The sequence below is a fragment of the Solanum dulcamara genome, chromosome 2 (genome assembly GCF_947179165.1).
Source record: "Solanum dulcamara chromosome 2, daSolDulc1.2, whole genome shotgun sequence".
Classification (NCBI taxonomy): Eukaryota; Viridiplantae; Streptophyta; class Magnoliopsida; order Solanales; family Solanaceae; genus Solanum; species Solanum dulcamara.
Genome location: NC_077238.1, coordinates 35,387,587 through 35,459,675, shown reverse-complemented (window position 1 = coordinate 35,459,675; position 72,089 = coordinate 35,387,587). Strand labels below are relative to the sequence as shown.

The 72,089-nt window shown below is 36.8% G+C and overlaps 1 protein-coding gene across 1 annotated transcript; it reads right to left on the bottom strand.

Moving 5' to 3' along the window:
* Positions 1-18,504: 18,504 nt before the first annotated feature.
* LOC129880498 (ferrochelatase-2, chloroplastic) lies at positions 18,505-70,600 on the bottom strand. Its single transcript, XM_055954561.1, has 9 exons — positions 70,121-70,600; positions 69,685-69,828; positions 69,193-69,294; positions 51,079-51,182; positions 50,864-50,990; positions 50,100-50,252; positions 33,146-33,246; positions 32,843-33,044; positions 18,505-19,359 (listed from the first exon to the last, which is right to left on the bottom strand). Exons 1-9 carry the CDS (start codon positions 70,457-70,459, stop codon positions 19,135-19,137), a joined length of 1,497 nt encoding a protein of 498 aa, XP_055810536.1. The 5' UTR covers positions 70,460-70,600; the 3' UTR covers positions 18,505-19,134.
* Between the last annotated feature and the right edge of the window lie 1,489 nt (positions 70,601-72,089).

Here is a 72,089-nt window from a genome sequence, read left to right as displayed (position 1 = left end):
ATAAGCTCTAAACAACTAGCTCCAAACTACGATATGAAAATAGAGTTTTTTAATCTTTATTTCGCAAAATCTTTAACCATACCAAATGGTGAGTCTTGTGGATGAAAATAGAAGCACCCACATCCTTTTTAAAACACTTTAAATCCCTTCAAGATGCAACCCAACCAGCTTCACCCGCAGCACCACAATGATGATCCACTACTCGACTTCGATTTAGCTATAACCACTTCAATTTACTTTATTTCTAACATCAAGCATCCTTATGCAAATTTTTCACTTCCAACCTTATTTAATACATGTAATATACCTCATAAAAATTTGAAATGGAAGCCCTTACCTTGCCCAAAACTCATCAAACTCGTCGAAACTTACCTCCGAAGTTCCTTTAGCGTGCCTAAAATTTTGTGGCTGTTTGCTAACGTTTTGGGCTGATCCAAACAATAAATTTTCATTACTGACACCTTCATATTATTGTGGTACACCCTAGATAATTAATTCACAGAATAAAATCGAAGAACTTACCTTTTTTCCCCAAAACCGTAGCTCTCTCTCTAGCTTCAAGTTTTCTCTTCTCTTCTTTTCTTGAATCTTTTTTTGATAAAGATGAAGCTTAAAGGATAAGGATGAATTAAATTCATAAAACATATATATATGCCATCTTAGGGGGGTGACACATGTCAACCCCTAAGTTGTGACACGTGTCAAGCCATAAGTGGCGACACGTGTCAAGCCCTCATTGGGCCAACACATCCCTTCCTCCAATCATGGGCTGCCACATAGCATGTGGGGCCCACCCCCTTTGCTCCAGCTTCTTTCACATGGCACTCCTATCAGCTGCCACGTGGCACTCTTCCATGCTGCCACATGGCACTTTCTTTTCCCCTCGTGGGTTTGTAATCTCATCTTCTTTTATGAACCTATGTAATCCTTGCTACGTAAGCTTGGTATGTACTCTAGTAAAGTATGTAAGATTTCCAAGTTGGAAGCTTACGTAAATAAGTTGAGTCCTATGACTCATTGCTTTCTCTCCAACTTCTTCTGTATTCTTCTATCTCTATTTCCAATCTTCTATACTATGGGGTATCGAATTCTCCTTTTCTTAAAGTTGTTTGATAGAGTTATAGATTATTCGGCTCACATGGTAACTCTTAAGAAGCTTAATATTTCTTAAGAAGTCTTAAGAAGCTTTAAGAAGCTTTAAGAAACTTTAGGAAACCTTAAGAAACTTAAGAAGCTTACGATCCTTTCAAGAAACTTAAGAGCCTTTCAAGAGACTTAAAAATGCGTTCCAAGGTACAAAAGTACGGGGTGTCACAGTAGGAGACCTCTCTAGAAGCTGGATGCACAAATTGGTGCTCACTGTCTATTGGTCCCTTCTATGGGTCATAGACCCTCCTACAGATCATGGAACCTGGATGTGCAAAGGGTCTAAGGATGGGGTCTCTAGACCCTGGTCTATAGGACCTTCTACAGTCAGTAGAACCCTTTATGGATCGTAGGGTCCCTTTGTCCTGTAAGTTGGAGGTTTCTAAAATTTTGTCTCTGAATCTCTTCTACGGGCACCACCTATAGGCCATAAGAATTCTTACGGGCTGTAGAACTCATAGGGAGAGTTGAAGGAAGCTTACTTTTTCTCTAAGTATTGGAGTGATCTACGATCCTTACCTATGACCTGTAGCTCCATCTACAGTCCATAGGTGCTTGGTCGTTGATCATAGTCTTAAAGAATTCTGCTCAGTTTCTTCTAGGATCTTTTATGGGGTTTGAGCTAAGATTCTTTTGGGTGTTACAATATCTCCTACTTGGGATCATTCATCTTTGAATGATGATCAAGGTAAGAATTTAAAGAGGGCAAGAATGCAAAGCATGAATTGAAATACTCAAACACTCGAATAAATACTAAATTTGAGATAGGAAAAGAAGTGTTACCTTTAACATCAACACTAAGAGGAATGAATAGATTCAGGTACTTGGCATTCACGTCCTCCTTTGCTTCCCATGTAGCCTCTTCGACAAACTTATTTCTCCATAAAACTTTGACTAAAGTGACAACCCTGGTCCTCAACTTGCAAATCGGATGATCAAGAATCTAAACTGATATCTCCTCAAAAGCTAAGCTATCACACCAATGCTTTCTTTAGGAAAGATGAGCGAAGGATCTCCCAAACACTTCTTAAACATCAAAATGTGGAACACTAGATGAACAACTGCTAACCTGCTGGTAGCTCTAATTCATAAGTCACATTAGTAACTTTTTTTATAATCAGATAAGGACCAATGTAAAAAGGACTGAGCTTTCCCTTCTTCCCAGTTATCATAACACCATTCATGGATGAAAACTTCAAATATACCCTATCATTTACCTCAAACTCTAAGTCTCTTATCCTAATGTTAGTGTAAGACTTCTGATAAGTTTTTGCAGTTTTCAACCTCTCTTGGATGATCTTCACCCTCTCCATAGACTGATAAACCAAGTTTGGCCCTATCAAATTATCTTCACCAAATTTAAACCAACAAAGTGATAATCTACACCTCTGCTCATAAAGAGCCTCAAAAGTATCCATCTGAATACTTGAGTGATAGTTGTTGTTGTATGCAAACTCTATAAGAGGCAAGTGATCATCTTAACTACCTTTAAAATCAATGACACAAGCGCTAAACATGTCACGCTTTGCTCACCATTGTTTTGAGGATGGAGTGCAGTGCTAATATTCACCTTCAAACCTAGGCCCTTTTGAAACAACTTCCAAAATAAAGCGGTGAACTAAGCTCATTTATCAAAAATAATGGACAAGGGAACTCCATGAAGTCATGAATCTACAATCTGGCACTATCCTCTAGTCTCTATAGTCTTAACTAGTAAGAAGTGGGCTGATTTAGTCATTCAGTCCAAAATCACCCAAATCGAATCATGTTATCAGTGAGATCACGGTAAGCCTGTAATAAAGTCCATGTTGATCATCTCCTACTTCCATTTTATTAGTTCTATATTCTGAACTACACCACAAGGCCTTTGATGTTCAACCTTGACTTGTTGACAATTTGGGATCTTAGAAATGAAGTCAGCTAATTTTTTTTCTTCATTCCACTCCACCAATAGACATATCTCAAGTCATGGTACATCTTTATAGAACTCAAATGAATCAAATATCTAGAGTTATGGGCCTCTGCCATGATTCTATCTCGGAGATCATCAATATTTAAAACACATATCTTCTTTGATATCTCAACACATCATCTCCTCTTTGTGAAAATCCATCACTTTTTTCTTATGAATATCTTCCTTTTACTGAAGTAGGATGGGGTCTTCATCTTACTTCTCCTTTACTTCTACAACTAGTGAAGACCCAGCCCCATTCTGAACAATAACACCACATTTATTTAAGTCCATGAGGTGAACTCCCAAACATGCAAGTCTATGCACTTTCTTAGACAACTCATTTTCTTCCTCCATATGAGAAGTACTCCCCATAGATAACCTGATATGAGTATCAGTAACAACATTAGTTTAACCTAAGTGATAGAGAATGCTCATGTCATAATCCTTAAGCTACTCAAGCCACCTCCTGTACCTTAGGCTTAACTGGTTTTGACTAAAAATATACTGAAGACTCTTATGGTCAGTAAACACATCCACATGCACACCATATAGATAATGATGCCATATCTTGAGATCAACTACCACTTCTGCCAACTCGAGGTCATGAGTTGGGTAATTCCTCTCATGGATTTTAAGATATTCGGAGGCATAAGCTTTAACTTTACCTTTCCACATCAACACGCAACCCACTCCAACTTGGGACACATCACCATAAATAAAAAAACATCTGATCCCTTGGGTAGGGAGATCACTGGAGCAGTATTCAATCTGATTTTCAACTCTTGAAAGCTTTTCTCATAAGATTTAGACCATTGTAACTTAGTCTTCTTCTGCGTCAACTTAGTCAATTGATATGATATGGATGAGAACCTTCTACAAACCTTCTGTAATAATCAGCAAAACCCAAGAAACTTCTTATATCATTCAGGAATGTTGATCTAGGGCAATTCTTTACTGCCTTGATCTTTTGCAAATCAACTTAGATACCTTCACCAAAGATAATATAGCCTAGGAATTTCACAGACGCAATCCAAAACTCACACTTAGAAAATTTAGCATACAACTCCCTATCTTTGAGAATTTGGAGAAATATTCTGAGGTAGTTGGCATGATCTTCCTCGTTTCTACAGTAGATCAAGATTTCATCATTGAATATTATAACAAACAAGTCTAGATACTTCTTAAATACTTTCTTCATGAGTTCTATAAATGTTGTGAGAGCGTTAGTCAAATTAAAAGACATAACAAAGAACTCATAATGACCATAACAGGTTCTAAAAGCTATATTTGGGATGTCACTTTCACTCACCTTCAACTAGTGATAGCCAGATCTGAAGTCTATCTTAGAGATAAAAATGACACCCTAAAGTTGGTCTAACAAGTCATCAGTCTTGGGAAGAGGGTAATTATTCTTTATGGTGACCTTGTTCAACTAGTGGTAGTCAATACACATTCTAAGGGAACCATCTTTCTTTCACATGAACAGGACAATAGCGCCCCCAAAGTGAGACACTTGGCCTAATAAAACCTTTATCAAAAAGATCTTTTCAACTGCTCTTTTAAATCTTTCAACTCAAATGGGCCATTCTATATGGCCGAATAGAGATAGGTTGAGTATTAGTAAGAACATCTATTCTAAATTCTATCTCCCTGTCGGGAGGGACTCTAGGTAGATTCTCACAAAATATTTCTGGAAACTCATTCACGTCTAGAACTGACTAAAGGAATGGTGTCTCTACACCATCATCTCAAACTCAAATAATATGGTAGATGCATCCCTTGAAAATTAACTTACTGACCTTAAGGTATGAAATGAAATGACCCTTAGACACTGTTGGACTATCCTTCCACTTTATTATTGGCTCATTTAGAAATTAGAATTTGAAAACTCGGGTTCTACAATCAACTAGGGTATAAAAAACATAAAACCAGTCCATACCTAGAATTACATGGAAATCTACCATATACAATTCAACTAAGTCTATTGTGATTTCTTTATGATAGATGGAATCTATATAATATCTATTAACTCTCTTTACTAGAATAGACTCACCAAAAAGAGTAGAAACATTGAAAGGCTCTAGAAGGTATTCGGAATGGATCCCAAACTCCATGGCTATATAAGATGTCATAAAGGACGGCTATATAAGAAGACACAAAGGACAGATTTGCACCTGTATCGAGTAAGGCATAAACATTAAGAGATAAGACTTTAAGCATACCAGTTATAACACCTGATGAGTTCTCTTGATATTAGAAGCTATACATGGCATACAAACCATTTGAACCTACTCATATCCCTCAAGTAGTGCCCATTTGGGCAACTCTATTGGATGGTATTGCTGCTGAACATTGGGCCTTGTTTCCCCTATTACCGTGTCTTTCTGATAAAAGGTCTCTCATAAAGTATCCCAACTGACCACACTTGGAGAAACCCTAGTGCCATTAGACACTCTCCCAAATAGGGTCTACCAAACTTACCACAAGGTGGCCTATGCGAAGAACTTTGGGCCACACTTTCTTGAGACTAAGAACCTTGATCTCTAAAATTCTGCTTACAATGTGACCTATCAGCATTTTTGTTGTTTGATGCTAGTGACTTGCTGATAATGGTGCATAGCCAGAAGTCCTCTTCTGAAAGAATGATTGTTGTCATTACCATTTTCTAGTAGTTAGACTCATTCCCTACTGACCTTGTTTTCTTATGTTGGTGCTCCTCCCTATCTTTCTTCTTTTCCTTCTCAACCTATTATGCATACACCATAAGTTTGGAGGTGTCTATATTGGAAATCAGCAAGTCGGCCTTGCACTCCTTTTTCATGTGTTTGCCTATACAAAAGACAAACTTCATCATCTTGGACCTCCCATCACCATCTCTAAAGCATATCTGGACAATTGAATAAATTTAAGACTATACTTCTTTACTATCAACCCCTCCTACTTCAGATTCACAAACTCTTCCTCCTTCAACTCTGTCATGACCCGAGCTTAGGGCCTATACGTGACATGACAATCCATATTATGAGGGATCCCAACCAAGCCATCTTAGCATACATCGCATATATAAGGTAAAGAAACTTAACAAGATAAGAGGTGACACAGTTCATATGAACATCATTATGCTTATTTTTGGGATTCAAAAGAGATGAACAAGAGTATACTGAAAAACAAGAGAAGGTGAACAAGAGATATTGTGTTGCCCCAATCAAATTCATTTTAATGTATTAATTATTGTCAAATCTATAAAGGTAGGTTATGAAATATGTAAAAATAAATTATATTTTCATCTATGATATGTTCCTCTTTTTTTGTTATAGAGTATTGTAACATTCCTCAAAATGCTCATAAGTGCCTCAAGAATGTCTTGAAAATAGGTCGTTTGTGTAACACATTATCCTTATTTTTTTGGCAAATTCGAGTCCAGAATGTCGATCATGGGGTCAAAACCTACAGGAAAATAATCTCGATGGATTTTTAGGACTCGTGTATCGAAAGATGAATTTTGTCAAAAATTTCACAACATAGTGAGGTGCGCGACAGCTCCGCGTCGCCCTCTTGTTCCCATTCAGTGTAAGTTTTCTCGAGTCAAAGTATGGTCAAAATCTCATTTGCTAAAAATTGGCCTATTAGGGAGCAGCTCTGCGTCGCAGACCTAGGCAAGAAATTTTGTCCGAATTCAATTTCTAAGTAAGAGAACTTTAGACAGTTCCCTAATTATTAATTAATGAACTTGGATATTTTTAGGGCCTAATTATACTCTATAAACTACCCTAAACCCTTAATTTCATTCATTCTTCTATAATTCACCTACTCAAATATTTTTCTCTCTATAAGAGCTCTCAAGAACTACATTGAATATCTCCAAGAAATTCACTCAATCTTTCCATCAAAACTCTCAAATTCTTCCAAATTCTTTGATCTTCTCACTCAAAGTATGTGGATATTAATTCATCGATTCTTTCATCCATGAAGCTCAATTAATTTTTCAAGTTTTCTATTAAATTCAAGTGTGTAATTTTATGCGTTTTATAATATCTATTCTAATTGCATGAATTATTATTCAAATTATGAATATAAGACTATTTTGATATAACTTGATGGTTATTCCATTGAATTGAAGAGGTTTTTCATGAATTCTTCTATATTGATCTCTAGAGTTCATAATGTGAATTATGGTGTTTTTAATTATACTTCCAAATGATATTATCTTTTATGAAGTATGTATGGTCTGATAGAAAGTATATGATCATGCAAGTTTTCAAGTCAATTTCATGATTTTCAAGTCAATTGATCATGCATTCATGTTTTAACCTAATTTTCAAGTATGAATTATGACTATATATGTATGATTTATAATGTGGAAGGACAATACTCACATTGCGCTTATGTTATGAAAATGAACTACTCTATGATTTCAAACCTATGATCCTGACTATGATATATGTCCATTACGATTTTCATGCTAATTATTCTATGATATTTGACTTAGCACCGAATGTGGACTTGAGGCGGGGACTCAAAATATGGGGTCCTTATATAAAGTCTCTTATCATATAACCACGTGCCGCCGTAGGTTGACTTCATGGCCGAGCTAGTGGATCCACATATAGCGTACGTTATGACCCGCCTAGTTGAGTAGAGTCTACCTTGGAAAGTAGATTTTCCTTTTTTTGGTGTAGGGGTAAGATTGGGATTCCATGTTATAGCTCACATGGTCTTATTATCGGTTATGGTCCCTGTCCCACATATGTATTTCATGATCTAAATTATGCTCTTCAAATGCTTTGGGCATTATTATTTTGTCATGTTTTACTTATCTCATCTTAGCATGTACTTTATTTGACCATTATATTCTATTATTTATGTTGCATTCCATGCCCTCATACTTAGTACATTCAAAAGTACTAATGTATACTTTTTGTCTATATTGTCTCATAATGTAGGAGTTGATTTTGAGGATCATATCTATCCATGTGGCTAGTTAAGCTTTCCTATCCGGTGAAGTTGTGGTGAGTCCTCATTTATCTGAGACTAGTTATCGAGTTGGCTATTATTTCCAAAGACTTTTTTTATGTTTTATTTTGAGGGTCATCCAGGGACATGTCTTAGCCCTCGCCCAAGTTCATGAGTAGAGGCATCTAGTTGGATAAATGTTTCGAGTCTATGTTGTCATGTGACACTCTTTATGTACTATCCATGATTTAGACTTTCTTATGATGTTTCCTCTTTTACTTTACCTTATGTATGCTTAGGATATAAACAAGAGGCTTGGTTGGAGCCCTTAGGGGTTTCGATCACTGTGTTACAACTAGGCCCTAGGTCAGGTTGTGACAAATATGGTATCAGAGCACAAGGTTCAAGTATCCTAGGGTGTCCAACATGCCGCATCAATTAGAATTTTATTCATGAGTAGAAGCGCGCCAAATTTTTGAGTAGGAGGCTATGAGGCATTTTTAGGAAATCTTCACTTCCTTCATCATCCATGTTGTGCGGTAGAGTGTATTCTAAGACTTCCTTTCTCTAACGATTGTTCTTTGAAATTTTTAGAAAAATGGCTCCAAGAAGACCATCGTTTCCAAGGGGAAACAATGCTAATGAAGCCCAAGCTCTCTCGGCTCCTCAAGATAATGTTCCTCTACCAGACCAAGTGACTAATACAAAGTTGCGGACCTCCATTACTATGCTAGCCCAAGTGGTGACCAACCAATGGGTTGTGACTCTTACTAATGTTCGTACTCTGGCCTCAAGAGTGAGGGACTTTGTACGAATGAACCCTCTGGAGTTTGATTCCTCAAAGTTTGATGAGGATCCTCAAGAATTCGTAGATGAGATCTATAAGATAGTGTGTATCATGAGGGTGACCTCAAAAGAGAAAGCTGAGTTGGTGTCTTACCAATTTAACGGTGTTTCTCAAGTTTGATACACTCAATGGAAGTTAGAGAGGGTGGATGAATGTCCTATTGAATGGGAAGTTTTCAAATTTTCTTTCCTTGATCGCTTTTTCCCTCTTGATCTAAGGGAGTCTAAAGTGTTGGAGTTCATAAATCTTCGACAAGGCACTATGGGAATGAGGGACTATGCCCTCAAGTTTAATAAGCTATCCAAGTATACTGCTTTATTGGTTGCGGATCCACGTTACCGAATGAGCAATTCATATCCGGGGTGTCCAACTTGGTTGCTAAGGAATGTCGTACCACTATTCTTGTTAAGAAGATGGACATATCCTGGCTCATGACTTTTTCCGAATAAATTAGAGGAGAAAAACTCAAAGAGATGAGGATGAGGGATTCTAAGAGGGCTCGGCAAGAGGATGGGTTCTCCAATGCTAGGACCGATGGTAGTAGTAGCCGCTCTCAATAAGGCCAATATTCGGGGAAGAAGTTTGCTAAAGATAGGATGCAATACCCTAAAGCTCAAGTAGGAGTAGGTGTGACTGCTAGTAGCCCTTATTTTCCTGTGTGCAAAGTGTGGAAAGAATCATGAAGGGACATGCTTGATGGGGATGGGTGCTTTTTATGGATATAGAAAGATGGTCCATAAGCAATCTGAGTGCCCTTATGTTGCCAACAAGGGTGAAGAAGGTCATCCTCTAGAACGCCAAGTACAACAAGGCGCCTAAGATCAACCTAAGGGTGGTCAACGCAACAACCGATTCTATGCTCTTCATGCTAGGTAAGATATGGATGAGACTCCTGATGTGGTCAGGGGTATGTTACGAGTCTTTAACTTTGATGTTTATGCATTTCTTGATCCGGGTACCAACTTTTCTTTTGTTCTCCTTACCTTGCTATGAGATTTGATGTGTGCCCCGAAGTTTTATTAGAGCCTTTTTTAGTTTATACTCCCATTGGTGATTCGGTATTAGCGAAGAGAGCTTATAGATATTGTCCCACGTCATTCTTGCATAAATTTATTCCATGTGATCTTGTTGAACTTGACATGACTAATTTTGAAATATTCTTGGTATGGATTGGTTACATGCCACCTATGCATTTATATGTTGTAGGACCCGTGTGATTAAGTTTCACTTTCCTAATGAACCTTTTCTTAAATGGAAGGGTAATGATTCTGTGGTTAAGGGTTGATTCATCTCATGTCTTAAGGCCCAAAAAATGATTTCTAAAAGGTGCATTTATCATATTGTATAAGTCAGGGACGTTGATTCTGAAACTCCTACTCTTGAGTTGGACCCTATAGTTAATGAGTTTTCCAATGTGTCTCTCGATGATTTGCCCGGTATTCCTCTCAAAAGGAAAATTGACTTTGGCATAGATATCTTTTTTATACCCAACCTATTTCTATTCCTCTTTATCGTATGGCTCCGGTGGAACTTAAGGAGTTGAAAAACCAATTGAAGGATTTTTTGGATAAGGTCTTTATAAGGCCAATTATCTCACCATGGGGTACTCCCCATGTTGTTTGTTAGGAAGAAATATGGGTCCTCCGAATATGTATAGATTACTGGCAATTGAATAACTTACTATAAAGAACAAATATCCAATTCCGAGGATTGATGACTTGTTTAATCAATTACAAGGATCAAGTTACTTTTCTAAGGTTGATCTCTATTTTGGTTATCATCAATTGACGGTAAGGGAGTGTGATATTCCCAAAATGGCATTCCAGACAAGGTATGGTCATTTTGAATTTATAGTAATGTCGTTTGTTCTGACAAATGCTCTCTCTATTTTTATGGATTTGATGAATTGTATTTTTAAGCCATACTTGGACATTTTTGTTGTGGTGTTCGCTGATGACATCTTGATTTATTTTCGAAATGAGGAAGATCATATGGGTCACTTAAGGATTGTGTTGCAAAAATTTAGAGAGAAGCAATTATTTGCAAAATTTAGAATGTGTGGGTTTTGGCTAAGGGAAGTTGCATTTCTTGGCCATGTGGTGTCCTGTGATGGTATTAAAGTAGATCCAAAGTAAATGAAGGCGGTTAAGAATTAGCCTAGATCATTATCTCCTTCGGACATTAGAAGCTTTTTGGGTTTAGCCAAATTCTATAGAAGGTTTGTTGAAGGGTTTTTGTCTATTGTCTCGCCTTTAACTAAGTTGACCCAAAAGAAAGTGAAATTTCAATGGTCAGATGAATGTGAGAGGAGTTTCCAAACATTAAAGGATCGTTTTATGTCGGCTCCTATTTTGTCATTGCCTAAAGGTTTGGATGGGTTTATTATTTATTATGATGACTCACATTTTGTTTGGGTTGCGTCTTGATGAAACATGGTAAGGTTATAGCCTATGCCTCTAGGCAACTTAAAGTGCATGAAAGGAACTATCGAACCCATTATCTTGAACTTGCAGTGGTTATGTTGCTTTGAAAATTTGGCGGCATTATCTTTATGAGGTGCATGTTGATGTGTTTACCAATAATAAAAGCTTTCAATATGTGTTTAGCCAAAGGGATTTGAACCTTAGGCAAAGAGGGTGGCTTGAACTCCTCAAGGACTATGACATGAGTATCTTGTACCATCCGGGTAAGGCAAATATCATTGTCGATGCTCTTAGTCGGTTTTCTATGAATAATGTTGCATGTGTTGAGGAAGGTAAGAGGGAGTTAGTTAAAGAGGTACATAGATTGGCACATTTAGGTGTGCGTTTGGTTGACTCTGATAATGGAGATGTTCTCATACATAATGGCTCAGAATCGTCTTTTGTGGCGGATGTTAAATCCAAACAAAAAATGATCTGGTGTTGATAGAATTGAAAAAGTCGATTGTCAAAAAAGCCATTGAGGCTTTCTCCCAAGGGGGGGGATGGGGTATTACATTACCAAAGTCGTTTGTGTATTCCTAATGTTGATGGATTAACAGAGTTGATATTGAATGACGCCCATGCTTCTCGGTATTCAATTCATCCAAGATCCACTAACATGTATCGTGATTTGAGGGAAGTGTATTGGTGGAATGGAATGAAGAAGGACATAGCAGAGTTTGTGACTAAGTGTCGTAATTGTCAACACATTAAAGTTGAGCCTCAAAAATAGGGAGGTTTAGTTCAAGACATTGAGATTCCTACTTGGAAGTGGGAATATGTGAATATGGACTTTATAATGGGTTTTCCTTGGACTAAGAGAAAACATGATTCTATTTGGGTCGTGGTGGACCAAATGACTAAATCAGTACATTTTCTACCGATCAAGACATCTTATGGTGCCGAATACTATGCTAAGTTGTATGTTTGTGAACTTGTAAAACTTCATGGTGTTCCTTTGTCAATTATATCGGATAGAGTACTCAATTCACTTCAAATTTTTGGAAGTCATTTCAAAAAGGTCTTGGTACTAGAGTCAAGCTAAGTACCGCTTTCCATCCATAAATCGATGGATAAGCTAAAAGAATGATTCAAACTTTGGAGTATATGTTAAGGGAATGTGTGATTGATCTTAAAGGAAGTTGGGATGATCATTTTCCATTGATTGAGTTTGTCTACAATAATAGTTATCATTCTAGCATCCAATGGCTCCTTTTGAAGCCTTGTATGGGAGAAGATGTAGATCTCTAGTGGAATGGTTTGAAGTGGGTGAGATGGCATTGATTGGTCCATATTTGATAGTTATTGCAATGAAGAAAGTAAGTCTTATAAGAGAAAGATTGCAGACGCTTCAAAATCATCAAAAGTCCTGTTCGGACACTAGGAGGAGAGAGCTTGAATTTGATGTAGATGATTGGGTATATTTGCAGGTGTCACCTATGAAAGGTGTGATGTGATTTGGTAAGAAAGGAAAGTTGAGTCCTAGATATGTAGGACCCTATAGGATATTGAAGCGTAATGACAAAGTGGCATATGAGTTAGACTTGCCATTTGAGTTGGCTATGGTTCATCCGGCATTTCATGTGTCAATGTTGAGAAAATTTGTGGGTGATCCAAACTCTATTGTTCCATTGAAAATTATGAACATTGAAGAGAATTTGACTTATGAGGATGTTTTGGCGGAAAGTTTAGACCGACAAGTGAATAGGTTAAGAAATAAAGACGTTGCGTCCATCAAAGTGTTATGGAGGAATCAACAAGTAGAGAGTGCTACGTGGGAAGAGGAAGAGGACATGATGAAGCATTATCCGTATCTTTTTCCTTCCACTCAAGCTTAAAGGTACTAAGTTGTTCATGATCAAATCGATTAAACTCCTACATTTCAGTTTCATATGTCATTCATATGTATGCATGATTCATGAAAATGATTTTTCAAAAGGCCATGTTTTATATTAAGTATGAAGTTTACATGCTTTATGCATTTTTAAAGTGTCCTCATGTACATGTTGGGTTGTTATTCCTCTTCCCATGTCCTTCCTATATTAGTTGAATCTCATTTGAGGACGAATGTTCCCAAGGAGGAGATATTGTAACATTCCTCAAAATGCTCATAAGTACCTAAAGAATACCTTGGGAATAGGTCGCTCGCATAACGCATTATCCTTATTCTTTTGGCAAATTCAAGTCCAGAATGTCGATCAGGGGGTCAAAACCTGTGGGAAAATAGACTCGGTGGATTTTTAGAACTCATGTATCGAAAGATGAATTTTGTCAAAAATTGCATAAAACAGTGAGGTGCGCGGCATCTCCGCGTCGCCCACTTGTTCCCATTCAGCGTAATTTTTTCCTGAGTCAAAATCTAGCCAAAATCTCATTCGCTAAAAATTGGCCAATCCGAGAGCAGCTCTGCATCTCAAACTTGGGCAAGAAATTTTGTCCGAATTCAGTTTTTAAGTAAGGGTATATTAGACTTTTCCCTAATTGTTAGTTAATGAACCTGGAGGTTTTTAGGACCTAATTCTACTATATAAACTACCCTAAATCCTTAATCTCATTCATTCTTCTACAATTCACCTATTCAAATATTTATCTCTCTACAAGAGCTCTCAAGGACTCCATTGAAGACCTCCAAGAAATTCACTCAAGTTCTCCATCAAAACTCTCAAATTCTTTCAAATTCTTTGGTCTTCTCACTCAAGGTATGTGGGTATTGATTCATCGATTCTTTCATCCATGCCCAATCAATTTCTCAAATTTTCTAATGAATTCAAGTATGTGATTTTATGGGTTTTATGATCTCTATTCTAATTTCATGAATTATTATTCAAATTATGATTATAAGTCTATTTTGATATAAATTGATGGTTATTGCATTGAATTGAAGAGTTTTTCTAGTAATTCTCCTATATTGATCTCTAGGGTTCATAATGTGAGTTGTGGGTATTTTCAATTATACTTCCCAATGATATTATCTTTTATGAAGTATGTATGGTCTGATAGAAAGTATATGATCATGCACGTTTTCAAGTCAATTTCATGATTTTCAAGTCGATTGACCATGCATTTATATTTTACCCTAATTTTCAAGTATGAAGTATGACTATGTATTTTTGATTTGTAATATGGAAGGACAATACTCACATTGCACTTATGAAAATGATCTACTCTATGATTTCAAACATATGACTATGACTATGATATATGTCCATTACGATTTTTATGATATGTATGTATTTCGTGGGATTTGACTTAGCACTGAATGTGGACTTTAGGTAGGGGCTCGAAATATAGTTCCTTATATAAAGTCTCTTGTCTCATAACTACGTGCCAATGTAGGTTGCCTTCATGGCCTAGCTAGTGGATCCACATATAACATACGTTATGACTCGCCTAGTGAGGTAGAGTCTACCTTGGCAAGTAGATTCCCTTTTTTCTGGTGTAGAAATAACATCGGGATTCCATGTTATAGCTCGTATTGTCGGTTATGATTCCCATCCCACGTGTGATCTCTTATGTATTTCATGATCTAAATTATGTTTTTCAAATGCTTTGGTCATTATGATTTTCTCATATTTTACTTATCTCATCTTATCATGTACTTCACTTGACCATTTCATTCCATTATTTACGTTGCATGTCATGACTTCATACTTAGTACATTCAAACGTACTAATGCATACTTTTTGCCTACATTGTCTCATAATGTAGGGATTGAGGTTGAGGATCATATCCATTCACGTGGCTAGTTAAGCTTTCCTATCCGGCGAAGTTGTAGTGAGTCCTTATATATCGGGAACTAGTAAAAGAATTTCTTCTCATTTACGTTTGTTCAGCCACTTGACTGATTGGAGAGGAGAGGATGTGAAATGGAGATTCCCTTTATTTTTTAGTTAAGTCTGCGCATGAATGATCGATAATAGAAAATGACAATCTGTTGATTAAATACACTGCAGTAGGTTGATATCTTCCTAAACTTTCTGCTTATTCGGGAATGTGACTTTTTCTTTTCCAGCAATAGAAGCCCAAGATTATAGAATTGTTGATCTTGTAGCAAGTTCCGACAGCCTATGATGAAATAGCACAAAACAAAAAAAGGCTACGCGAATAATAGTGTTTAGTGGGACTAGTCTAAAAAACATTCACTTGAACTGCCAAGACTCAGTTTTTTTGTGAGTTCACTTTAGATTTGACTGTTTGCAGCATGAGAGTAGATTCTCCAAAAAAATTGAATGGTCCTTCGACCTTCGTTTGATTTCGACAGTCGGCATCTTTTCTCCTCATTTCTTTCATAGACAGAAAGGTGCTTTGATCTGTCGAATGACGATTGCTCCATCTCTTAAGAAAGATTATTCAATTTTGGAAAAATTTGCATAGTCACCTCTATGAAAAAGTGTATTCGAGTTGGCTATTGCTTCCAAAGAATTTTGTTATGTTTTATTTTGAGGGTGAACTATAGACATGTCTTAGCCCCCGCCTAAGTTCATGAGTAGAGGCATCTAGTTGAACAAATATTTGGAGTCTATGTTGTCATGTGACACTCTTCGTTTGCTATTCATGGTTTAGACTCTCTTATGATGTTTCCGCTTTTACTTTACCTTATGTATGCTTATGATATGAACAAGAGGTTTGGTCGGAGCCCTTCGAGGATTTGATCGCCGAGTTATGACTAGGCCCTAGGTTAGATCGTGATAAGTATGTAGATTAATATTATTTATAATCATACATTAGTTATTGTTTAATTCTCTTATATATATCTTAGTGTAAGGCAAAACCTCTTTTTCTTAGAGAAACATAGGCAAAATTAAAAATGAACATATCCAAATTGTACTAAATAGTACAACACACAAAATAATTTATTCTTTTTATATAAATTTATTATTATTAACATGGCACAACGTGCAAAACAAGTACATTCAATTAGTATCTGCAGAATAATATGAGATGAGTCATGACATTGTACTAAAATATTAAACAATAAAGACAATGATATCAAATAAAATAAATATTGCTAATTAATAAGTCAAATGAAAATGAATCTTATCTAAAAGTACTAGGTCATGCTAAAATAATACTAATAATACTAGGACTAATTACATCGCTAAACACTAAAAATAATAATTTAAGTTATACATTTTCACTGTCAAAACCAATGAAGAAAAAAAAAACTATTGTCATTCCTATTGTAGAATTATTTTTTTCTTTTTTTTTAAACCATTAGTATTTTGGTTTAGCTTTATTTGAGTTACTAACATTTATGAGCTACAAAATTTATTAAACCATTCAAAAAATCTAAATTCAAGCTTTAAAAAAAAAAGCTAAAAGACAAAAATTATGAAAAAGTTTAAGAAATATTTATATTACATTATAATAAATATTTTTAAAAATTGTATACATATAAAGTGGGATTGATTTGATTTTGATTCGACCTTTTTCAGTTAAACCAAACCATAGTTGAACTATTTTTCCCGATTTGACTTAGCTTATTGATTTGATCCAGAGTTTGGTGCGGTTTGTCAGTTTTCTTTATACACCCCTACCAACAAGCATTGCCTAATAGCTTTTTGTGGAATCGACCTGACCCAAAGAAACCTTTTTATTTAGGAAGAGAATTGAGAAAAAAGAGAGTTAATATCTCAAAAAGTCACTCAATTTTGAAAATTCATCTAGTAAAATTATTAAACTTTGTTTTGTATTAATAAAATTACTCAACTTAATTTATTATTAAAAAATTTAACATGAAAAAACAATGTTTTTATGTCATACTAATTTCACTTTTAAATATATCTTTTAAAGATAAAAAATAATTAAAAACAAATTAAACCTTTTCTTTTTCAATACAGAAAGTCAACTTTTTTTCTCGTTTTAGTTACCAGCATTGAACTTCCCTTGGCTTACATTTTAAAGATTTTGATCATTTCAGTCTGTTCTTGTAACATTCACATTGTAATCAATAACCTCTGAATAAATAGAAATTTCTACATTTTGGATTCTAGGTTTTGAAACATATCTAATTTTATTTGAGTAAGTATTTGAAAGGTGACTTAATTTTTGAGAAACTATCTAGTAAAGTCATTCAATTTTATTTCATATCAAACAGATCGCTTATGTTAGAAAATTTATCTTATAAAATCATTCAATTAAATTTTTCATTAAAAAAGAAATCTAAAATGAAAAAAAAAAAATTAAAATTCTATTCCATATATAGACATGGACCCCATAAATAAAACAAAATGAAAGAGGAATTTAATGATTACTTTAGTTGAGTGATTTTATTGATACAAATGCCTAAGTTCAATATTTTATTGATATAAAATAAAGTTCAGTGATTTTGCTACATAAATTTCTAAAATTGAGTAATCTTTTGAAATATTAATTTGACAAATGAGGCAACTACAAAATCTTCCAATGACAATATTTGCTTGAGACATCCTAAACAATTAGAATATAGTCATTAGAGGTGTAACTCAATCGGTTCGGTTCGACTTTAAATTTTATCAGTTCAATTTATTAATTTTTAATTTTTAAATACGTTAAATCGATAATCAAACCAATAAGATATTTGTATCGATTTTTGATTTATCGACTTTTGATCTTTAACAATTCGATTTTCAATTTAATCAATAAAAAAATATTTTCAAAACAAATATACAACTTCCCCAACAATTTGACGCAATGCAAACATACAACGAAACAAGAAAATAAGATGTTCTTGTTGTGAATACTCATAAATTCACAACCCTTTACATCGTCTAACCCTTGCCATTGTCATTTCAAATCGTAGGGCCACCGTTCTTAGTTCTTTAAATTGACATTGTGAACCTAAAGTAATACTAAAGCCTAAAGGGTAAATATAGTGTGAGCTATGAATTATGTAGGATACTCATAGTTTGATATAGTAATTATATTAATATATTTTTTTGATACTTTGATATTTATATATGAATAAAAATTAAAATAATAAATTATTATAGTCTTAATGGCTACCAGTTTATCCAATAATCTAATATTTAAAAACCATAAACCAATTACTTTTTTCAATTCGATTTGTCGGTCAATTCGGTTTTTGGAAACCCTAATACTCATCACTTGAGCTTCTCCGTTTGTTGGACCTAGACATGTAAGAGGTAGCGCAACTATGGACATTTCTTAAATCCAGCAGCATCTAAGTCTTTTTTACAATGTTGAAAGCTACTTTCCAGTTGTTCACACTTTCATCATCTAGATGATGCAAATACAAGATTATTGTAGACATCTTCCACAGTATTGTTCCAATCTCAACACTGTAAACACTGTATGCAAATAAGTAAATACATAGAAATGTTACAGAAAATTTGAGCAACAGGAAAATTTACAGGTTGGGTGTAGATGCTAAAAGTTATACAAGGATGATAAACCTTCGAAGACGAATTTGCTCTTTTGTTTCTTCTCTTCCTTGATCTTTCTCACCCTTCTCTATCTTCAGTTCAATGTACTGTATGTCTCACAAAACCTGCTCAGTTGGCCTCTAGGGAATGAAATGGAGGCTGTTTTGCTACATAGATTAAAGAAGAAATATATGGTAGCACAAGAGTGGGTGCTCATTCTAAGGAATAGACAATGTACAACTTCTTAATTCATTCCCGATTTCTGTCATTTTTCAACATCTCAACAACCAGCCACCTATGAGTATGTATATGTGTATAATGCATGTGTAAGAGAGACAGCAGGGATGGGAGGGAAGAAGTTTTCTTTTCAAATAGGACGAGCAGAGAGAGAGAGTATGATGTAAGGGGCTAGCGGAATAAGGGTAATATGCCCCACTGATGCAGGAAGCCTTCTCCAGTTGTTACTTCTAGCACCAGCAGCACAAGAACTGCCAACATGGCTGCTCTTCCATTCCACGTTTCTGCACTTTTTGTCCAACCCCATTCCCAGACCGTTACAGGAGGTGGAAGCTCCCTGCGCTGTGAATCATATGCTGCCAATAACTCTTCCACACTTCCAAGAGGGACCAATGACTGCAAACACCTCAGCATAAATTAGGTTCATTTAGCCACCCATCTTGAAAACAGCATTGAACTTTTTTGTCCAAGCTCTGAGAACATTATTCAACCAGAAACCACTTATACACGTACAAATGAAAGAACCTGGAAGTATGCAAATTAACTAAGAAACTGGAGCTAGTCTTACAAAACATTTAAGCATAGCTGAGCACTCACCACTGTCCCAACAAGTCAAGGGAATGTGTTAGTTGATCAGCCTCCTAGGCCTGAGTAAGTTGTTCAAATTCTACACTTGGTCCATAGAAGTGCCAAAGATCTGGTTACTTATATCATAATGGAACTAATGTGCTTGGCAAGTAGGACAAACCATGAGGACAAAGCCTCACTTGTACCGATCAACTAAAACAAAATGAAGTCCATTTGGATAAAATAATGAATCACAAGTAAACATCATCCCCTCACCCACAAGCATAAATCCTATTATTATTACTTGATATAATGCACAATCAATTGGCCTAGCAGAAAAATAGTTGTCGTAGCTCAAAATGAAAATGAATTGAAATCTTCCCAGACGGAAGAAATGGAATTTTAAAACCAGGAACAATCTATCCAATAAGTCTCAGACAGCTAGATGCTGCCCAAAAGTTGGAAAATCAATCATACCTCACCCAAGAAGAAAAAGTTCTTTGCTAACTCAAAATGAGAATGAATTACTTTGCTCAGACTGAAGAAATGGAATTTTCAAACAAGGGATCATTTATGTAATAAAGGCCTCAGAAATGTCGATTCTGCTCAACAGAGTTGGATTAATAATCTATCCTTGTCAAATGGTACTCATATTCGTAGATCTATATGGATGATGAAATTTATCAAAGAACTTGTACTTCCAGCAAAGTGGACCAAATGTAGGAGAGTCACATAAACAGAAGGTATGTATTGTCTAAACCTCTGACTTGATATCTCTAACTCGTATAGAAACTAGAGTTCCTTATAAACATGGGAAGAATCTATCTAAAATAGTCATCAGAAAACAAACTAACTCAAACTCAAATCCATCGTCAGACTTGTTCAAAAAACTCAGAAGATCCATTGATAGCATCAATGGTAGCATACTTCCATTAAAGGATTTGGATTTGGAAGTTAAGGAGGTGCAAGACAAGGTTGATGAGCTTCAATGGGAGGTCAGAAGGTGCTTATTGTGGAAGAAAAGCAAAAGAATGGCAAAGAGTGGATTAAGCGCTATACATATTTCATGGTCCAAGTCCAAATTCAAGAGGAAGATTGAGGCCACATGGAGCCCAAGAGGAGGGGGTCACATGTAGCCCAAGAAAGGAGTTGAAAATGCCCAACAAATGAGCTAAAATTCTGCCAAAAAAGAGATGATTTTCACGCCAAAAATGGGTAGTATACATGCCAAGTTTATGCCAAGGTTTCTCAATTTCTGTCAGAAGGCATATTATTTACGCTCTCTCTCCTCTCATCTTCCACCAACGGTAAGTGCCCCCCACCCCCATCCCACCGACCCCCAGGTCACCACCTCCCCAAACGGTCACCGGCGATTAGTATCTCCGGCGAAGAGTATCTTCCGTCCAAATCTCTCTCTCTCTCCCTCTGTTCTCTCTCTTCTTCTTCTCTTCTTCCCTTCTTCCTTTGTTTTTTTTCCTCCTTTTCCTCTTTGCCTGCGACCGGAAATCCCCCACCAGTAGGTTTCCGGTCAGTTTTCTGCACAGGTATTTCGGCAGTTCCTGACGGTGAACAGTGTTTCAGGCGAGTGAACAGGTTTTATATACTTGGAGTTGGTACCTCCAATAGTCCATTTCCTGTATTTTAGCCTTATAAATTTTGCTTGCTCCGCCTAATTAAGTACCTATCTCACTGCTATTAGATTATTGCTAACTTGTGCTCTATTATTGATCCTTCGTTTATCTTAGATTATCCTTTTACTAGCGTATATCTGCTTTTCTGGCTTTAGTGAGCGATGGTAGACTAGGGTCATGTTCTCGGTTAGGATCGAGGGCCAGGGTTGGGGGGCTAAGGGGGCTGAGGGAGCTTCTAGATTGAGAGTAGGGTCTTGGAATATTAGGACTTTATCGAGAAAGTTCATAGAGTTAGTTAAGATTCTTAAGAAGAGGAAGATTAATATAGCTTGTTTCCAAGAGACTAAATGGGGAGGACCTAAAGCTAAGGAGGTGGACGGGTACAAACTTTGATTCTCGGGCAAGTCGAGGTATAGGAATGGAGTAGGGATCTTAGTAGATAGCGAGCTTAGAGATCAGGTGGTAGAGGTTAGGAGGATCAATGATAGGATGATGATGATTAAGTTATTCGTTGGAGGGCTCACCTTGAACATTATTAGTGCCTACGCGCCACAAGTGGGGTTGGACGAAGAGATAAAAAGGCGTTTTGGGGAGGACTTGAACGAAGTGGTGGTTAGTATACCGCCTACTAAGAAGCTATTCATAGAAGGAGATTTCAATGGGCATATTAGGTCTGTTTCGACGGGCTATGACGAGGTGCATGGAGGATTTGGCTTTGGGTGCAGGAATGGTGAAGGAGCCTCACTCTTGAATTTCGCAAAAGCTTTTGGATTAATGGTGGCCAACTCGAGTTTCCCAAAGGAGGAGCACTTGATAACCTTCTGTAGCTCGAGGGCGGCGACGCAAATAGACTTTTTGCTCCTTAGAAAAGATGATAAAAGCCTTTGTAAGGACTGCAAGGTCATACCAAGTGAGAATCTTACGACCCAACATAAGCTATTGGTCATGGACTTGGAGATAAGAAGGAAGAAAAAGAAAAGGATCGTGGATGACCGACCGAGGATTAGGTGGGGTCGTTTGACTCCGTCTAATGCCCTAGAAATAGGGGAGAAGCTGATGGCTATGGGGGCGTGGGATAGTTGGGGGGATGCGAGCAGTATTTGGGATAGAACGGCCAACTGCATTAGGGAAACAACTGGAGAGGTACTGGGGGTCTCACGAGGCCGCCATGGTGGGCATCGAGGGGATTGGTGGTGGAATGGAGAAGTCCAGGGAAAGGTAGAAGCAAAGAAGCAGGCATATATAAAGTTGGTAGATAGCAAGGATGATGAAGAGAAGCGAACGAACAGGGAAAAGTATAAGATGGCGAATAAGGAGGCGAAGATGGCAGTTTCGACGGCTAAAACGGTAGCCTTTGAACGCCTTTATGCACAACTAGAGGACAGAGGTGGGGATAAGAAGCTATTTAAGCTCGCCAAGGCGAGAGAGAGGAAGGCACGCGACTTGGATCAAGTGAAGTACATCAAGGACGAGGATGGTCAAGTGCTGGTACAGGAATCCCGCATTAGACAGAGATGGCAGTCTTACTTTCACGAACTCTTGAACGAAAGAGGGGACAGACTTTGTGTTGGGAGACTTGGAGAACTTGGATAGGCGTCGCGAATTGTGATAGTTGTTGCAACAACTATTGTAGCAACTAAACAATTATCATAGTTGTTGCAACAACTATCGCAATTGCAGCAACAACTATCATATTTACTTGATTTTCTATAGAATATTTTTCAACGACTTAATTTTTTTTTAAATTCTCAAAGCCAAATCAAAACCGTCCATAAAAATAAAATGAAAAAAGAAAAAAATGTGATAAAAAGAATGAATAGCGGCGGCGACGAGGTTGGTGACAACAATGGCGACGACGACGAAGAAGAAGATAGAGGAAAGGAGAAAGAAAGAAAGTATAAAGAAGATGCAGGGAGGGAGAGAGAAAATCTAAAAAAATGGGAGAAAGAAAGAAAAAGAGAATAAGATTGGTAGATAATAAAAATGGGGGAAAATTTTAAAATTTGAAATTTGAAATAAGAGGAAAGACATTTTACAACAACAACCCAGTGGAATCCCACAAGTGGGGTCTGGGAAGAGTAGGATGTACGCAGACCTTACCACTACCTCATGGAGATAGAGAGGTTATTTCCAAAAGACCCTCGGCTCGAAAGTCACAACAATTTAGAAATATAACTAACACTTTAGGAAAATAGTAACAATAATAAAATTTAAACTACAAAGAAATCCATTCGGGAATGTATCCCAAACCCCGGCGAACTATTCTTGTGCTTTGAACTTTATGTTCATAACCTGCTAAATATACGAGAAAAGAACACAAACTACACAACACCTATGTATTGATCATTTATTCATAGCTAACTGAAATATCAACAATGAAGTAATATAGACACAATAATATTCATATACTTCAAAGACCGACTCAAGCAAAATATTACATTCACACCCAGAGAAAGAGGGAGAGGATGAAAACTAACCCAGATGCCTCCTTTCCAATAACATAAACTTAAAGTAAATAAATGACAAAAACAAGAAAATAATGCTAGTAAAGGTTACTAACCGGTTGAAAATTATCAAATATATATACTCTGAAGGTATCAAGGACAGTTAAGCATTTTCACTGCAGTATTATTCAGTTCTTGATACATTCATGATACTGTCAGAGTATATATATACTATGTTAGTATCAAAAAATAATTGAGCAGTGTTTTTTCCTTCATGATACTATCAGAGTATATCTGATGGTATCAAGAAAACGCGCAAACTCCTTTTTGGGGCATGAAAGTAATGGGGTACCCAATGGTAAATAGTTTCCCTTTTGGGGGCATAACAATAATTATCCCATTCTTATCAAGTAATATTAAAGTCATTCTATCAAGGTTCCATTCTTGATAATATAGTAGTTTCTTTACCAGGCAAAGAAAAGGAAAAATACATAAAGACACACCCTCAATCTTGCCTCAAATTTGCAGTAACACACTTAATCTTAGCAAGAGTCTTGTGACGCCCCTTGAACAATTTTAAAGCAGAATAAACATCACCCGAAACGTTGTGGCACGAGCAGTGTAAGTACATCCCTCAAGCGCGTGCAAGAACAAATAGCAGCTCAAAGTAGAAACTTCTTGCACCACATGTCCAAAATATTAAATAACAACATATTTTAAAAGGCCCTTCTTCAATATTTTTTGAAAGATCTGCAACCTTTCCTCTGCTCATGCCCTCCTCCTTATGGCCTAACCATCTACATCATAACTTGCTTAACCAGTTCTACCACCATCCCTCTTCTCTCCTTCACTAGTGAATCAGACCCATTATTATAGTTTAGGAAAGAAACCCAGCAACTTCTTATCAAATAAGTAATCCAGCAACCTTGTATATATATATATATATAGACACAGTTGCATCGTTGATTTCATTTCCGAAAAAGAAAATCCAACAATCAATTTGCATAACTAATATAAAGAATAAACTTTATGAGACCCTTTTTCAGAAATAGGCCAAGGTTTTATTTATTTATTTATTGAAAAAAAGATTGAACCCAAATAAATTATTGTAGAAAAATAGTAAGAAAACTAAAAAAAGATAATCTTTGCTATGACTGAGAGAAGATCAAAACGAAGAAAAGAAATACGTAGAGGAAGAAGGTGAAAGCAAAACAATAAAGAAGAATGAAATAAAAGAATGGTAAGGTTGAGAAGAAAGGATAATAGAAAGAAATATAAGAAAACGGGAAGATGTCAGCTATTGAAGTGGAGAAGAAAGAGAAAATCTCTTGATGATAAAAGAAAAAAGAAGAGAAAAGGGGTTTAAGTGATAAAATGTAAATAGAGGCACATGTAGAGCACCATTAGGTTATTCATGCCACATCGGCATTTAGAGTGATGTTTATCCCACTTTAAAATAGTTCAAGGGGTAATAGGAACCCCGCAAAAAATAATTGTGTTATTGTAAATCCAAAACAAGTTTGAGGGTGTTTTTGTGCATTTTCCCCCTAAAAAACCTAAATTATTTTTTTAGTAGCTTAAAAGGTAAGCTACATAACCAAGAAGAACAAAAATTCAAGTGTTTAAAAATTAAGCTATTTTTAGAAACTTCGCTTTTATTGTGTTTCTTTGTTTCCAACACCAATAAGGAAAACCACGAAGAGGGAAGCTTTGGATTTTTTTCTTTTTACGCAAGTTGATATTTTTCTTGTCTCATCAAACTCAATCTGTCTAGAAGTTGGAGAAAAATGATTTATTTCTACATATTATTTCTAAAGGATTGTTAATAGTAGAATTTGTATGTATAAATCCTAAAGGAACCAACAAAAAATAGTAATTTGAGTGGAAAAGGCAAGAGAGGGTGAGATCAATAGAGGGTTAAAGCCAAAGTGAGATACTTATTTCTTTGATATTTTTTTATGATGTTTCTAGCAGGAAAGGAGAATGAAGCAGGGACTCAAGATGACTATTAGAATCTCTGTAAATATTCTAGCATACATGTAAATATAGTAGGTAGCGTAATTTACTCCTATTGTAATTAGGTATCAATTTATTGATCTCCTTTCCTCTTTAGGAAACGTAAACATGGTTATTTAAACCCCAATAGTTTGAGGAAATAATCAAGTTGAGTTCTCTCTCAAACTCTTTCTTTCTCACAATAACAACTTAACTGAGGTGCTCACAATGATTGCCGCTCGATTTGATGCGATGACACCGCCCTAACGGATTTAGGGAGACCAAAGTCCGTAAACATGGCTAGTGTGAGGAGAATCCATCAAAACACGAGACCTTAAATTAAGAGACAAGCTGTTCAAATTTCAAATAAGCCAGAAAAGGAGCCGTTTGGAGAAGTAAAGAACCAAGGTGAAATTTCTTTTCAAACTAGAGCTAGTGTGCTATCTAAGGTATGTGTCCTTAGAATGGATAAGGAGTTTCGGCATAACCTAATTAGCATTTATAGTGTTGAAAAATTAGAATTACCTTGTGTTGATATTGTTACACCCTACATATTTATTTATTTTTGAGAATGTTTCACCCTACATATTGAAAGTAGTAAAAGTAGATAAAAGGGTGTTAATATCGTTCTTTGTTGGAAGGTATAAAGATGAGATTTGGTGTGGTGTAATTCCCATGTATGATTGCCATATCTTGTTGGAAAAAACATGGCATGTTCATAGAAAAGCTTCATATAGCTTAGGGAGAATAGATATTCTCTTCAGATGAATGAGAGGAAATTCAATCTTGGTCTGTTGACTTCCTTACGTATCTTTGAAGATGAAGAAAAGCTTAAAGAGAATATAAGAAGATATGACAGAAAAGATTGAGAGGAGAAAAGGAGTGCAAAGGGACAACTCAAGAGTGGAAAAAGGAGACCTAGAGAAGAGAGAAATGAGTGAGTTGTCACAAGAAAAGAGGAGATTGAATGATAGGAAGGAGATTGAAGAAAAAAGAGATGAAAGCAATGAAAATCTATCTTATTCTAACCCCAACCTTTCTAATCCTTCTTTTCCTAGTTGTGTTGTTTCTTGTGTAGGAACTCTTTGAGATTCACAAATGAGCAAGTCATCATTAGAGGAATATTGTGATTTACTTGTGTATTTGTGTTCCATGCCTAGCAATTATCAACAATATATGACAATCATATATGGGAACAAAAGCATTCATGGTGGCATAGTTCCATTAAAGGATTTGGATGAAACTTTGGAAGCTAAGGAGATGAAAGATAAGGTTGATGAGCTTCAATGGGAGATCAAAAAGGTATCTATCGTGGAAGAAGAGCTCAAAAATAATGGCAAAGAGTAGATTAAGTGCTACATATATTTCATAGAACAAGTTAAAGATGAGGTATAGGTTTTCCCCTAACATGTACCTAGCCTAGTACATGCATCTTTAATTATATTCTTCTCTTTTTTCCTAGTACAGGAACTAGCTAATAAACTAACTAAATAATATTACAAATCTAAAAACCTTTTATTCTTCCAACAAAAGGTTCGAAACTCCTCCTTGAATTTGGTGGTTGGAATTCCCAAAATATTCTTCAGTATTTAAATTTTTCTTCCTAAACTCCTCCAAGATTGACTCCTCATCTTCTCAAAAGGTGTTTCCTTCTTGAGATTCAGATAGTCCTTTTTTACTGATTGTGCTTCAGAAAGTGCATCATCTGTTTCATCAGAACTTCCCTCTTCAATACTGCTCTCCTGTTTTGAAGATTTGTAAGTAGCAGGATTAATTCTTTTTCATCATTTCTTTTTCATCTTTTCATCATTTACTCAACTATCATCTTTACTGAGTAGATGCAGAGACCTTTTTAGATTCTACAAGTGTTCATTTTACAAGGAGACACTTCTTAAAAATCCTCATCAAAGCTCGTTAATAGATTGGCAACACACTTTCTCTTGTATGCAATCAAATCTATCCTCATAATCATCTTCATCTTAAAATAACTTTCTTCAGAGTTGTCACTTGTCATCTTCCAAACTAAATTCATTACATGACTCGTCTTTTGTCTTGGTTGCTGGTAAATCTATGAAATAACCTTAGGATAATTTTTCACATTTCCAATTTGTTGAAATTTGCTTTAAGTTACAATGATAATTTTTATAGCATGATAAGTTAGCTAGGTTTAGGATGAATTTGAAATTTAAATTTCGATTAGGTTGTTCTAGCTATCGAGATATTTTAGGGTTTTTGAATTTTAAATTATGTAGATTTTGAGTTTTAAGTTGGCTATTCAAAGCTCATATATTCTTAATTTGAAATTATGCAGATTTTCAATCAATATTTTTAACCCTTTTTGTTGCACCATCATTTTTTTTTAAAAAAAACAGTGGTATCAAGAGTCTCATAAATCTTAAGGGATCTGTGAGTTCTTCTAAAGAACTATTTTTCAACCCACTTTTAACCCCTTTTTTTTAATTAAAGGGGTGAGGCTCGAGGACCTCATATATTAAAACAAAATTATGTACATGACACGGGGCCTAAAATGACCCAGCCCAAAGCCATGAAAAGCAATGAAACACGATAATAAACAAAATAAAAAAGACAAAAAACAAAAGACAAGTAATAGATCAATAAAAGGGCAGCCCGGTGCACTAAGGCTCCCGCTATGCGCAGGGTCCGGGGAAAAGCCTGACCACAAGGGTCTATTGTACGCAGCCTTACCTTGCATTTCTGCCAGAGGCTGTTTCCAAGGCTTGAACCCGTGACCTCCTGGTCACAAGTAATAGATCAATCTCAAATGAAAACAAAAGGTGAAAATGGAATTTGGAAGGTCGGCTTCTTGAGACCTCATCGTCGGGTTTATTTTCAACATGCACGGCTATTTTCAACCTGTGCTTATTTTCAATCAATATCAATTTTTAATCCACTTTTCAATCAGGGCAAGCAACAGTCTCTTTCAATGCCTCACAAATTTTCACCGACGAAAATTGTCGAATTTGGTCAGTGAGAACGAAATTAGATATTGAATCTATTATTTATGGAATGTTGTAATGGATGAAGATCCTTACACACACTCATTGCAGATCCTACCATTGTCCAGATTAAAGCACTTTCAAAAGAGCTTCCAAACAAGACAAGATTATTGAGGATGTTCTTTAAGCACAAAACCAAAAGAAGAAGAAATTTTGAAAGTTCAAAAACAATCAAAAGGATTCAACACCAACCGCCAAAGCAAAAATTGAGGAGCATTTTTTAAATTGCACTAACTGTAGTAATTTTTAGCATAATAAATTGGCTATGTTTATGATGAATTTGAAATTTAAATTTCTATTAGGTTGTTTTAGATTTTGAAATATTTTAGGATTTTTGAATTTTAAATTACGCAGATTTTGTGTTTTGAGTTGGTTACTTAAAGACCTTACATGCTCAGTAAAATAATTGAGAGTCATTTTCAATCAATATTATCAACCCTTTTTGTTGCACTGTCTTTTAAAAAAATCAACACAATTCTTCAACAATCAATTATTTTTCTTGAAGACAAGAGAAGGAAGTTATTTTTCTTTACTTCACTCGACTTGCTTATATAAAATTGCATGGTACCTAGGTATTTATAGGTTTTCCCTAACATTAATCTTACTTTCATTATAATGTAACGACCCATCCCATCGTTACAACAATAATTGGGATGTACGTACCTGGGTAAAGTTTTCCTAGGATGAAACTTGGTAAAAATTTCAAGCTAGGACAGTTTCTGCCAAAAATATGGTGTTGTTGGGTTTAGAGATCGTTGGTGTTCCAGGGTGTAGTGTTTAATGACTTTGAGTGGTCCACAAAAACCTTCGCAATGAGAAACAAATTCATAGGACTTCGATTATAGTGATTTCTGCAATGAGACATATCTATGTCATCATAAAATTCAGTGTGTTAAGAAACAAGGGGTGGAGGGAATTTGCAACTTCCGCCAAGCTACTGTTTTAGGCAGCAGTGGCGGGACCCTCATCGCAGTAGCTGGACCGCTATAGCGGTAGGGTAACTGTTATAGAGGCCACTTGATCGCCATAGCAGGACCGCCATAGCAGCCAAGTGGCCAGTGGTCATCGGCGGTGATTAAATGCCTATTCCTTATTTTTGACTTTATTTTCTCCCTAACATCAAAAAATTGTCCTTAGGCTTGAGAGAGGCTATTTTCTACAAACTAGGGCTTTTTCTATCATTGAGGTAAGACCATTACTCCCTTCTAACATCGATTAGTTCAGTTAATTAGTAGAATCATTAGAATGGGGGTTTATGGAGAATTCTTGGGTTTAGGCCCTAGGTTCATGAATCGATAATAAATGTCTATGGGTAATCATAAATTGGTGTAATAATGATTCTAGGTTGTTTGATTTTACTTCGTAGCGTAGAATTACTTTTCTTTTCCGTGAATTAACGGAAATTGGGAAAAGAAATAAGTGGGAAAACCCTAACTTGATTGTTTAGGCTATGATTAGTGGTAAAATCAATGGGATTTGATCTCTAGGGTCTAGAATGGTGGAGTAAGTGATTTAATACTGTGTCATTGTTTCTTTTAGATCGTGAACGATCCGAAGCTTCGAAAAAAGGTAAGGGTCTTGCGGATTAGCTTGCATTCGGGCTCTTCGGTTGAGGTAGGCTATGGTTTAATTGTAGTTTTGAGTTGAGTAGATTCATGTATGCTCTTAAGTTGAATAATTGTTGATTGCTTTTCGGACATGGTTGTAATTGATGACTTGGTTGTTGATGCATAAAAATGCATAAGTCATTGATGTATGAATTAATTGAATTACTTGTGTTACAAGTATACTTATAATTGTTGCACATTGAGTTATATGGGTGAGGGGTAAGGGTAATTATAACCTTCTTGGTGATGAGTGGCTCATGTTTGAGATGATCTTGGACAGCGGTTAAATATATATTTGGAGGGTCGGGTACCACGCCGGTATGATACATGGATGAAGCTGGTCCCCTGCATGTCATGGCTAGATGGGCATAAATAAGATCCTTAGCATGCGTGTACACCTTAGTGTTTGATGTGTGAGCTTATTAGTGTATTGTACTGATAATGAGTTTAAATGAAATTACTCTGGTAAGATGGAGTGGGCATAGACCTACGTAAATTAAAATCATTGATTCTTGATTTCCTTGATGATTGAGATTGTATATTTGAGACGGCTTAACTTGTTGTGATGATACTTGTTGGGTGTTGAAATTACTTGCTATGTGTTGAATGTCTAGTCTGCTTGTTGTTTAACTTATGTGTTGCATGCTTCCTAAATTGAGTCGTCCTATGATGCCTACCACTATATGGCAGTGTTGTGAAAAAGCGCCGAAGCGCTCTCTTTAAACGTGAAGCGAAGTGAGGCGAGGCACTAGCGCTTCAACACCGTGAAGCGAAGCGATTTCAGAAAAGCGTGCGCTTCATGGGAGAAGCGAGAAGCACGCTTCATCTAGAAGCGAGAAAAATGCTCGCTTTTTTTGAAAAAGCGGCACTAAGGTTTTTTTAAAAAAAAAATCTGTAAAACTTATAATTAATTGTTCCAAGCTGCTGCGACTTCTTCTTCAACTTCGACAATTCAACCAGGTTAGTTTTTCTTCTTCTCTTCTTCTCTTCTTCTCTTTCTATTTCTATTTTTATTTCCATTCAGCAGTTCTGCCGTCTGCGCAACTGCTGCGATGTTCTTCTCTTCATCTCTTCTTATCTTCTTTTTCTTTTTCTGCGCAACTGCCGTCTGCGAAGAATTATTTTTTTCAAGTTTTATTCAGCAGTTTGGCCTTTTTGAAGATAAAGCATATGCTCTGTTTTTTTTCCACATAGTCTGGCTGCTTTATTATTTATTTTTTAAAATTTTGCTGCAGTTGCTCTTTTAATTTTGTTGCAGCTGCTCTGTTATTGTTTTGACAATTTGGCTTATGTGACTGAATTATTATTCTATTTTTTCTTTGTAGTAAGTTGTTTTTTCTTAATGGCACAAAAAAGGAATCCATCTTGGGCATATGGAATTGCCATGGCAAGTAACACAAAAATCAAATGTGTTTTTTGTGATATGACATATAATGGCGGAATATTTCGTCACAAGAAGCATCATATTGGTGGTTATACGATGTTAAAGTGTGTCCAAAGGTCCCGAATAGTGTGAAGGAAGAAATAAAAGAGTATTTTACGAAAAAAAATGAATTTAAAACTCAAATGAATCCTGAAGCATCCATGGTTAATCTTGTTGATGATGATGAAATGGATGATGAAGTTGAAGTGAATATGCCAATGGGGCATATTTTATTATCTATGCATATTTTATATTTTATATTTTTATATTAAATAGCGTTTTTTCTGAAAAAAGCATGCGCTTCGCTTCACGCTTCTCGCTTCTGTGAAGCGAGCCCCTGTCGCTTTTTTCCGCTTCTCGCTTCTCAAAACACTGGTATATGGTGGCTTGTATTGATACTACCATGTACTCTTCTTTTGTTGAGTGCAAAACGTGTTCCAGAGGCTCATTCGAGACCCCATTTCTAGCGTGTACCAGCAGTTTTCGATCAGTAGTCCTTGTCCATCTTCTGGAAAATGAGACACTCTTATCTTTTATTTAGTTTTTGGATACTTCTATTAGACTTGGTTTTGTTTAGAAGTTCTTGTACGATGACTTTCGGGTCTTGGGGATTTTTCTAGGTAGTTGATTCGTCTCCGCACTTATTTAAGTTGTTGGTTTTCAAAATATTATCCTTCGGTTGGATTTAATTATATTACTGTCTTGAATCATTGATTAATTGGGTCAAGGTTTGGGTTAGATGGTTCTCCCACTAGAGGGTTAGTGTGAGTGCCACGCACGGCCATTGGGTTCGTGACCTATAATCTTCTCTTTTTTCCTAGTACATAAACTACCTAATAAGGTAAGCACGAAATAATCATATAAAAATTCATGTATCATAAAAAGGGGCAGTCCGGTGCACTAAAGCCTATGCGCAGGGTTCAGGGAAGGGCCCGACCACAAGGATCTATTATACGCAGCCTTACCTTGCATTACAAATCTTAAAAACCTTTTATTTTTCCAACACAAGGTTCAAATTCCAACATCTATCACTAACCTTTTCACATACCATCCAACTATGTTACACAGCTTAGTGCCTATGTTAGATGATCCCTTCAATTAAACGTTTGCAAGCTTCTCTATATCAGGTCATTGGCGCCATCTACTCTAACAAAAAGTTTAATAATTTCTTTATCACAAAGGAGTCAAAAAGCACCTGGCGAGCTTCAAGATTTGAGACTGCCATTGCTCCTACATATGGAAGACTTTCAATCACTGCATCTGCCAAATCTGAGATGAAAGTGGGTTCAACACCTAGGGCAGGAACACGTGCCCAGTTTTGTATTCCAGACTCCAATGCTAGTTCCTTGTATTCAACATCAATTTCCTCTAATGTCTCAATATGCTCACTTACAAAACTGTGATAACATTTGAAATTAGAGAATACATGCAATTAAAACAAAATCAAGACAAACTAGGCATCATCGTTTGTACTGCATAAAGAGCCAACTTTGCTTACCTTATTGGCACGGCAAGAATACTCTTTACCCCTTTCTTCCCAAGCTCAATTATTGTCTCATCAGTGTATGGTTTCAGCCATTCAACAGGTCCAACCCTACTCTGCATCAGAACAAAATAACTTCATGGAATGACCAAGTAAACAACATTTACAAAACTCAATCATGATACTCTAAGTGAAAAAAGGTGCACCCATATGCATACAGAATCCCAGTAAAGCACATCAGTTCAGGAAGTCGTGTATCTGAAATGCTGGTGAAGATTTTTCTGTTTTGTAGTTGATCCAAGAAAATAACTTTTATTTTTATGAAAGTGATGTCCGGCCAGCTTGCGCTCGCTCTCGACTATTCCACCAGAACCTGCTACCTTCCACAAACACAGGTACCGGTTAACTCTGTCCACCAACACTTGGGTAGATGGAAAGAAATCACCTAGCTCTTTTGGCTGTAATGGGATTTGAACATTGAGACCTCAAGAAAATAACTTGTGTTTTTGCATCCAAGAAAATAACGTATCAATGGCAGATAGCATCAACATTACTCGACCACATACTCTATCGCCCAAGCAAATAGGAGAATCAATGTACAAAAGCTATATGTTATGTCCTCGCAAATAAGCATATGAGCCTCATCTTATTTTCTCATCCAATAGTATCACTTGACAACAACATCATAAATACGAACCGCCTTTCCTTAAGAAATGTATGAATCAAAAAATCAATTAAGCACCCAATAAAAATTATTTTTGGCCCAATGGGAACACAAGATGTGACATTGAATGGAGACCCCTCTATGTTCATAAAATTGACACTAATAAAGGGCTACATTACCTTTCACACATAGAGGTGCTATGCTTATAACATGAAAGTGTTTAGTACTCGTGTCTCACACTCCATATTAGTTAATTATATTTGTAATGCAACTTAGAAAGTTCATATGGTACAATGTAATACTTCAATAGAAAGTAGCAATTAATCCACTCAACTATTGTTGTGGAAAAAGTGTGGACAAAAGAAAAAAGCTTCTTCACCTTCATAACAATAGGTATGCACGTACAACCTTTTCAAAGTAAGATGGGGTGCTTTAATATGTTATTTTCAAGCTCACCATATGTTAGACCTGTTGTTACTAAGGTCTATAACCGCAGGAAGAAGGGTGAAAATAAGGCTTAAATGTAACTGTTTTATTTATTAATTATTATGTGTATGTAATTCTAGTAGTTAACTAGCAGTTTAGGTAGTTATTTTGTGATAAATTGTACTGGGAAGAAGGGAAGACAGTCAGTTTTTTGGGTAGGATTTTCTTAGGCAGATTTGGAGGTTAAGGTTCCTCGAAATACCTTGGGTGTTAGAAGTATTCTCTACTTTCTATTTGTAATATATATTCTAATTGTTTGTCACAGTAAATAATAGTTGAAGTGTTGTTCCTGTTTCTGTGTTGTGTTTGGAAGTTTCTAGATTTATTGTTAGGAGAGTTCTGGATTCCAAACAATTTTGGTATCAGAGCCTTATGGTTTCAACCAGATTGGAAGGGAGGATTGAAGGATTAGAGAAGACAATGGACGAAGTACAACAGGAGATTGGTTCAGTACGTGATTACCTGGGGCAATTACGAGACTGGATGCAAAACAAAGATGAACGTGACCCTGAAATTCTTCAACATATGAAAGGAATGTAAGTGGTTCAGGCAGATCCAATTAAGGACACAGATGTAATGGCAGAGAACAACAACAATCGCAGAGGTGATGGATTCCGAGAAGTTCAGCCACAATTTCATGATGAAACACGTCCCAGGGAACTGGAGCTGCCCTTATTCTCTGGTGATAATCCTTATGGGTGGCTTAATAGAGAAGAGCATTATTTTCATTTCAATGGCGTTGATGACACGGATAAATTGGAGGCTGCTGCTGTTTGCCTTGAAGGTAGAGCCCTAAATTGGTTCCAACTGTGGGAGGCAAGGACGCCGATTGTCACATGGGATGTGTTTTGAGTAGCCATACTCCAACGATTTACTCCATCACAATTAGGGAACTTATATGAGGTTTTGATAGGATTGCAACAAACTGGAAGTGTTGCCAAATCCCAATACAGAAAGATTTTGAGTTACTTTCAGCACCCATGAAAGATGCCGATGATGTGGTTTTGGCGGGAATTTTTATAAATGGACTCAGAGGGGAGATCAAGGCAGAATTGTGTCTTAGCAAGTTAGGAACTCTGACCCAAATTATGGACCAAATCTAGCGCATTGAAGAAAAGAATTGGGCTCTCAGCCAAGCCCACTTGCATAGATCTATGCCTACGACACTTCCTAGGGTTTCAACACATTTTCCAGTGACTGACAATAGCCGGACAGGATGTGCTACAAGTCCCCATGTGCGTGTAGCCACAACACTTTATCATTCTGCCCGTACAACATTTACAACAGCACCACAACATTTTCAAGAGCAAAAGCGAGGAGAGATCATGCAGCCAGGACTTGAAACTTCAGCAAGGCATGGAGGAGCATACAAAAGGCTATCTGATGCAGAGTATCAGGATAAATTAAGAAGAGGACTTTGTTTTCGCTGCGATAAAAAATATGGCTCCAGTCACCGGTGCAATTCTAAACAATTAAATCTGCTTATTTTAGCATCAGAGGACAACAAAGATGGAGACATAGAAGAGCATTCAGATGAAATAGTAGACGCAAGAATGGATCAATTAAATGTTCAAGAACAACCAGAGTCTCAAAGTTAATGGAATTGTCTTTGTACACTACTGCAGGATTTACCACAAAGAAGTCCTTGAAGGTATGGGGAACAATATTGGGGAAAAAGGTTATTGTGTTGATTGATAGCAAAGCAACAACAAATTTTATCTTTCACAAAGTGACCGATGAATTTGGGTTAAAGCAAACAGAAACTAAGTCGTTTGTAGTGGAAGTAGGGAATGGACATCAAGTAAAGAGTAGGGGAGCTGTAAAGCAGTGGAATTGTGGATTGACAAATTGTGCATAACACAAGATTATTACCTTTTTAATTTGGGAAGTGTTGATATAGTGTTAGGATTACAGTCGCAGGAGACTTTGGGGAATATTCAAGCTAATTTCAAAACGTTGACGTCAAAATTTGAAATAGGAGGGCAAACACAAGTTGTTCGAGGTGACCCCTCATTGTCCAAATCAGTGGTTTCACTCAGAACCCTGCTTAAAGCCTTGCAAAAAGATGGAGAAGGGTATTATGTTGACCTGAATGAGTTAACAGCAAGGGAAGAACAAGAGAATATGAATTTACAACAGTTACTAGAAGAATTCGGAACTTTATTTGAGGACCTGAAAGGGCTGCCACCAGATAGGAGTCATGATCATGCTATCCGACTTAACGAGGGATCAAATCCACCCAATATTCGTCCATATCGTTACCCTCATTACCATAAAAATGAGATTGAGAGAATTTCCCAGGAAATTCTTGTAGCTGGTATCATTCAACCAAGTACAAGTCCTTTCTCCAGTCCAATGTTGCTAGTTCGAAAAAAAATGGTAGTTGGAGATTTTCTGTGGATTATCGGGCCCTTAATAAGATTATTGTTCAAGATAAATTTCCAATACCGGCAATCGACGAATTACTAGATGAGCTTGGGGGTGCCATTGTTTTTTCAAAATTGGATCTAAGATCAAGGTACCATCAAATTCGGGTTAGCAAGGAGGATGTAGCAAAGAGAGCATTTCGTACACATGAAGGCCATTATGAGTTTTTGTTCATGCCATTTGGGTTGTCAAATGCTCCATCTACTTTTCAAGCCTTGATGAATGAGATATTTCGGTCACACTTACATAAATTTGTATTGGTCTTTTTTGATGACATTTTAGTTGATAGTGCAGATTTTCCTACTCACTAGGGTCATTTGCGGGAGGTGCTACAAATTTTAAAACATCATAACTTGGTTGTCAATCGAAAAAAATGTCATTTTGGTCAACAACTGGAGTATCTGGGACATATTATTTCCGCAAGTGGAGTCTCAACGGATCCTGCCAAAATAACAAGCATGGTTAATTGGCCAAGGCCCAAAGATGTTAAAGGTTTGCGGGGTTTTTTGGGACTTACGGGTTACTATAGGAAGTTTGTTTGTGACTATGGGAAAACAGGCAGGCCACTCACACAATTGCTCAAGAAAGATGCTTTTCATTGGAATAAAGAAGCTCAGTTAGCTTTTGAGTCCCTTAAAGAAGCTATGGTCACTTTGTCGGTTTTGGCACTACCAAATTTTAACAAGGTGTTTGTGGTTGAGACAGATGCTTCGGGATTAGGGATTGGAGCTTTCCTAATGCAAAAAAGACATCCCATCACTTTTCTTAGTCAAGGACTTTCTATTCACGCTAAGTCTAAATCAGTCTATGAGAGAGTTAATGCCCATTGTTTTTTCTGTACAAAAGTGGCGTCATTATTTGATGGGTCAGCATTTCATTATACGAAAAAATCAACGAAGTCTCCAATTTCTCATAGGACTACTATGGCAGAGTAACAAAAATGGGTCACCGAGTTGATGGGATTTGATTTTGAGATTCAATATCGGCCGGGTTGTGAAAATAAAGCAGCTGATGCCTTGTCCTGCCAATTTCATTTCATAGCTCTTTCTATTCTACGCAGCAGTACCTTAGATGATCTTTCCAAAAAAATTGACAGGATGATCAACTCCGTCAATTGACTCAAAATTTGCTTCAAAATCCGGCTTCACGACTGAATTATGTTCTAAAGACTAGCTGCCTATTTTTCAAAAGTCGGTTGGTGATTCCCCGTTTTACCATGCTCCTTAGGGAATTTCACTCCTCACCTACCAGTGGACACTCGGGTTTTTTCCGTACATACAAGCACATTTCACAAGTGTTGTATTGGAATGGAATCAAAATGGATGTAAAGAACTCTGTGGCTAGTTGTGAAGTTTGCAGGCAGAACAAGTATGAAGCTGTAAGTCCCGCTGGTTTGCTGCAACCATTACCTATTCCTACTCAAGTTTGGGATGATATTGCTATGAATTTCATTAGTGGGTTACCAAAAGCAATTGGACATGATACTATACTTGTTGTGGTGGACCGTTTCACTAAATATTGTCATTTTTCTCTTATCTCATCCATATACAACAAAGAGTGTTGCTGAGTTATTTGTTCGTGAGATTGTACGTTTGCATGGTTTTCCCAAAACAATCGTGTCTGATCGCGATCGGATCTTTGTCATCCAATTTTGGCAAGAATTATTCAAGTTTTCCAGTACTAGCATCAAATTGAGCTCAGGGTTATCACCCTCAAACAGATGGTCAAACTGAGGTTGTCAACCACTCTTTGGAAACTTATTTACATTGCTTTTTTCAGGGGCACATCCAAAACAATGGCCAAGATGGATTCCTTGGGATGAATTTTGGTTCAATACCACTTACCATGGTTCCACCAAGATGACCCCTTTTAGAGCTTTATATGGGCAAGATCCTCCCTCCTTGTTGCGGTTCACTGATGAAATTTCTGTTGTTGAAGAGGTCAACCAGACACTTATGGCTCGCAACACTATTTTAGACGAAGCGCACACTTTTTTCAAATAAAGCGTATTAAATATGCATAGATAAATAAGAAAATAGAACTTACTACAAGAAAAAAAATGAACAGAGACAAAAATCACAGATAAGTAAAAACAAAAAAAAAAGGGGCGGGGGGGGGGGGGGGGAGACAGAATCACAAAGTATTGCAGTGCATTAGAAGAGTAGATGATATTGCAAATCAGAAAGAACAAAGCATAGAGAAACATATACAAATCAGAAAAAAAGAAAATAGTGCAGCGCAGTAGCCAGTAAAAGAGAAGCTTAAATCAGGAAAATATACAGAGTAACGCGACCTACAACAAATTGAAAAAAGAAAAACCCATCCAGGTCGCAACAGAGAAACAGTAAAAGAAGAGAAGAAGAGAAAAAAGAAGAAGAAGAAGAAGAAAAGCTTACTTTGAGTCGCAGCAGTCACATGAGTCTCATGTTTGGAAAAACTTACCATAAGTATTTTTACGGAATATTTTTCAAAAGAAACATAGTTAACGCTTTTCTCGCTTAAGCGAGCTTTTTCTCACTTTAAATAAAAGCACGCTTCTCGCTTCAGTCTCAAAAGCGCACGCTTATTCACTATTGCATCGCTCTAAGGCATTAAAGCAACAAGCTGGCATTTCGCGCTTAAAGCGAGCACTTCGTCACTTTTAATAACACTGCTCACACAAGGTCTAACTTCTAGCAAGCATATCTTCCGTCTATTAAGCTTTATGTGATGAATTTCCTACCAATGTTAAAGATCTTTGAATCTAGTTTTGAACGAATCAAATTGTTCGTCAATCGAAGCTCTGTACAAGAAGTTATGTACGTTTTACGGAAGTGCTGTCAGTGGATTCCATGTACGGAGCCTACAGTCGTATGTCGTCCTGGGAACTGTATGTGGATTCAAAGTTGAGGTAGTGTAACACCTCAGAAGTTCCGAGACCAGATCAGGACTTGTACAGATCAGAAAATCTGAAGTCTGCAATTTTTGAGATTCACGAATATGGTTTACAGGGCTGTAAATGGAACCAAAGCTCGTGGAAACAATCCGTAGATAAGACTTCAGAAAATCAGACATCGGGCTTGGGATTTACGAGCCCAATTTACGGCTCGCAAAAAATTCTACGGGTCGTAGATAGTGGCTCGTAGATTGAGGTCCAGAAACTTGGAAAATGGGACTTGTATAGTACGACTTAAGATTACTGGTCGTAATGTCTTTTATGGCTCATAGTTAGGAGTCATGGATCAACCTCTGAGACTTAGTATTTTCAGTATACTTGGTTCTACGAGTGCAAGTATGCGTGGTAATTGGAATTACGAGCCATAGTTGGTGTCTCATAGTTTCAAACTTAAGAAATCTCAGATTTCAATATAATCATTATACGGACAAATAGGACAAGTCGTGGTTCAATATACGGTCCGTAATTAGATCTCGTAGATTGAAACTTCAGAAAGTCAAAATCTCAGCATGTTTTCCACGGACAGCCTTCCACGGTCTGTAGAAGGAATTACGGTCCATGGATGGGTCCGTAGACAACCTCTGACAGTTTCAAATTAGGGGTCTTTTAGTCTTTTCTTACTCTTTTAACTCTTATACTATGTCGTTTTGGCCTATTCTAAGTGGGTTTAACTGATCCTAATCTCCCATTCATTCTCATCCTCTCAAAATCAAGGTTCCTTCTCTTCCAAGTTTCCTCCAAAGCAAGAACAAGGATTCAAGCTTCAAGTCTTTTCATACAAAATTCAAGCTAGAGTTTTGTTCAAGGTATGTGGGAACTTCATCAATGGCTCTCTCTTTCACCCATTGAGTCCCAAGGAAACCCCAATTCCCTCAAGTTATGATTTCTCCCAATTCTTGGGTTTTATGATCTTCATAAGTTCTTATTGAATTTCATTGATTCTTCAAGTATGGTCTCTAATTGCATGAATTCAGTTATAATTCCATGTTTTCAATGTTATTTTCATGAACCCACATGTATACAAGTATTTTCATGATATAGAAATTATGCTATGTCACATGCATGTCTATGGTTATCAGATTTCCATGATTTTAAATACTTTCGGATTAAGTGTCTTCCAGTATTTATCAGTTTTCATGATTTTGATACTTTCGATTAAAGTATCTTCAGTTATTATCAGTTTTAAATCATGATTAGGAGCTACTTTACATGTTTATCCGATTATCAGAAATACAGTTTTATCAGATTATTAGTATAATAGTTTATACATGTTTTCCGTTGAGAGTATACTTATCACCGAATGGACTCTCGGGATAAAGGTTTCCATTTGACGTTTGTGGACCTTTAGTAGCAATCCCCAAGTCCCAAAACTATGTGTCACTGTAGGATGTCTCAGATAGACATTAGCTAGTGGATCCACCTTAGCTCAGATATCATGGTCCATACCTTGGCAAGTATGGGCACTCCCTTTTCGGTGTGGAACCAGTACACTAAATTCCATGTAGAAGCACACATGGTTTATGTCGGTTATTAGTATCTCCCACACATCAGTATGATTTTCAGATATTGTATGACTTTGTACTCATCTATTTCAGATCAGTATATCAGTTTCATGTTATTTTACTTGGTCAATGCATTAGCATGTCTTACGGAACTTATCATGTTCAGATATCATGTTTTATGCATTTTCTCCCTACTTAGTACATTCCAAATACTGATTGCATACTTTTCTGCCTATATTCAACAACAACAACATACCTAGTGAAATCCCACTAAGTGGAGTCGGGGGAGGGCAGAGCGTACGCAGACCTTACCACTACCTCGAAGAGGTAGAGAGGTTGTTTCCGAAAGACCCACGGCTCAAGTGTCTCAAACCCAAGTAAAAGAAGAAGAAGAAAAAACAATGAAGAAAGCATAGTCGTTAATAAGAAGGCAATGTAAGTCTACAAGAAAGAAACAATAACAATAGCAACTGAGTGTGATAATCGAAACATGATACACAACATAATACACTAATCCTCCACTAAACTTCACCCCTACTAACCTTTACCCCTATTAACCTTCTACCCTAATACGCGTACTCCACTCCTTCCTATGAGTTATGTCATCGGATAATATGAAGTTGCACCAAATCCTGCCAAATTCTGCCTATATTGTTTTATAATATAGGTTTTGACGCTTCTTATTCAGCTAGCAGTTAGTGCTATCTCAGATTCATCTAGTAGCCAGTTGGAGAGTCCTCATGTTCTAAGGGTGAGTTTAACTTTTCATTCAGTATTGTTCTTTCTCTTTCATACAGTTTAGAGTTAGCTAGGGACTTGTCCTAGCAACTCACATATGTAGTAGAGGCTTTCAGACAGATAGTTAGATTCCACCTATATTGACTTTTAGATATTGTCCATTTTGATATGTTAGACTTTATTAGACTTTTTATGTTGTCTTCCGCTTTTCAGTTATATCTTCTGTTGTTATGAATCATAGTGCCATGCCATGAGGTTAGCTTGGGGGCACTTGTGTCTCTAAGAACCGTGTCACGACTAGGGGGTAGTCTCGGATCGTGACAGGCAACCACGAAAACATTTGTGTTCTCACCTATGACCATATGTGGCCATCTGTCAGCTTCTTTTAATACACAAAATTTTGGGGTTTACTTCATTTTCTCACTTCCACTTGACTTGAATAGATTTTCTCTCAAATCCACTCCTCCCATTTCAAGCTAAATGATCCCTACCGCCTTCCATGAGTATTTCTTTAATGATTACACAACTCTAATACCTATTCCTCTTCAAATTCTAGAAAATCAAGGGTTTTATCATCTAGGGCTCAAGTGAAGATCTTTTATTTTTCTTCATCAACCGTGTCACGACTAGGGGGTAGTCTCGGATCGTGACAGGCAACCACGAAAACATTTGTGTTCTCACCTATGACCATATGTGGCCATCTGTCAGCTTCTTTTAATACACAAAATTTTGGGGTTTACTTCATTTTCTCACTTCCACTTGACTTGAATAGATTTTCTCTCAAATCCACTCCTCTCATTTCAAGCTAAATGATCCCTACCGCCTTCCATGAGTATTTCTTTAATGATTACACAACTCTAATACCTATTCCTCTTCAAATTCTAGAAAATCAAGGGTTTTATCATCTAGGGCTCAAGTGAAGATCTTTTATTTTTCTTCATCATTCAAGGTACGAATATTCTCTAAGCTCGTGCATGGACTATTATTGATGTATTAAGAATGTTTTAGGGAAGGGTCTCATGGGATGGTGTCGGAAGCCATGAGCCCAGGCTTTTAATGATTTTGTAAGAAGATGGGGTTTTGTTATGGTAGAGTTCTTGATGTGTTGTTGCCCGAAGGGGTATGGTTGACCTTGTAGGAGGGTTGTGTTATTGTTTTTGTTGAAGAATAAAAAAATCCTACATCGGTGGTTGTGGTTAATGAGATGAGTGGTCTTCTTATAAGGATTGGATAATCATCTTCGCTTTGAGCTAGCTTTTGGGATATGAGTTAGGGCCAAAACCTAACTTTACATGGTATCAGAGCAAGACCCATCTCACCCGATGTTAGGCCTCAAAATTAAAATTTGTTCACGCACTAAATGTCCAGGCCTGAGTGTGAGGTGGGGTGTTGAAGAATGAAAAAGTCTCACATTGGTGGTTAATGAGATGGATGGCCTCCTTATAAAGCTTAGACAATCCTCCTCCCTTTGAGCTATCTTTTGGGGTGTGTTAGGCCCAAAACCTAGTTTTATAGTTGGGAAAAAAAACTTATACCCCAAAAAAGTAAAATATTCACCCTTAAATCCACCATTACTTTCATACCCCTTTTTAATTCGCGCGCTGAAGTCATGCTAACATCAGTGCCCACCCTTTTTACCTCTCTAATACCATCATAGTATATGAATATATTCTGATGGTATCAAAGAGTAACTGAATAGTGTCTTCATTCAAGGACTGTTTCTTCCTCCTTAATACCATCAAAATATAATATACTCTGATGGTATCAAAGAGTAACTGAATAATGTTTTCATTAAGGTTTGCTTTAGTCCTTCAATGAGATTACTCAATTATCCATGATACCATTACGATATATCTATATACTATCATGATATCATTGATGTATGTTTCAATTCTTCAATATTTTAATTTAAAAAAAGTTTTAAAAAGAGCCATAATTTAGATACAATTTTTTAAAAATTTGCAAAAAGAGAAAAAAAAAGTTATAAAAATATATATTCTACTAATTTAGAGTTTAATAAATAAGATAGCGTCTTTCATAATTTTCTCTTAATTGTTTCTTATTTATTTCTTAAAAGAAGAGTCCAATCCTATATGATACTGATACGGTATCAATATACCGACGTAGTATGCAGAGGATTAAGTTCAGTCTTATATGATACCGATATGGTATTAATAACTCGACGGAGTATCACAAAAAATTAATTCATAGTTGAGATGTTGACGTCATGCGCAAAATAAGAAAAGAGAAAGTGGGGTAAGCGCGTAAATAGCTTGGGCTATGAGTCCATTAAGGGTAAATAGTTTGGGTTGGGTCTAATTTGGGTAAATAGTTTCACTAATGGGTCAAATTTATGTAGTTTTCCCTTTATAGTTTGCAAGGAGGAGAAGGTTGGTTATAGATATGCCAATGAAGGAGGATTTTGGAGTTTTAGCTCACCTAAAGTGCAAAAAATTGCTTAAGTGGCTTAGTCTTGAATCTCTCTACTAATTTTAGCTTCCTATCATTGTTTTTCTTGTAGATTAAGGTCTTATTAGACTATCAACCTTTGTGGTACAGTTAAGGTCAAGAATCTAGGTATGTAAGGCAAAACCCCTATTTTCCCTGTCATGACATGATCTTTCTTTCGATGTTTTCCACTCGTTCATGAGCTTATGGATTTCCTATTCCAAATTATACTATGAGTACTCTATGTGATAAATCATTCATGTAAATATGTCTCTTAGTAGTTGTATCAAGTACCTTATGTCTACCATACCTTCATGCCAAGTTCATTTTCTCCTCTTATGGATATGTCTAATGTCGTAAATATCAAAAATTGACACCTTTCTACCTGAAAGTTATGTCTAAGAATAAGGAAATGCTTTGTAAGCTGAAGGCACGAAACGATAAGTACTATCCATGTTTAATGTACTCAAGTATTATGCACTCCCCCCCCTACGAATGTAGCCTCCATTGGTATGTCCCTCCATGTTGTATATTCTAGTAAGCTAATGTCTTAGAATCTAAGGTATCTCCATACAATCGCATATCTTCTATGAGATGATAATATCTAAGATTCCTAAATGTGGTATGTGGTCCATGATAAGTACTTCTCATGTAATATGTCACAAAAGGATCCAGGTACCTGACCCTAAAGAACTCTCTAGGATACTATATTGTCTTTCAAATGATGTACACTCACCATGAGTATAAGTTCCTAAAGTCATATGCCCTTCACACTAGGTGCTCCGCATAGTATAATGTTATATGTCCACATCTCTAAATGCCTCAAATGTTTGTGTATGTAAATGGTCGGTAACCTCTCTTATGAAAGTGCTTATTGCCATGAATGCTTAATGGAACCATCCTAAAGTGCTATACCCGTGAATGGTGCAAAATGTATCCCAAAAGGGCTAATGCCATACAACCCAAGAATGTGTATATGTGTTAATAGTCTCTCTTATGAAAATGGCTTAAGTTTTCCCATGTTGTGCTTAAATGAGTCTCCATGTTATATCATTCATGCTTACACACTTCTTTTGGTTATTGTCGCTCCCGTTGTGTTGAGCTTCCATGCTACCTTCTATGGTCTGTGGTCCCTCTATTTGAGATGTCTACATCATGTACGTTAAATGAATCACTCCTAAAGTATTACGATCACAACAAATCATGTATAACAGATCCCAAAAGCTAATGTAATGTATCCCTCAAGAACGAATGTTCAAGATTATATTCTATGGCTTTTACCACTATCTAGTGCCCTTTGTAGTTACTGATGAGTGATGGCGCATATTACACGCAGACCTATCCAGTGCCCCTTGTGGTTATTGATGGCACGTATTACACACAGACATACCCAGTGCCCATTGTGGTTATTGATGATGTGTATTAGACGCAGACCTATCCAGTGCCCCTTGTAGTTACTGATGACACATATTACATGCAGACCTATCCAATGGCCCTTGTGGTTACTGATGTCACGTATTACACGTGGACTATCCACTTCTCCTTGTGGTCTATTGATGCCGTGTATTGTGTGCAGGCCTCTTGTGGTGTTTATGTTACTATGCAAACCCCATGCAACATATATTACTCCCAAGAACTAAAGAAGATGATAATGCATAACGATTACAAGTATGATAATGTGTAATGAATCCCAAACATTGATGTAGTGATCCAAAAGACATGCTTAATGAACTAAAAATGGTAAGGCTTAATGTTCTATATGATGTTTCCCCAGCTTTCAGATGCTTCCAGATTACCACCTATTCATGTTCCTCTCTTATGAGCTCCTCGGTCTATTTTATGTTATTTTGCCTGCTTTCCATGTGAGTACTATTTGTTGCATTTTGCTTTAGTTACTGCAGTAATTTTTAGCATAATAAATTGTATAGGTTTAGGATAAATTTGAATTTGAATTTTTATTAGGTTGTTTTAACTGTTGAGATATTCTGGCTTTTTGAATTGCAGATTTTTCTGCATATTATGTGCTCAAATTGGCTATTTAAAGTCCTCTTATACTTAAATAAAAATATTGAGAGACATTTTCAATCCTTTTTTGCCACCCCATCTTTAAAAAAAAACAATAGTGGTATCAAGAGCCTCATTGATCTTATGGGATCTGTGAGTTCTTCTAAAGAACCATTTTTAACCTATCAAGGTTACTTTTAACTCGCATGGGCTATTTTTCAATCCATTTTAATTCGTCAAGGCTATTTTCAACCCCTGCTTTTTTCAATGCACAGGCTATTTTCAACAAATTTTTAATCTAAAAAAATGGCCCCGCAAATTTTCACTAGCGAAAACTATCAAAATTGGCCAGTAAAAATGAAATCGTATTTTGTAACATATGTTGTGTGATGTTGTGATTGAAGAAAAATCCTTACAACAATATTTTGCAAATTCTACAATAGTCCAAGTTACAGCACTTTCAAAAGAGCTTCTAGACTTGACAAGGTTATTGAAGGCATTTTTTAGGCAAAAAGCTAAAGAAAAAAATAAAAAAAAATTGCAAGTTCAAAAATAATGAAAAGCATTCAGCATCAACTGCCAAAGTAGTAATTGAGGAGCATCTTTTCAATTGCAATAACTAAAGCAAAGGAGGAGTGTTGAATTTTACTTTAGTTATTGCAGTAATTTTTAGGATAATAAGTTGTCTAGGTTTAAGATAAATTTGAATTTTTATTAGGTTATTTTAGTTGTTGAGATATTCTAGCTTTTTTGACTTTGAATTGTAGATTTTTCTACATATTATGTGCTCAAATATGACTATTTAAAGTCCTCTTATACTTAATAAAAATATTGAGAGACATTTTTAATTTTTTTTTACTGCCCCATCTTTTAAGAAAACAACACTATTCCACATTTACTCACGTCTCTTTTGTTAGGGGCACTGCATTTATGAAATGCAGGTTCAGGTGTTCAGGGCAAGGGGATAGGCATCCCACCCTATCCAATTGGTTTTGGTGAGTCTCAGTTCTTATATGGGGCCAGTTCATGTCTTTTGATGTACTAGTTTTGAGGGACATGCGTTGCACGTGAATGCCATGTCATGTAGTATACCATTTTTTATAATAGCGTCAATATTATTAAACCATAAATTTAAGTAAATAATTATAAATAGAATAATAAAGTACAAGTTAAAAAAAGAAAAGTATAAGTTCCTAATAAAAAGAAAAGTATAAGTTCTTATGAATAATGGATACAAAATTTTCTTATGATTACTAATTTTGTGCATACTGAAAATTGTGAAATCAATATTCGAAAACATCTATATCTATCTATTTATAATATAAAGCTAGATATGGATAAGCTAATGTGACACCTCTCTATTAATTGTGTGCATACTGAAAATTGTGAAATCAATATTCGAAAACATCTACATCTATCTATTTATAATATAAAGCTAGATATGGATAAGCTAATGTGACACCTGTCTATGGCCTCCAATTACATTTATTTTTTTCTCTTTTTTTTGATTTGTTTCTCATTTTAAAATAAAATTGTGATATGTAAAATAAAAAAAGTCGCTCTTAAAATCTCTTAGATACACCTCTTAAATATACCTTCTCCTCCCTTTCCTATAATTCTTTGCTAAGTTATTATTGTATTGCTGGAGTTCTTGCATAATATAAATAAATATAAATAAGAAATATAGAAGATATATTAAATTTAATGTTTTTAGTTGAGGGTATTATAGTAATTTAAACTTTCAAGTTAAGGGGTGTTCAAAAATGTGAGGAAACCCTTCCATTTGTAGACAAAAAAAGGTAATATGAACAGGTATTTACTATGCCTTATCAGAAAAGTCACAATCCTTCAGGAAAGTCATAATCATTTGAAAAGGTCACAACTCATTAAAAAAGTCACAACCCTTCGAAAAGTTCACAACCTTTCGGAAATGAAAAAGTCATAACCCTTCGGAGAAGTCACAACCCTTCAACACAAAAATGTGTCTGCTTTTAATATAATATAAATAAATAAAATTTAAAATATAAAAGATATACTAATTGGGTATCTCAAGAAGAAGAAGAATAGGAAACTTAGAAAATTCATAGTTTAAAGATGTGAGGAAACCCCTCTATTTATAGCCAACAAAGGTTAGTATGAATAGGTGCTTATTGTGCCTTATCAGCAAAGTCACAACCCTTCAGAAAAGTAACAATCTGGAAAAGTCACAACTCTTTGAAAAAGTTACAACCTTTCATTGCAAAAAGTGTCTCCTTTTAATATAATATAATATAAATAAATAAATAATAAATATAATTTAAAATATGTAAGATATACTAAATTGGGTGTTTTAAGATGAAGAATAGATAAATAATATTAAAAATTTAAAATAAAGCACTTTGTATTACTTTTGAATGCTTAAACAACAAATATTAAGATTGACTCGAAAAGTCATTTGAGAAATGAAATCAAGGTGAAATATGAAAAGTTTCTACATGTACAAAGTTTTCTGCTATGAATATAAAGTGAACTTACAAATCGAGTTACTAAAAATATATCAGCAATAGAGTCGTAAAAATTAATGGGTGGAATGGTAGCGGTGAAACCCTATGTATCTTGTACAAAAGGAAAATGGTGTGGCTTCAGAAAGGTCACAACACATTGGAAAAGTCACAACTCTTTGGAAAAGTCACAAACCTTCAATAAGAGAAGGTGTCTCCTTTTAATATAATCTAATATAAATTAATAATAAATATAATTTAAAATATATAAGATATACTAAATTAGGTATTTTCTAAGAACAAGACTAGAAAACTTAAAAAGTTCATAGTTTAAAAATGTAAGAAAATCCCTCAATTTATAGCTGACAAAGGGTAATATGAACAAGTGTTTAATGTAGCTTATCAGAAAAGTCACAACCTTTCGGAAAAGTCACAATCCTTCATTGTGAAAAAATATTTGTTTGTAATATGTTATAATATAAATAAATATAATATAACATAAAATATAAAAATATACTAAAATTGGGTGTTTTACATTGGGGATATTATTGTAATTTAACATTAAAGTTAGGGAGTTCATGCTTTTAAGGTAGTATAGATATAAATAGATATAGATCTTTTGGGTATGCCAGGGCCTTGTCCTCTCATTTTATTGTGATGTCATGTCTTAAAGGCTTCGTAGACAGAATGTACTCATGTAATGCATATGTTTTGAAAACTATTTCACGTTATCTTTATGACGGAACTTATGTTATGTATATATCGAAATGCTCTTCATGCTATTTTATGTAAAGGGAATTCTTATGCTTACTATAATGTTTTGTCATTCATTAAAAGATTGGCCTAATGAGGCCCATGCTCTTTAAAGTATGTTCTTCAAGGGAAACTGTTAAGCCATTGTGTTCATGTAGAAGGGTTTGCTCAGTCAGGTTAAGGCAAGCCAGTCCAATCAGGCCAGGTTCGGGGCGTTACAGTTTCGATGTTTGAAAAGCAAAGAGGGTTGGGGAACTATTATAACTCACACATGGGAATCTTGCTGATAGAAAACATCACATTCAAACAGTGAGGAGGGATGTAATAGTCTTTAATTGCACACCAACTGAACTCTGGGCTTGCTTAAAAATGATCATAAAGATGAGCCCAAATACAAAATGTGCAAGAAGCTAGTCTTATCTTCAGTACAAGAATGTTTTAATGCATAAACATAGACAACGTTACCTATGCAAGTGTGTTTAAATATAGTCATACGTAAAATATAAGTATGCTAATAGATCTGCAAAGGTACCTGATAGGCCAAAGTATATGCATTATGTACCATTCTCTTCTCAAGTTCTTCCATTATTAAGTCCACACATTCCTCCATCTCAGCCTTGTATGGATCACCTGCTTCCTCTACATATGCAAGTGGTACACCATGAGCACTGAAGAATATCATCACCTGTGTATATGAAGCTAGTTAATAAGGCACGACACAAGTTAGAGAGACTTTGTACTTCTTGGGAAGACCTTGCTTTTATTTTCATTATAAATTATCTGAAATTATTTCATAAATATGAAATGTAGAGGAGTAGAGGCAGGAACAGAACAGAGTCAAATCTGGAGAAATCTTTGCTCTAGAGTGCTATAGTTTTCCTTTGTTTTTGATCCTTAATATCTTCCACTGTACAGAGATCTTTTCATGACTCTGTATTTCTACCGTCGATAGAGCTTCATGAGAAGGTCTCCAAGCAAAAGACTTGATAGACAATGATACACTAAATTAAGAGTGTCACAATATTCATGACAAAAATCTTTTAGCACTTCTTCGTTTGAAACTGGTAAAATTAAATCTTTAAGCATTTATTACAGAAGAAAGCAAAACTGAGAAGGCATATACTTCGCGAGAACTTTTCTAGTTTAAGTAATGAAACCAAAAATAAAAATGCACAAATACTTTACTTGCCTTATGTATAATACTATAAGGAAAGATGGGACCTTATTAGGAAAAAGAACACCTCTTTTCACAAGGTAAGTATAGCATGAGCCATCAAAGAATAGAGACAATACTACCTCCTCAGGATGTTCAAAACTTTTCAACTCTTTTTCCATCAAATCTGCCATGGCTTTGATATATCCTTCCCGTTGATACCATGAGGGTATTACTGTGTGTTGCATGTTAACAAGATACTCATCCTCCCTAAAGAAAATACTCATTGCTCCACAAATGTTTGACAATCGAAAATGGAATGTATTTTCTGAGCAGGAACATAGGGTATGTTTATTACCTAAATATACTCTCTAATAGGCGAAGGCTTGAACCACTCGTAGATATTGAAAACTGTGGATAAAGAGGGAGCACAACAAGCTTTGTGATTCCATCCCTTTTAATCTGCAAAATGAACAGAAAAGGGAAAAGGATATGAAACCAACAGCTCAACTTCCATTCTATCCTATGTAACTCAAATGTGCTTGAAGCAAAAACTGGAAATAAGGAGAAATTATATTATACAACAACATACCCAGTCTATTACCACAAAGTGGGGTCTGGGGAGGATGGAATGTACACAGACCTTACCTCTACCTCAGGGGTGAGATACAGAGGCTGTTTCTAATAGACCCTCGGCTCAAGACAAAACAAGACTAGAAAACGGAGTAAGGAAAGTACAAGAAACAATAGGTAGGAACAAAACAACATATAGTAGCAGAACAATACTAAAACAAAATAATATTGCAATTGAACTACACAAAATAACAAAATATCAACAACAATCAAAGAACAAGAGACTACAAGTGTAGCACTACGACTACTAGTAAAGGCAACAAGACAATTCCCTCCTACCTACTAGCATGGACACACTCCTACCTACTAACCTTCTACCCTAATTCACGTCCTCCATAGCTTCCTATCTAAGGTCATTTCCTCAGTAAGTTGCAACAGCGTTATGTCGTGTCTAATCAACTCTCCTCAATACTTATTCGGTCTCGCTCTACCTCTCTTGAATCCATGCATAGCCAACTTCTCACACCTGCGCACTAGAGCATCCAAGAATATCCTCATCACATGCTCGGACCATCTCAATCTCGCTTCCCGCATCCTGTCTCCTACCGAAGGATGTTACACACTTCTTCTTAATTCTCTCTGTAGATCTACTACTATCTCCAAAACAACAACTATGCCTCAGTCCAAAACATGTTGGGATTAGGTATAGGAATCTAAAACAATTTTGTTTGTTTCTCTTTTCATACAGTCTACCATACCATATGCAAGCTGGGATAGATTTTCACCACCCCTTTTGCCTTATACTAGCTCACGCTTTGTTCCAGCCCTTCAAAATATCAATAGTGGACTTTGGCATGACCCATTTCAAGCCAAACATGCTCAAGATAATCTGCCGCAGTTGACCAGTCATTTTGCAGTGTAAAAACAAATGACTGTTATTTTTAGCATTCTCCTGACATAAAAAACATTTTGAACCTAACTTTATTCCCCTTCTTTGCAGGTTTTCATGAGTAAGGCATGCTGTCCTAACTACCAAGTAAGGGAAAACTCACTTTAGAAGGAGCCCTGGCTTTCCAAATATTATTCTTCCAAGGCCATCTTGTATCTTGTGTCCAGTAGCAACTAATGCATTATATGTTGATTTAACTGTGAAACACTTCCTGCCATTACCATTTCATATGGTGGAATCTTCTGTGTCAGTTGTGCCTTTGAAAATGTCCAACACCTTGAAGAACTAGTCATTCAGCATTCTCCTAAAAGGTATGTTCCAGCCTTGTAAGCTCGATGTCTTTTCAATAGAAGCATCTGGTATCCTGCATAAACTAAAGAGATCTGAGAAAACATCATTTAGAGGGCCATGTCCCAATCAATTGTCCTTCCAGAAAAAAAGTTTCATCCCATTTCCCACTATAAACCCCACTTTATCAGGAAATCAGGTTACTGAGATCCAATCTCCATATACTAGCTCCATCACTTTATCCCCTAAAGCGGTCCCTCGAGCATGGTTCGGCAACTTCAGCACAATAATTCATGAATTTGGCATGGTTCTTAGCGAAACTGATTACGTCACTTAGCTTCAGATCTGTATATGACTTTTGGTGGTCCATGTTGATGATACAGTCTATAAGTAATGATGAAGAAGAAATTACCAAATTGAAGCATCATCTTTTTCAACGGTTTCTGACCGAGGACGTTCGCTGGTTGAAGAACTTTAGGTATTGAGGTTGGTCAATCTAGATCAGTAATTACCATTTCAAAGAGGACATGTGCTCATGATATTCTCGAGGAAACATAAATGAAAAATTGTAGGCCGATTGATGCTCTAATGAATCCAAATTAAACTTCTAGTAAGCCATGAGGAACCTCTTAGAGGTCGTTTGGTAACTAGTAAAGAGGTAACTTATCCATGTATTAATTATGTACAAGTTATACAATGTTTAGTAGCTAGTTATGAAGTAAGTTATTCATGTATAAAATTAATATGACGTTTGGTTTGCAATTTAAAAACCCGCATAACTAATACATGTATAAGTTCTGAGGGAACTGGTGTATTATCTTATGTGGGGTGGAGGATGGAATAGCTAATACCCGCATAACTAATGCCTGCATAACTAATACCTACATTACTAATATTTGCATCATTCTAACCAACTTCCAAACGACACCTTAGTGATTCTAAAAGATATATAAGGTAGGTAGGGAATTTAAATTATCTCACTGAGACTCGATCTAACTAGATACCTTCACAGTAAGTGTTGTAAGTCACTTTTTGGATTTTCATTATGATAGTCATCAGAATGCAAATATTCGTAGTCTTTGATACATAAAATCTGTTCCAGAGAGATGACTACATTACGAGGATCTGAATATTTTGATACAGATTTGGCAGGGTCACCCTCTGACAAACTATCTGCCTTTGGATTCTACATTCTAGGAAATTTGGTTTCTTGAAAATGTAAGAAACAAAATATACTTGCAAGATCTAGTGTAAAAGAAAAATATCAGGCTATGGCAGTGGCTTTATGTGAGCTCATATAGATCAAGCAACTACGAAAATAATTGATACTTGGAAAGATTGGCCCAATGGAACTTGTATGTGGAAATTAGATTTGCAGTTCACATTGAGTCGAATTAGTGTTCCATGAGAGGGTTGTGAGAAATATAGGAGCAAATTATTATTGAATTGTGTATCTACATTATTACAATGAGCCCTATTTATAGACATTACAATACAATCCTTTTCCAAGTAGAATATTACATACAACTCATATTTCTATTCTATTCTAACCCACACACCCTTCAAGCTAGTGGATACAAATCATATGTACCGAGCTTGTTGCAGATGTACTTAATACAGGGACCAATGAGGGACTTGATAAAATATTTGCAACCTGATCACTTGACTTCATAAATTTTGTAACAAATATCTTTAGAGAGTATCTTTTCTCTGACAAAGTGATAGTCAATCTCAATGTGTTTAGTCCTCTCATGAAATACCGAATTCGATGCGATATGTAGCGATACTTGGTTATCACACACATATTCCATCTAACTAATTTCTCCAAATTTCAATTCTTTGAGCAACTGTTTAATCCAAACTAGCTTATAAGTTGCTACAATCATTGCTCGATTTCTACACTAGACCAAGCAACCACACTCCGTTTCTTTTTTCTGAAATTGGCAAGGTTGTATTTTTCAGCATTAAGGGATGCTGGCCACCTCCAAAAAGGAATATTATCAATTACAAGTCTCCTAATAAATCTACTAATCGATCTGTATCTACTATACACAGTTGTTTACACCAAAAAAGTAAAGATACAATACAATTCCATTTCAATCTATGAATGGAGTTGGACCTATCTTCAAAGCATCTACCATTTCTTTCCAACCATACTAACCACCATATGCATGATGGAACTAATCTCCACCATTTCTTCTGACTCTTGCTACCTCCCCTCGTAATCCAGCAACTCAATAGATCAAATGTGTGTTGTGGCATATTCCAGTTGTATCTTGTTATGTTGAGGAAGAGATTCCACAGCTGAGTTGTTAAATTGCAATGTACGAAGAGATGCTTGTTCGTCTCCCCTATAGTGTTACACATAAAGCACTTGGGAACTAGTTCACTCCCTTTCTTCTACAGAACTTCTTAAGTTAGACATGCCCCCTTAACCACTAGCCACGTAAAGCATTTCACTTTGGTGGGGATGATACTTCTCCAAAAATTGTTCCAATGGAAGAGAGTTCACTCTCTCCCCCCACCCCCCACCCCCCGCCAACGATTAACTGATGTGTCGCGTATTCACGAGACTTTCGATTCTCAAAACGGTGAATTAGTGTGTGTTGCAAGCATGTTTTTATAGATATGATGTGTGTTTTGTTCATTTTCAGGAAAACTAAGTCGCGCACGAGTTTAGATGATTTTTTGAGTATGTGATGCATTTTTGCTGAGGACCAATGACTACGTGTGGTGTGATGTTGAGGTGAATAAAGCTTCAAGTGCTGAAATTTTGACCAAGTGAAACTCCACGGGACCTTCACGGGCCGTGGAGTCCACTACGAGGCGTGATGGAAGCTCGTTGAGGCTGGCTGATGGAAGATGGAAATAGGCCAAGGAGAACACTTTAGACCCCAATACGAGTCGTAGTCAGGGCCACGAGACGTGGTGCTTCTCCGTGAAGAAGTGAAGGCCCACACATGGGTGGAGCTAAGTCAAAGACACGGAGCATGACCACAGACCGTGAAGGCCAATACAGACCGTGGTGCTTGGGCGTGAACTCTGTCGACTTAAGTTTTCCTAGTTGGTTTAGGAGTAGGTTTTGTACTTCTATAAATACCCAAATTTGTTTTATTTCTGAGGTTAATGTTTATTCTGAGTTTTTAGTATTTGTGAACATTGTGAGAGCATATTTTGGAGACTTTTCAAGATTCAAACTTAATTCAATCCTTTGTTTGTTCTTGATCTGTTATTCATCCTGCAATTCGAGGTTTACATTTCTATAAACGTGAGTCTTGTTTTATGAATTCAACACTAATTCTTGTTCATCTCTTAAGATTATGAGTAGCTAAACACTATAACTAGGGTTGTGGAAACCAAGGCACAATAATGAAGTACACAAACGTATAGGTGATTGTCGGTAAGAGTTTAGCATGGCATTGTAGTTTTCTTCGTCTTGTTTTCCTTTTAACGAGTGCACGCGTTAAATATCGTCTGTATTCATTACTTGCTTGGGAGAGGGGTAGTGATTAGGAAAAGATAACTACAACAAAGATTTGAAGCATAACCTTCGTCTAAGAACTTGAGCCCGAAAGGGATAGTTTTCTGAGATCTAAGGCAAGGGTTAGGTGGCAATATACTCTGAGACTGGGAGGAGATGAGTGAAATACATTTAATAGGGCCGGGAGGCGTTTAGATGTACATAACTTGCTAGATTTTGCATGCGACGCACTGATACAATATCACCAATACCTAAGGACTACTAATTTATATGTCATGGGGAACACAGTACTAGTTACCATCTCACATTGTTATCAATCTTAAGTTCTGTTACTGTGAACATTTAGTTATTGAAATAATAAATCCCCTCATATACTTTATGCATGTTTGTTATTTTGGAAATACTGACTACAACTAAAATTAAGTGATAGTAGACCTATTTCCTCCGCATTCCCTGTGGGCTCTACCCTAACCTAGTTGGGTTCTATATTTGACAACGACCGCTTTATACTTCTTAATTGAAGTGTAAGTTTAGTCGTATACTCTCTTGTATGCACTACCTACAGAGAAGTTCCCATCTTTGTTGTGTTTCCACAGCACCCTATCTGCCTCTTTGTGACAATGTTGTTTCCTCCTAGCTTTCCAAGTAAAGAAGCCACTCTATCAACCTCCCAACCATTAAGCATTCTTCTAAGGAAATATCCCAGCCTTGCGTTGTCCAGCACTCACTTACTCTAGCCTCAGTGTTTCCACAAATCTAGACAAGATCTGGAAATTGCTCCTTGGGGGGTGATTGATTAATCCATCCATCATGCCAAAATTTTGTCTTGTTCGCATTGCCTATCTTAAAGCTAAGATCAGTGTAGTCAAAGGTGCGCTTAAGCCCTGAAGCGAGGCTCAAAACATGTTGAGCGCTTCGCCTCACTTTATGTGCGCTTCAGTGTCGTCATCAAGGTTCTAAGGCAAACTTTTTCTAGCCAATGAGCCTCTTATGAAGAAGTGACACTAAACAATCAATATTTCACCTTATCATAGTTTTTTTTCAACTTCTTTGGTCATATATTTGTCATTCATGTTTATAATTATTAGTCTTGGACTAAACATATATATTGGTAATATTTTTGTCCCTTTGCGCCTCTTTTCATTAAAGCGCACACTTTATTTGTGCTTTGTGCTTTAAGCCCCAACAGACCTTAGAGTTTTTTTGCGCTTTTCGCCTTTGATAACACTGGCTAAGATTGGCTTCCACCAATGGCCAAAACTTTCCGATTGTTCTCCACACCCCCATGCCATAAGGATCAGATACAAAGTTGGAGCACCATGGATTAAGTTCACCAAACTGTCACAATTACTTTTCTCCATAGAGCCCTTTCCTCTTTAGTGCATCTCCATAGCCACTTCGTAAGTAAGCTCTCATTCTACAGTGTGAGATTCCTGACTCCTAGTCCCCCTTTTCCTTTATTCAAAATTACTGCTTTCCAATTAACGAGGCAGTAACCCTTCCTTTCTTTGTTTCCATGCCACAGAAAGTCTCTTCTAAACTTATCAAGTTACTTCACAACTTTTGATGGGATTGGAAATAAGGACATCGCAAAAGTGGGCAATGCATCTAGGAAGAAGTTGATTAGGATCAGTCTACCGCCAAAGGACAAGAACTGACCCTTCCATCTAGATAGTTTCTTTTCTGTTCTACCCAAGATGCCATCCCAGATCTCTAAGGACTTGTGTTTGCTTCCCAGAGGCATACCTAAATAAGTTGTGGGTAAATGCTCAATTCTGCATCCAAGGATGCTGGCCATATCAAGAATCTGGTGAACCTCATTAACTGAGATTACACTGCTCTTCCCCCCATTAACTTTCATCCCACTACAGCTTCAAACAAGACAAGAATCACTCTGATGTAGCATATATGCTCAGCCACTAGTTCACAAAAAAATGGTGTCATCTGCATACAACAGATGACCAACTTCCATCTCAACCCCTACACTGACCCCAACTTTGAACTCTCTGATCCATTTTTTGGGGCTGCTATTCTCATCATTTTGTCAAAACCTTCCACAGCCAGAATGAATAGAAAAGGAGAAATGGGACCACCCTGTCTTAAACCAATTTCTGATGCAAAAAAAACCCACAGGTTCTCCATTCACAAGCACAGAGAACCTAACTATTTTAATGCAGTATTATATCCATTTCACCCAATTGTCTCCAAACCCCATTTGCCTAAGAATATTCAATAAGAAAGCTCAGGCACATGATCATAAGCTTTCTAAATCCAACTTACACATTATGCTTGGGACCCCACTCTTCATTCTTGAATCAATGCATTTATTGGCTACGAGTGTTGCATCCATAATCTCTCTACCCTTGATGAATGCCATCTGATATTTGTTGATCAATTTATCTATTACTGTCTTTAGTCTCTCTAGCAATAATCTTATATACACCCCTAACCAGATTGATTGGTCTGAAAGTTTTTAGCTTTGAGGATCCAAGCTTCTTTGGGATCAGAGCAATGAATGTCGCATTGAAGCTCTTCCCAAACCCCTAATTTGAGTGAAAATGTTGAATGGTCTTGAAAATATCTTCCTTCAGTAGATTCTAGAAGGTTTGGAAAAAAAACATTGGTAAACCATTTGTTCTAGGTGCTTTCTCCATAGCACACATATTCAAACATTCGGGTATCTCTTCCTCCTCAAAGTCTCTCTGCAAACAAATATGTTCCTCCTCATTAATCCTTGAAGGCTCATGGAAACTAAACTCATGTCTCCAATTTTTAGTCTCCTTATACAGATCATTATTGTAGTTTTGCACAACCTCCTTGATACTCTTTGGATCCTGGATAGTAGTACCATCCAATTCTAATTGCTCCATAAAATTGAACATCCTGTGGGGTGTTGCAGTTCGGTGGAAAAACTCTGTTCTTATCCCATGTTTTAGCCATTGGATTCTAGACCTCTGCCTTCAGACAATTTCTTCCTTTTTTGCTACATCTTCAAATTCCATGGGTCAAATGGGCCTTTTGCAACAATTCATCATATGTGAAAGGCCTCTGTTCTTGAATAATTTCCCAGTTTGAAATTTGATTTAGGATGTCTTCTTTTCATTGTTTCCAATTTCCCCTATTATCTTTGCTTCACTCATTTAGCTTTGCTTTAAGCATTTTTAGCATCTCAGCAAGTACAAAACTAGGTCTACCATTCACAGTGAAGGACTCCCACCATTCTTTCACTTTGTCCTTAAACCCATCCACTTCTAGCCACCAAGTCTCAAATTTAAAGTAAGACTTTTTCCCCTCCCAGTTCCCACAAGTCAAGAGAATGGGGTTGTGATCTAAGGCTAGTTTAGGAAGGTTTGTTTGCTTAATGTGAGTGAAAACTTTCCCCATTTACTACAATGAAGGTATATATCAATTTTAGAAGGATACTCATGCTCCTCTTCTCTAGGTAAAAGATCCTCCAAATAAAGGAGGATCTACCATTTGCAGCTCTTCAATGCAAGCTGAAAAATCAGTCATAGCTCCACTTAATCAAGAACAGTTGGTTGTCTCATATGGAAACCTAGTGATATTTAGGTCCCCACAAACAACTCAAGGCCCATTGAAATTGTTTCTTATGTCTATCAAATCTTGCCACAATGTTCTCCTGACCACTCTATTGTAGTTTGCATATACTGCACTCAGATGCCAACTTAAACTGTCATTAACACCAGTGAATTTGTCAGTGATACACTGACTTCCCAAACCCACCAATTCACCATTCCAAACTCTTTTATCCCAGAGAATTAGTATACCCCCACTGCTCCCATGTGCTTCTTTATGAATCTGCCCCACCCATCTGTTGTTCCATATACTTTGTAATAAGCAATCTAAAGAGCCATTTATTTTGGTCTCCACTAATACATATAAATATGCCCCCCCATAGTTGAGAAAGTTTCCTAACAATCTCTCTTTTACTCTCCCCATTCAACCCCCTTACATTCCAAGATATAATTCTAACACTCATTGATGAGCATTGATTAGAATTCTCCCACTAGACCTTGGTTCACCATCTTTGAAATTCATATCGAAAAAACAAGTTCCTAGCCTCTTTTGCACACTTTGTTTTTTCCTCTTCCAGAACACCAAATTACCTTCTACTAAAACACTATTTGAATGTAGAAAGTCTATCAGAAGGTCACTCTTTCCAATCAGCGTCTGTATATCCAACGATTTGCTCATGGCCCCGATCCTCAAATAGTAGTCCTTTAACTGGTGCTGATTTCACATATCACAGAATGCAGACAACCCCATCCCAATGACTCTCACAGGAAGAATCCATAAACTCACCTACAACACTCACAGGAAAAGAAATGTATTGTGAGATAAATCAACTTACCAACAAGCTGTCTATGTCTTCCTGGATCACTGAGTGGCTCCCACTGTCCTGGTATGAGTTTAGCATTTGGATCCATAGGAGTTTCTGGATCTACATCTTATCATTCATTTCCTCAAATATCTAAGGCATACTTGTGTTGTGAAATAACCACACCTGATCAGGACTGAATACCTAGAAAATACTTCAGTTTCAAGAGGTAATTGGTCGGGAAATGTTGAAAGAGATGTTGCTTAAAATTAGTGATACCATCCTGACCATTACCGGTAATAATGATATCGTCAACACAGACCACCAAATAAATACGTAGATTTAGAGTAGAACGCCTATAAAACACAGAGTGATCAGTCTCACTACAAGTCATGCCAAACTTTTGAACTACTATGATAAAGTTCCCAAACCATGCTCGAGGAGATTGTTTCAAACCATAAAGTGACTGATGCAATCAACACATCAGGCTAGACTCCTGCTGAGCAACTAAACTAGGTGGTTGCTCCATATAAACCCCCTCCTCAAGGTCACCATGGAGAAAACCATTGTTAATTCCAATTGATAAAAAGGTCAATGGGAAACAACAAACATAGATATAAAAACAGATAGACATTTGTTATTTTAGTCATGGGAGAGAAAGTATCACTGTACTCAAGCCACATATCTGAGCATACTCCTTGGTAATAAGGCGAGCCTTGAGTCGATTAACTTGAATGTCTGGACCAACTTTGACTGCATAAACCCAACGAGAACCAACACTAAATTTACCTAAAAGAAAAGGAACAAGCTCTCACGTACCACTCACATATAAAGCAGACGTCTCATCAATCATAGTTGGTCACCATCCTAGATGATAAAATACTTCACCCGTAGACTTAGGGATGGAGAGAAAGGATAAAGATGATACAAAGGCATAATGGGATGATGACATATGATGATAACTTAAAAGGGTATACTAAGGGTTAGTATTACGAGTAGACCATATACCATTCTGAAGTGCAATCGATTGATTAGGAGGAGACAAGTCGGCAGTAGGTCCAGGGGGTCTAGTGCAATCATGAACATCTAGGCTTGATGTTGAACGTGGCAATGATGATAAATCAGCAATGGTAGTGTTGTGGATGGAGATGTAGAAGTAATGTAGCTTCTCAAAAGATCGGTATAGGTAAGACGGATGGCACTGTAGATGGATATGTAGAAGTTACCATAGATTCCTCAAAATTGGTATCGGTAAGACCTCAAATACCTCGAGATGATGAGACAAAGATGTAAAGTAAGGTCGAGGCTCAAAGAATGTGACATCAACTGACATAAGGTACCGATGAAGATCGGGTGAGTAGCAATGATACCCCTTTTGAACCCTAGAATAACCAAGAAAGACACATTTGAGAGCATGAGAGCTAATTTATCTTTCCTAGGGGCTAAGTTATGAACAAAACATGTGCTCCCAAACACACAAGGGGGAAGAGTATAGAGATGATTGAGGAAACAATATTGAATAAGGAATTTGATTCTGAATGGAAAATGAGGGCATCCAATTAATTAAATAGCCAAACGTGAGAACTGCATCACCCCAAAAATGCAGCGGAACATGAGATTCAATGAGAAGGGTACGAGCAGTCTCAATGAGATGCTTATTCTTCCTTTTGCTTCCTCATTTTGTTGAGGGGTGTGCTGACAAGATGTCTAATGAATAATTCTTTGGTGAGTCAGAAACTGCTGAAGCTTTGCTTTTGCACAGAAAAAGGAAATACATGAAACAAAAAACATAGAGGCAGAAACAATGGCAATCAAGGAAGCTTTGGCATACTGTGTATCATATGGAATACACAAATCACACTGGAAACAGACACTTTGCTGATTAAAAAAAAAACGGAAGGAACATGGGATATACCGTGGCAAATCATCATTATAGTTGAGGATACTAGAGCTCTAATGCAGCATTGCAGAATACAAAAAAAACATACATACAGGGAAGGAATTGTATTAGCTGATTATTTAGCTAATCTGGCATTTGAAGGAACTGGCAGATAGGAATTCTCTACTTTTGCAGACTTGCCAAAACACGGAAGAAAACTAATAAACATGGACAAACATCAGTGTCCAACACTCAGTATCAGATCCAAGAAGATAATAGACAAGTGATGAATATGATTACCGCCAGAAGGTGCCAGCTGATATGGAATATGTGGAGATGGATTACTCTATTTCTACAACTCAGACATAGCAGGAAACTTCAACATACAGCAGCCAGAGTAACAATAGCTTGGATTAGGGGTGTGTTTGGTATTTCTGATGTTTGGTAGGTCAAAAATTTTGGAAAATATTTTCACAAGAAAAATAAGTAGGAAAATGACTTCCTTAATAGAAGTAGGGAAAACAAGTTCTACCAGTGGTATTCCACATTGATTGTGTCCTCATCCCTCCCGCCCCAACATTACTCATCTCACCCCCACCCCGTAGCCCTAATCTCCACCACCCCACACCCTCACTTCTCATAGTATTTGTCTAGATTATATATAAATGATTTTAGAAATATATTTCTTATACATACCGAACACAAGAAAATAAGTAAAAAACCAACTTATTTTTCTAGAAAACATTTCCCTTCATATTGAACACACTCTAGAACTTAAGATAGGATTCAGTTGTTTTTAATAGCTTTTAATTTTTTAGCTAGTTCCAATTTTGAACATGATGTAGGTACATTTGATTTTTGTAAAGATATGGCACCTACGCCTAACTCAACCCCAAAAACTAGCTCAGGAGGGGAGGATTTCCCAAGTCCATATAAGGAGACCAACAGTCCATTCTCAACCAATTTGGGACATTTTACCTATTCTAACACCCCCCTTCATGCCTAGGCCCAACTGGAGTGTGGACCGAGAGCCCAAACGGGGATAGACCTAGCTCTGATACCATGTAAAAATATGGCACCTAGACCGAACTCAACCCCAAAAGCTAGCTCATGAGGGGAGAATTGCTCAAGTCCATATAAGGAGACCAACAGTCCATTCCCCAACCAATGTGGGACTTTTTACGCACTCTAACAATTTTATTTTTGATTATATTAATAATATCAACCTATAGGCTCAATGCCTATTGGCCTATTTGTTTTTTAAAAAAAATAAAAGGAATAGCTTAAATGTCCAATAGAGACAACATCTTAATAATTAGATATGTATTTAGATTTAGACAAACATCTCTATCTTAATAAAAACAAGAGGGGCCTAAGAAGCTTTCCCACTTGGTTCGCTTCAACTTGGGACAATTACACAGGGAGATAAGGTTAGCTAGCCTAATTCCTTTTCGGAAGATACGAGCCACTTCTCCCAGCCACACACTCCTCAACTTGTTTGGACTCTTCAAAAGTGTCAACCGGTGTTTGTCTGATTCTCCAAAAGTAATGTATTTTTGGAGAACCCGACATGATGCAGCATCGAAAGTGAAGAGTTCCCGCAACTTAGCCTCCACCATCCTTTCCCACTTCCCCACCAGTCTTACTTCTTAGTACCACCGTAAGCTTCACTTAAGAACATTGTAATAATTTTTTGTTGTTGTTGATTACACTCAGTCATGAACAGTGTTGTGAAAAAGCGCCGAAGCGCTCGCTTTAAGCGTGAAGCGAAGCGAAGCGAGGCGAGGCACTAACGCTTCAACACCGTGAAGCGAAGCAATTTCAAAAAAGCGTGCGCTTAATGGGAGAAGCGAAAAGCACGCTTCATCTAGAAGCGAAGCTTTTTTGAAAAAGCGGCACTAGGTTTTTTTAAAAAAAAAAAAATCTGTAAAACTTATAATTAATTGTTCCAAGCTGCTGCGACTTCTTCTTCAACTTCGACAATTCAACCAGGTTAGTTTTTCTTCTTCTCTTCTTCTCTTCTTCTCTTCTTCTCTTTCTATTTCTATTTTTATTTCCATTCAGCAGTTCTGCCGTCTGCGCAACTGCTGCGATGTTCTTCTCTTCATCTCTTCTTCTCTTCTTCTTTTTCTATTTCTGCGCAACTGCCGTCTGCGAAGAATTATTTTTTTCAAGTTTTATTCAGCAGTTTGGCCATTTTTTTTGAAGATAAAGCATATGCTCTATTTTTTTTCCACATAGTCTGGCTGCTTTATTATTTATTTTTTTAATTTTGCTGCAGTTGCTCTTTTAATTTTGCTGCAGCTGCTCTGTTATTGTTTTGACAATTTGGCTTGTGTGACTGAATTATTATTCTATTTTTTCTTTGTAGTAAGTTGTATTTTCTTAATGGCACAAAAAAAGAATCCAACTTGAGCATATGGAATTGCCATGGGAAGTAACACAAAAATCAAATGTGTTTTTGTGATATGACATATAATGGCGGAATATTTCGTCACAAGAAGCATCTTATTGGTGGTTATAAGATGTTAAAGTGTGTCCAAAGATCTCGAATAGTGTGAAGGAAGAAATAAAAGAGTATTTTATGAAAAAAAATGAATTTAAAACTCAAATGAATCCTGAAGCATCCATGGTTAATCTTATTGATGATGATGAAATGGATGATGAAGTTGAAGTGAATATGCCAATGGGGCATATTTTATTATCTATGCATATTTTATATTTTATATTTTTATACTAAATAGCGCTTTTTCTGAAAAAAGCATGCGCTTCGCTTCACGCTTCGCGCTTCTGTTAAGCGAGCCCCTGTCGCTTTTTTCCACTTCTCGCTTCTCAAAACACTGGTCATGAATGCATGCCTAGCTAATATCAGCTTATTTATTAATTAGCTTTAAAATTATAATTTCTCAAAAGATTCTAGAGATCCTAGAATATAGTTGTTGGAAAAATTTGATTACCATTCCTTCGATTCGTACGTCAGGATGATTTTGGGTGGCCATACGATCTCTACACCACCACCAGACGCCACTTGGAGCTCCCCACCATTAGCTTTTGCTGCTCCTTAGCTCAGAAACGAATTGGGGATAAGGGTTTTCTCTCTTCTATTCTGGATCTGTTCTTGACCCTTTTTGACTTTTTGCTTTTTTTGTTGCTTTTTTTTTTGCTTTTTGTTTTTGCTGAGTTTAGTGGCTAGAAGCTATCTATACGAGGTAAACGAATTTGGGTCGAAGTGATCTTGAAGTTTCATCTCATGGTTTGACTGGGTTTTTTTGCTCCAGTGCTGCATTTCGGAGGAGTTTTGGATCAATATTGATTTGGGTATTTCATTTATTGCAGTTTAGGATTGTGAAAGTTTGCCCATTTGGTTCTTGATTGCTTTGAGTTCCTTCATTTGTTTTTTAATTTCATTTGGTGTCACTTTCTTTTCCTTAATCATTTCCCTGTAACAATTTCCTGTAACATAACATCAACATAACGGTAAATACTTCTGACGACATCGACCATCGAACACTCTGCGAAGGTTAAGAATCGACAGGCTATCATCGGATTTTGTTCGCTACTGCTTGGCTGGAAACACGGCTGGTCAGATCGGTCCACACCAAGGAACTCATTTGTGGCGGCAATCAAGTTCAATTTCGACTGGAGTTAACTCCAGTTTCCATATCTTTTATCTTTTCCATATCAATTCTTTGTTCATGCACTTGTAGTTACATTTTGCCGACTTTAGACCTTTGAATAATTTATTTGAATAATTTATTAGTTCATACGCATTTTCGTGGCTTTGAGTAGTGATGGTAGACTAGGGTCATGTTCTCGCTCGGGTACGGGGATGAGGATGGGGACAGGGCCGAGGGTAAGGAGGGGTAAGTGGGTTAAAGGAGCGTCTAGACCGAGAGTAGGTTCTTGGAACATTGGGACGTTAACGGGAAAATCCATAGAGCTAGTTAAAATTCTAAAGGATAGGAAGATTAATATAGTTTGTGTCCAAGAGACCAAATAGGTAGGCTCTAAAGCTAAGGAGGTAGACGGGTCTAAGCTTTGGTTCTCTGGTAGATCGAAGTATAGGAATGGGATAGACATTTTAGTAGACGGTGATTTAAGGGACCAAGTGGTGGAGGTTAGGAGAGTCACTGATAGGATGATGTCGATTAAGGTGGTCGTTGAAGGGATCACGTTAAACATTATTAGTGCTTATGCGCCGCAAGCGGGCTTAAGCGAGGAGGATAAGAGGCGCTTTTGGGAGGATTTGGATGAGTTAGTAGGAGGCATACCGCCTACTGAGAAGCTTTTCGTAGGAGGGGATTTCAATGGGCACATTGGGTCTACTTCGAGAGGGTATGATGATGTGCATGGAGGCTTTGGCTTCGGGGATAGAAATGGAGGAGTTTCACTTTTGGATTTCGCAAGAGCTTTCGGGTTGATGATAACTAATTTGAGTTTTTCAAAGAAGGAGGACCACTTGGTAACCTTCCGTAGTCCGGTGAATAAGACTCAGATAGATTATTTACTCTTTAGGAAGGATGATAAAGGTCTGTGCAAAGACTGTAAGGTCATTCCAATCGACAACCTTACAACCCGACATAAGCTCTTGGTGATGGATTCAGGGATCAAGATGACGAGAAAGAGGAGGGTCGGGGATGATCGGCCTAAGATCAAATGGGGGAGTTTGACCACGGCTAGTGCCTTGGAGATGGGAGAGAAATTGAAGGATATGGGGGCCTGGGATAGTAGCGGGGATGCAAACAGTATGTGGGATAGGACGGCTAGTTGTATTAGGGTTGTAGCAAGGGAAGTGTTGGGAGTCTCGACAGATAGCCGTAGTCGGCATCGAGGGGACTAGTGGTGGAATGGAGAAGTGCAAGGGAAGGTGGAAGCAAAGAAGATGGCATATGCGAAGTTGATAGAAAGCAAGGATGAGGTGGAGAAGCGGACGAATGGAGAACTTTATAAGATAGTGAGGAAGGAGGCGAAATCAGTGGTTTTGGAAGAGCGCGAGCTCGGTAGGTTTGGAGTGGCTGATTAGGTTATTTAATGTAATCTTTAAGACGACAACGATGCCCAAAGAATGGAGGTCGAGCATAATGATCCCTCTATACAAAAATAAGGGGGATATCTAGAGTTGCAACAATTACAGAGGTATCAAGCTTCTAAGTCATACTATGAAAGTGTGGGAAAGAGTGGTGGAGATGAGGGTAAGGAGAGGCGTGTCTATTTCAGAGAACCAGTTCAAATTTATGCCGGAACGCTCAACTACAGAAGTCATCCATCTTATGAGGAGACTGGTGGAGCGGTATAGGAAGAAGAAGAGGGACTTGCATATGGTATTCATCGACCTAGAAAAGGCCTACGATAAAGTGCCACGAGAGATACTATGGAGATGTTTGGAGGCTAAAGGTGTACCTGTGGCATTCATTAAGGTGATCAAGGACATGTATGAGGGTGCCAAAACCAGGGTAAGGACAGTCGGAGACGACTCAGAACACTTTCCAGCTGTGATGGGGTTGCATCAAGAATCAGCTCTTAGTCCATTTTTATTTGTCTTGGTGATGGATGGATTGACGCGACAAATTCAAGGTGAGGTGCCGTGGTGTATGCTTTTCGCAGACGACATAGTCTTGATCGATGAGACTCATAGCGGAGTTAACGCTAACTGGAGGATTGGAGACAGACCTTGGAGTCTAAAGGGTTTAAGCTGAGTAGGACCAAAATAGAGTACTTAGAGTGCAAGTTCAGTGAGACACCTCAGGAGGTTGGCGCGTAAGTTAGGCTTGATGACCAGGCCATCCTAAAGAAAAGTAATTTCAAGTACCTTGGGTCAATTATGTAAGGCAGCGGGGAGATTGACGATGATGTCACACATCATATTAGGGCAGGGTGGATGAAATGGAGGCTCGCTTCCAGTGTGCTATGTGACAAGAAGGTGCCACCATAACTTAAGGGCAATTTCTACAAAGTGGTGGTTAGACCGGCTATGTTATATGGGGCAGAGTGTTGGCCAATTAAGGTATCTCACGTTCAAAAGATGAAAGTTGCTGAAATGAGAATGTTGAGATGGATGTGTGGGCATACTAAAAGCGACAAGATTAGAAATGGGGCTATTCGGGACAAGATAGGAGTGGCCTCGGTGGAAGACAAGATGCGGAAAATGCAACGGAGATGGTTTGAGCACGTGAAGAGGAGAGACATAGATGCCCCAGTGCGGAGGTGTGAGAGGTTGGCCATGGATAGTTTCAGAAAAGGTAGGGGTAGGCCGAAGAAATATTGGGGAGAGGTGATTAGACAGGGCATGGCACAGTTACAACTTACCGAGGACATGACCTTAGATAAGAGGGTGTGGAGGACCCACATTAGGGTAGAAGGCTAGTTCATAGTCTCGTTATTCTTCCTTTTTAGCAGTCGTATTAGCGCATTATAATTTCTTGTGGTCTGATTTCTGTTATTATCTATTACTTTATGTACTTTGATTGCTCTATTTTATCTGGGTTGCTTTCATTATTTGTTTTGTCATATCGCTTTGAACTTCTTATCCTTATCTGACTTTTTTTTATGATTTTACTGAACCGAGAGTCTTTCGGAAACAGCCGTCCTACCTTGGTAGGAGTCAGGTTTGCGTACACTTTACCCTCCAAGACCCCACGTTGTGGAATTTCACTGGGTTGTTGTTGTTGTTGTTGTTGTTGTCAATCTATCGTCTAAACCCAATATTATATGATTCTGCAGTAGTGTAAACACAGCTCCTACAAAAAATCCCCATGGAACAAAGGGGCTATTCAAACTTGTAGCGAGCTAATACTTCAAATTCAAGGGATAAGAGTTTTGAAAGTGTAAATATGATACCACTTATTTTGCTCAATGAGATGATTGTAGAGACTCAAGAAAACATCTAAATGCACCCAAAACACATAACTTAGAAGTCAAAGGAAAGGGAAAAGCTTACAAATGAAAAACAAAGAAACGAGATACCTGTTCAATGGCTTCCTCTGTGAATGGATGCCAGTAGCGCATACCAACATACACCTTTGCAGGAACATTCTTTTCCCACAGAGCTTTTCTCAAGGCTTCAGCCTAAAATTCAATATTATTGAAAAGGCAGAACTGAATAGAGGAGCCATGAAAATAAATGCAGAAAAACATTGTACTGCTCGTATACAAATCAACCACAGCAAACCGCCACCAACAGCAAAAGAATTCAGCATGGCATATAAATGGCAAAAGTCATACTAAGAATAGCCTTAGCAAGTGTTTCCACCACTAAGCACTAGGATTCAGCATGGTACAAAGCATTTCGCTATTATGGTAAAACATTGTCACTTGACAAAGAAAATCTAGAAATCTACCATCATAAGCATCTTGTCGCCTCTGTCGGATCAACATTTCATCTTCATTCATTCCTACTTACATACTTAACCATTAATCAACAATCAGCAATATTTATCAAACCATATAAATTCATGCCTGGGCATCAGTTATCCGTCGAAGAGGAGAACCACCACCAATTGAAGCATAACCTTCTTTGCTCTTGGGTGCTCTGGCAACAGATATAAATTGCGCCAGTGGCCTTTGCAAAAACCGAAACAATCTTGGCAATCGAATAATATCCTATTCAAACCAAAAAATCCAAGTTAAGAACCATTAAATAAAGAGTGGAAGGTGTTATTGCCAAACCACGAAAGGATGGTTCCACTCTGAATTGCCTTTTGTTTCTTAGAATTCTTCTTTAGAATCACCACTAATTCAAACCATATACTTAAGCTTTTCTGATCAATTGGAAGATCCTTTTGAATTGGACATAGTTAAATTGTATCATTGCATGTGTTGTTATACCTAAATGGCGAAAGGGTACTTTCCTCCAAAATAATCTCAGAAAAAAAGGAAACAACATTTAACTTACTGGATCAGCAAAAAGATTGAATAAAAATGGCTGCACATCTTCAAGAGTTTCAGGGCCACCAAGATTAAGCAACAAAACACCAATTTTGCCTTCACCAAAAACAGGGTTTGAGGAGACTTGTTGAGGGCTAGAAGTGAGCAATGCTCCAGGCATTATAGATGGCTTCTCAGACCATTTCAAGGAGCATCTAGCTACTAATGAACAATTCTTGGGTAGCCTTAAGCAAGAAGCAGCGAAAGATGAAGTACACTGAGTATCCAGTTGAAGAAAAGGTGAATAGGATGTGCAGTTGGCCGGCGACGGAGATATTTCACGGCAGAAAATCACCGGCGGCGCCATTGCTGGACTGCAAGGGAACAATGACGTTTGAAATGCTTCGAGGGAAATCAGTAGATAGTTTGGTATGTTTTCTCCAGTGAATTATTTGGGAGTATTGGTCTCTCTCCTCCACATGTTCAAGATAATAACCAACCAAGTTACGTTACGTTGCTCACAACAGAAAAAAATATCTAAAATTCTTCACATTTTTAAAAACAAATCTATATGTATATATATTTATTAGACACACACTCTACTACAGATAAATAATCATTTATTAATCTCCCTAGTTGATATCAACATATTTGGATAGACTTATTTTAAGTAACTTATAAATTAAAAAATACTTATAATTTTTAAAAAAAAATTGGTGTAGTCCGACTTATATTTTTTTGGCTTATAAATTATTTTCAATTGATAAGCTGCTTAAAATAAATTCATCCAAACAAATTAAATTATGTATTGGAGCTTATTTTAAGCACAAAATAATTTTAAGTTGGTCAGTCAAACACGCAAAAAAATTAAAAACAGCTTATAAGTAACTTATAAGTCAATCCAAACGGACTAAGTAAATTATTGGGTAAAAACTCATTCACGCTCGATGTATGCACTAAACCAATATTATTTTTGATGGTTAGGTGATTTAATGAAGTAAAACACATGTTAATCAATCAAGGTTAAGTAAAATGAACTCTAAATTCAAACACATGGCATGCATGTATTGGATCGGTGTATACACCACGTGCAGAAAACTTACACCTGGTGTATACATCAAACTAATGTAATTTCACACTCTTTAAGAGAGAAATATTATAAACATCAATAAAATTTTATTTTTCACTATTGCCCTTTTGATTATTTCCAACTATCCTCCTAAAAAATATAAAGTAGTTAAAAACTTCATTAAATGAAAAATAAATTTGAAAAGAAAAAAAAATCTCAGGAATTTTTTAAAATTTTGAACAATTCACATATTATAGACTATGAAAAAAATTCCAATAATTCACTTAATATAGACGAGGGAGAGTATTTTTTTAATATTTAAAAATAATAATTTAATTATTTTTCTAATATTTAGGACTTTGAAACAAACTAAATATTGTGTATTAGTTTTTTCTAATTTGAGTTATTTAATATGACATATTTATAGAAAAATAATGGTAATAATTAACCCATTAATTCTTTTTAAATATTTTAGTTGAAATTTTGATTACTTTCAGTTTCTTGCAAGTATAAGACTCTTTACATATAGAGAGAGAAACACCAATATCATAAAATTACTTCTTCGTTTCTTCTCGTTTCTTCTCCTTTTTCTTTCTTAATCATCTGTGCTCATGATGTGTTGTTATAGAGATTTTTTCCTCAAGAAATTTAAATCTCTGTTTTTCATTCAAAATCAATATCATAACATGGTAGATACCATCATAAATAAAAATTGTACAGTGTCAAAATCTGTAATGACTTTCTAAGTCATTTTCTCTAGGTCGGTCAGCCCCGTTGACCTCCGCTCCATGGAGGATTTCCCCACTCCGACGATGCCGCACCTACGACATCGGATCTGCCAGAGCGGCGATTACAGTGATTAAATCATTGGGTTCTTTCTTCTTATTTTACTTTTTATTATGATTGAGAGCTAATTCTTAGGCGATTT

Excerpts from the sequence above, each read along its gene's own strand:
- LOC129880498 (XM_055954561.1), bottom strand. The coding sequence starts at position 70,459 with ATGGCGCCGCCGGTGATTTTCTGCCGTGAAATATCTCCGTCGCCGGCC. Across the intron at positions 69,295-69,684 it reads GACGGATAACTGATGCCCAG|GCTGAAGCCTTGAGAAAAGC; the intron begins GCATGAATTTAT and ends ATTGAATTTTAG. Across the intron at positions 19,360-32,842 it reads CAAATCTTGAAGCTCGCCAG|TCATTGGTCCCTCTTGGAAG; the intron begins GTGCTTTTTGAC and ends AGGTGTTTGCAG.